Genomic DNA, 61,376 nt, shown 5'->3' with positions numbered 1-61,376 from the left:
CTCATTCCAATCAGCACCGTTGACCCGCCCCAGCCCCACCTCTATTGGCTGAGTGACCCGTGACCTGAGGTGGGGGGGATAGGGGAGGAGAGGGGGAGAGGGGGGTAGAGGAGGGGTGAGGGAGGAGCGGTCATGGAGAAAGGAGGGGAGAGGGAGGAGCGGAGGGGAGAGTGTCTCGAGGAAGGGAGGATATGGTACAGTAGGGGAAGATACAGAGGAGGGGGAGGGAGAGGATATGGTAGAGTAGAGGAAGATACAGAGGGGGAGGATATGGTACAGTCGGGGAAGATACAGAGGAGGGGGGAGGATATGGTACAGTAGGGGAAGATACAGAGGAGGGGGAGGGGAGGATAGGGTACAGTAGTGAAGATACAGAGGAGGGGGAGGGGAGGATATGGTACTGTAGGGGAAGATACAGAGGAAGGGGGGAGAGAAGGAGATAAGGGAGGGGGAAGTGATGGAGAAGGGGGAAAGGGACAGGAGGAGGGGGAAGTGGTGGGGTGGAGAGTGGGGGGAAGATACAGAGTGCAGAATATAGTCCTCGGCATTGTAGGGAATGTGGGGAACAGAGTGGAGGGCAAGGGGAGGAGGAGAAGGAGGGGGGATGTGGGGAGAGGGGGGGAATAAGGAGCAGATACGGGGAGAAGGTGGGGGGGGGGAGGCATCAGGTGGGCGTGCGGTCCCCCGGGGGAGGGCACGTGTGGCCATTCGGCCGGTCATTAACGTGCTGTTCTGTGGGCCCCAGGGGCCGGTGAGGATGGGAGGCCGCGGCCGGGGCCAGATGACCTTCAGCGTGGAGGTGGTGGGCATCGGGAGGGGAGAGGTTCTCCCCCCACCCACCCTGCAACCCCCTCCCCTCTACCCGGTAATTATGCCAGGGGAGCGGGCTAGTACGCCGTCCATTCTCCCCCCCATCCCCCCCCCCCCCCCCTCCTCTGTAATCATGTGTAAGAAGGAACTGCAGGTGCATTAACACATTAATAACTTGGATGAAGGGATTAAAAGTACCATTAGCAAATTTGCAGATGACACAAAGCTGGGTGGCAGTGTGAACTGTGAGGTTGCAGGGTGACTTGGACAGGTTGTGTGAGTGGGCGGATGCATGCCAGATGCAGTTTAATGTGGATAAGTGTGAGGTTATCCACTTTGGTGGTAAGAATAGTAAGGCAGAGTATTATCTGAATGGTGTCAAGTTAGGAAAAGGAGACGTACGACAAGATCTGGGTGTCCTAGTGCATCAGTCACTGAAAGGAAGCATGCAGGTACAGCAGGCAGTGAAGAAAGCCAATGGCACGTTGGCCTTCATAACAAGAGGAGTTGAGTATAGGAGCAAAGAGGTCCTTCTGCAGTTATACAGGGCCCTAGTGAGACCGCACCTGGAGTACTGTGTGCAGTTTTGGTCTCCAAATTTGAGGAAGGGTATTCTTGCTATTGAGGGCGTTCAGCGTAGGTTTACTAGGTTAATTCCCGGAATGGCGGGACTGTCATATCTTGAAAGACTGGAGCGACTAGGCTTGTATACACTGGAATTTAAAAGGATGAGAGGGGATCTTATCGAAACGTATAAGATTATTCAGGGGTTGGACACGTTAGAGGCAGGAAACATGTTCCCACTGTTGGGGGAGTCCAGAACCAGCGGCCACAGTTTAAGAATAAGGGGTAGGCCATTTAGAACGGAGATGAGGAAAAACGTTTTCAGTCAGAGAGTTGTGAATCTGTGGAATTCTCTGCCTCAGAAGGCAGTGGAGGCCAGTTCTTTGAATGCATTCAAGAGAGAGCTAGATAGAGCTCTTAAGGATAGCGGAGTCAGGGGGTATGGGGAGAAGGCAGGAACGGGGTACTGATTGAGAACGATCAGCCATGATCACATTGAATGGCGGTGCTGGCTCAAAGGGCCGAATGGCCTACTCCTGCACCTATGTTCTATTGAGCCATATATCATGGAATAATACCACTTCCTTCCAGAGACATGGTAAATCAAAGTCGTAGCAAAATATGGCACGGTGGCGCAGCGGTAGAGTTGCTGCCTTACAGCGAATGCAGCGCCTGAGACAGGTTCGATCCCGACTACGGGCGCCGTCTGTATGGAGTTTGTACGTTCTCCCCGTGACCTGCGTGGGTTTTCTCCGAGATCTTCGGTTTCCTGCCACACTCCAAAGACGTGCAGGTATGTAGGTTAATTGACTGGGTTAATGTAAAAATTGTCCCTAGTGTGTGTAGGATAATGTTAATGAGCGGGGATCGCTGGGCGGCGCGGACTCGGTGGGCCGAAGGGCCTGTTTCCGCGCTGTATCTCTAAATCTAAAAAGAAGAGCAATTTCCATGACAACACGCATTGACAAAATTGTGATTCCGCATGTACGAGAAGACATGTACACTGTGTACATGTTGCATTATAATAATGTGCTCTGTAATGTGTGTGAAAGAAGGACAAAGACAATTAACTACTAAATGCCATCTATTTAATGAAACAAACTCTACAACACAAACAAAAATGAAAAAACCAAAAAGTCTGAAACTTAACTCGAGTTGGCCGTCCGATTACAGTCCTTTATGAATCTGCATGCCCGGAAGCCATCTCGTTTATCCCAATTGCGTAGGTTTTAGATTTAGTTTCAATTTGTACTTCCCCGAAATGCCTTCGCTTTTTACATGTTCCATCGTATTTTACCGTTGTATCATCTTCTGTTGACGACATTCTACCGCTGCACCATAGAGAGCATCCTAACACATGGCATCCCTGTGTGGTACCTCAGCTGCACGGAGGCAGAGAGGAGAGCTCTTCAGCGGGTAGTCCATAGAGCTCAGAGGACCATCGGGACACAGTTACCAGCCTTGGAGGGCATCTACAACACACGATGCCTCAGAAAAGCCACCAGCATCCACAAAAGACTCTTCACACCCCTGCAACAGTCTGTTCGAACTCCTTCCATCGGGCAGACGATACAAGGCCTTCTACGCCCGCACCTCCAGACTCAGGAACAGCTTCATTCCCAGGGCCATAGCTGCTATGAACCGGTCCTGCTGAGCCAGATGGTCACATCGCACAGTGAACCGGCACAGATCTACTTGCACTTTATTCTGTTTTAAAACTGTTCTAATTTGTTTCGTTGGGTTGTTTAAATTAGTAATTAATACTGACTCGCTAATTAAATTATTGCATCGTATGGGAGGCGCATTCCCAATCTCGTTGTACCCCTGTACAATGACAATAAAGATATATTGTATTGTTTGGATTGTATTGTTAACACAATAGGTCAGGCAGCATCTCAGGAGAGTAGGAATGGGCGACCTTTGTCCCGCCCCCCTGACATCAGTCTGAAGAAGGGTCTCGACCCGAAACATCTTGCCTTTCAAGTTTTTCCTTTAAGATCTGATTCTCATTTTCCAGATGCTGAATTCGGCTTGGCTCTGATGAGTGCTGAGATGTGCTTGTATCCGATACTGAAACAGGAGACTGCTTTGTTTGCTGAAATAATCTTGCTTTTTTATGAGAATACATTAGACTGCTTTTCTGATTCTGTAGTTTTCTTACTCTATTCTTTAGCTTTGTAACCATTGCATTCAAATGCTTAATTGATGCACTTGGTTCTGTTTTCTTTCTTAAGCATCTAACTTCATTTTTCAATGGCTGGATTCTTTTCACCCTACGTTTCAGTTCTTGCTTGATGATACGATTCATCTTTCTTGTCAACTTCAGCATTTTTAAGTTTGAGTCCGATTCTTGTTCTGCCTTCATTAAATTGCACGAAACATTCTTCAGTTCTACTGACAAACTGTTCATAGTAAGTTTCAAACTCTCACAATCTGTGCACTGCTTTGGTTTAGATTTTTAAATTTTTTTAATATCAAAAAATACTTTATTCAGGTAATAAATATCGCTTACAAACCATCTTTTTTTAACAAACCCATCCGACATTTCCGGAGGTTACATTTACTTCCAAATTTACAGACCTTTACTTACATTTACAGACATTAACCCAGTATCCCTTATTTGGAGGGGCGTCTCTCTCCACCACACCCTGCCCCCCCATGTCCAGCAGCGGAAGGACCCTAGACTGTGGCCCTCCCCCACAGGGCCTTGGCGTTGGCTGCACCAAGCTTCAGTGCGTCCCTCAGCACGTACTCCTGCAGTCTGCAGCGGGCCAGTCGGCAACATTCCCCCACGGACAGCTCGCTCCGCTGGGAGGTGAACAAAGCTCGGGCAGACCAAAGAGCGTCTTTCACCGAGTTGATGACCTTCCAGCAGCACTCGATGTCCGTCTCCGAATGCGTCCCTGGGAACAGTCCGTAGATCACAGAGTCCTCTGTGATGGAGCTGCTCGGAATGAATCGTGACAGGGACCCCTGCAGACCTCTCCAGACTCTCTTGGTAAATCCACACTGTGAAGAGGTGGGCCACCGTCTCCTCTCCATAGCAGCCGTCCTGAAGGCAGCGTGCGCTGGTAGTGAGGTTCCGGCGGTGCAGGAAGGATCTGACTGGGAGGGCTCCTCTCACCGCCAGCCAAGCCAGGTCTTGGTGCTGGCTGGTGAGTTCTGGCGATGAGGCATTTTGCCAGACAAGCTGGGCAGTCTGCTCTGGGAACCACGCCACAGGATCCATGGAGTCATTCCCCTGCAGTGCCTGCAGGACGTTCTGTGCTGACCACTGCCCGATGGACTTGTGGTCAAAGGTGTTGGTCCGGAAGAACCTTTCCACGAGCGACAGATGGTTTGGCAATGTCCAGCTGACTGGCACATTGCGTGGCATCTGCGCCAGGCCCATCCTTCGCAACACCGGGGACAGGTAGAACCTCAGCAGGTAGTGGCACTTGGTGCCCACGTGCCTTGGCTCTACGCTCCGCCTGATGCAGCCACACACGAAGGTGGCCATCAGGATGAGGGCGACGTTGGGCACGCTTTTACCCCCGTTTTCTGCCGACTTGTGCACTGTGGCTCGTCGCACCCGGTCCATCGCCGACCCCCAGATGAAACGGAAGACGGCCCGGGTGATCCCCGTGGCGTAGGAGGGAGGGACGGGCCACACTTGCGCCAAGTACAGCAGCCCCGAGAGCACCTCACACCTGATGACCAGATTTTTTCCCCGTGATGGAGAGGGAGCGCTGCTTCCACAGCTCCAGCTTCTTCCCCACCTTGGCTATCCGCTCCAGCCAATTCTTGTTACATGCCTCAGCCTTCCCGAACCAGATCCCCAGCACCTTCAGGAAGTCAGGCTTGATGGTGAAGGGGATGGAAGATCGGTCAGACCAGTTGCCAAAGAGCATGGCATCGCTCTTCCTGCGGTTTACCCTGGCCCCCGTGGCCAACTCAAACTGGTCGCAGACGCTGATCAGTCTGCGGACCGACCCTGGATCCGAGCAGAAGACGGCGACATCGTCCATGTACAGGGAGGCCTTGACCTGAGTGCCCCCACTGCCTGGCAGTGTCACTCCTCTTATGCTCGCATCCTTCCTGATGGATTCGGCAAAGGGCTCAATGCAACAGACGAACAAGACAGGGGAGAGAGGGCAACCCTGCCTGACTCCAGACCTGACGGGGAAGCTGTCTGATTCCCACCCATTAATTTGGACTGCACTACAGATATCGGTATAGAGCAGTTGTATCCACTTCCTGATTCCCTCCCCAAAGCCCATTTTGGAGAGCACGTCCCTCATGTACGTGTGCGATATCCTGTCGAAGGCCTTCTCCTGGTCCAAGCTGACCAGGGCAGGCATCCACCCGTCTGTCCTGCATGTAGGCAATGGTGTCTCTCAGCAGCACCAGGCTGTCTGAGATTTTCCTCCCAGGTACAGCACAGGTTTGGTACAGGTGCATCACCTGTCCCAGGGCAGACTTGACCCGGTTGGCGAAGGCCTTAGACAGGATCTTGTAGTCTACATTTAACAATGTGATGGGTCTCCAATTCCTTATGTCATTCATCTCCCCCTTCTGCTTGTCGATTAGGGTGATGCTGCCCTTCCTCATAGAGTCTGACATGCTGCCGGCTAGAAGTATATCGTTGTACACTTCCAGCAGGTCCGGGCCCACCCAGTCCCACAGAGCCGAGTACAACTCTGCCGGTAAACCATCGCCTCCGGGAGTTTTACTCGAGTCAAAGGAACGGATGGAGCCAGTCAGCTCCTCCAGGGTCAGTGGTTGGTCCAGACTCTCCCGCTTGCTGTCGTCCAAGACTTCCGTGATGGAGGACAGGAAGTTCTGGGAGGCGGTGCTGTCTGTGGTCTTTACATCGTACAGTTCCTTATAAAAGGATCTGCAGATCTTGAGCATGTCTGTCTGCGAGGATGTTACCGAGCCGGCCTCCTCCCTAAGGCTTTTGATCACAGAGCTCCCCCTGTGAACCTTATGGAAGAAGAAACGTGAGCACGTCTCATCCTGCTCAACATGGCGGACCCTGGACCGGAAGATGATCTTGGAGGATTCAGAGATAAAGAGCCGAGCTTGCCGGCCCTTCAACTCTCTCAGTTCCTCCCTCACATCCACCCCTCTCTTCTGCAGAAGGAGCAGTTGCTGCAAATCTGTCTGGAGTTGACACAATTCCCTCTTACCCTGTCTTGCTCTCTGAACACCTTTGGAGACGAAGAACTTCTTGATGTTCTCCTTTGTTGCTTCCCACCAGAGTGTCGGGGAGTCAAAGAGGGGCCTCACAGTTCTCCAACATGCATAGTCCCTCTTTAGCTCCTCAATGTTCTCCGGGGTCAACAGCTCCAGCATTTTGTGAATAATTACCTTCGATTTGTACCAGCATCTGCAGTTATTTTCTTACACTATGCTCATGTACGTAACTCATCGTGTTCTGAGAGTTACGTACGTAAGATGCCGTTGGCAATCATGAAAAACGAATATATATCGGAGCGATATTCATTTGTTTCTACGATGCCCAAGCCAAGTAACAAAAACACATGGTCCACAATTCTTAACTCATCATACTTTAAAGCAAAGGAGACATACTGTGCCTACTTTGTTCTCCGTGTCCAAATCGTTACGTGCATAAGCAGGCTTCGTTCACCTACTGTTTTCATGCCTGGTGGAACCGTCAACTTATAAAAACAATAACATTGCTGTCTGGAACGAAACCGCGGGGAAGTGTAGTGTATCAATTTTCTGCTGATGGTGCTGGAGCCTGATGTCCCTTCGTGTCTTCCGAACGTCTGCTGGTTACGTACAGGAGACGTTCAATTGTCCAGCGTTATCTTCCTAATTACAATACAATACAATATAATATATCTTTATTGTCATTGTACAGGGGTACAACGAGATTGGGAATGCGCCTCCCATACGATGCAATAAATCAATTAGCTAGTCAGTATTAATTTAAACAACCCAATGAAACAAATTGGAACAGTTTTAAAACAGAATAAAGTGCAAGTAGATCTGTGCCGGTTCACTGTGCGATGTGACCATCCGGCTCAGCAGGACCGGTTCATAGCAGCTATGGCTCTGGGGATGAAGCTGTTCCTGAGTCTGGAGGTGCGGGCGTAGAAGGTCTTGTATCGTCTGCGCGATGGTAGAAGTTCGAACAGACTGTTGCAGGGGTGTGAAGAGTCTTTGTGGATGCAGGTGGCTTTTCTGAGGCATCGTGTGTTGTAGATGCCCTCCAAGGCCGGTAGCTGTGTTCCGATGGTCCACTGAGCTCTATGGACTACCCGCTGAAAAGCTCTCCTCTCTGCCTCCGTGCAGCTGAGATACCACACAGGGATGCCATGTGTTAGGATGCTCTCTATGTTGCAGGGGTAGAATGTCGTTAGCAGCTGTTGGGGTAGACCAGACTTCTTCAGTGTTCTCAGGTAGAACAGTCGTTGCTGTGCCTACTTGACCAGCGCAGCAGTGTTACATAGAAACATAGAAACATAGAAAATAGGTGCAAGAGTAGGCCATTCGGCCCTTCGAGCCTGCACCGCCATTCAATATGATCATGGCTGATCATCCAACTCAGTATCCCGTACCTGCCTTCTCTCCATATTCCCTGATCCCTTTAGCCACAAGGGCCACATCTAACTCCCTCTTTATAGCCAATGAACTGGCCTCAACTACCTTCTGTGGCAGAGAATTCCACAGATTCACCACTCTCTGTGTGAAAAAAAACGTTCTCATCTCGGTCCTAAAAGACTTCCCCCTTATCCTTAAACTGTGACCCCTTGTTCTGGACTTCCCCAACATCGGGAACAATCTTCCTGCATCTAGCCTGTCCAACCACTTAAGAATTTTGTAAGTTTCCATAAGATCCCCCCTCAATCTTCTAAATTCCAGCGAGTACAAGCCGAGTCTATCCAGTCTTTCTTCATATGAAAGTCCTGCCATCCCAGGAATCAATCTGTTGAACCTTCTCTGTACTTCATCTATGGCAAGAATGTCTTTCCTCAAATTAGGAGACCAAAACTGTACGCAATACTCCAGGTGTGGTCTCACCAATGCCATGTACAACTGCAGCAGAATACTGCTCCTATACTCAAATCCCCACGCTATGAATGCCAACATACCATTCGCTTTCTTCACTGCCTGCTGCACCTGCATGCCTACTTTCAATGACTGGTGTACCACGACACCCAGGTCTCGTTGCATCTCCCCTTCTACTAATCGGCCACCATTCAGGTAATAGTCTGCTTTCCTGTTCTTGCCACCAAAGTGGATAACCTCACATTTATCCACATTATACTGCATCTGCCATGCCTTTGCCCACTCACCTAACCTATCCAAGTCATGTTGCAGCCTCCTAGCATCCTCCTCACAGCTAACACTGCCCCCCAACTTCGTGTCATCCGCAAACCTGGAGATGTTGCATTCAATTCCCTCGTCCAAATCATTAATATATATTGTAAATAGCTGGGGTCCCAGCACCGAGCCTTGCGGTACCCCACTAGTCACTGCCTGCCATTCTGCAAAGGACCCGTTTATTCCTACTCTTTGCTTCCTGTCTGCCAGCCAGTTCTCTATCCACTTCAATACTGAACCCACAATACCGTGTGCTTTAAGTTTGCATACTAATCTCTTATGTGGGACCTTGTCGAAAGCCTTCTGGAAGTCCAGATATAACACATCCACTGGTTCTCCCTTATCCACTCTACTAGTTACATCCTCGAAAAATTCTATAAGATTCGTCAGACATGATTTACCTTTCATAAATCCATGCTGACTTTGTCAAATGATTTCACCACTTTCCAAATGTGCTGCTATCCCATCTTTAATAACTGACTCTAGCATTTTCCCCACTACCGATGTTAGACTAACTGGTCTGTAATTCCACGTTTTCTCTCTCCCTCCCTTTTTGGAAAGTGGGGTTACATTAGCTACCCTCCAATCCTCAGGAACTACTCCAGAATCCAGAGAGTTTTGAAAAATTATCACTAATGCATCCACTATTTCTGGGGCTACCTCCTTAAGCACTCTGGGATGCAGCCTATCTGGCCCTGGGGATTTATCGGTCTTTAATCCATTCAATTTACCTAACGCCACTTCCCGACTAACCTGAATTTCACTCAGTTCCTCCCTCTCATTTGACCCCCTGGTCCCCTGCTATTTCCGGCAGATTATTTATGTCTTCCTTAGTGAAGACAGAACCAAAGTAGTTATTCAATTGGTCTGCCATGTCCTTGTTCCCCTTGATCAATTCACCTGTTTCTGACTGCAAGGGACCTACATTTGTTTTAACTAATTTTTTTCTCTTCACATATCTATAAAAGCGTTTGCAGTCAGTTTTTATGTTCCCTGCCAGTTTTCTTTCATAATCTATGTTCCCTTTCCTAATTAAGCCCTTTATCCTCCTCTGCTGGACTCTGAATTTGTCCCAGTCCTCTGGTAGGATGCTTTTTCTTGCTAATTTGTCCGCTTCATCTTTTGTTTTGATACTATCCCTAATCTCCCTTGTTAGCCACGGATGCACTACCTTCCCTGATTTATTCTTTTGCCAAACTGGGATGAACAATTGTTGTAGTTCATCCATGCGGTCTTTAAATGCCTTCCATTGCATATCCACCGTCAACCCTTTAAGAATCAATTGCCAGTCTATCTTGGCCAATTCACGTCTCATGCCCTCAAAGTTACCTCTCCTTAAGTTCAGAACCGTTGTTTCTGAATTAACTAAGTCACTCTCCATCCTAATGAAGAACTCAACCATATTATGGTCACTCTTGCCCAAGGGGCCACGCACATCAAGACTGCTAACTAACCCTTCCTCATTACTCACTATCCAGTCTAGAATAGCCTGCTCTCTCGTTGGTTCCTCTACATGTTGGCTTAGAAAACTATCCCGTATACATTCCAAGAAATCCACTTCCTCAGCACCTCTGCCAATTTGATTCACCCAATCCATATGTAGATTGAAATCACCCATTATAACTGTTTTACCTTTGTTGCACGCATTTCTAATTTCCTCTTTGATGCCATCCCCAACTCTACTATTATTGTTAGGTGGCCTATACACAACTCCCACTAGCGTTTTCTGCCCCTTAGTGTTTCGCAGCTCTACCCATATCGATTCCACATCCTCCAAGCTAATGTCCTTCCTTTCTATTGTGTTATTGGACCATGTTAGGTCCTCCGAAATGTGAGTGCCCAGAAACTTGAAGCATTTACGCAGCGTATTGAAAGGTAAGATTTTGTTTGTATTTTACATGTATTTTGGGGGTTACACTAGGATGAATTTTGATGTTTCGTTCGACATGTGGCCCCACATATTGATTTTGGTGTTGTACATACCTAACATGATTCTAGATCGCTTGACGTGTCGGGTGTTTGCACTCATCCACTTTAATTCGTAAAATAAGTAGTGTAACAATTAAGTAATATTTGTACGAGAGGTATCGGGTGTATGACCAAAGTCACATTAAATTCTTGTTTAAATGTATTTGTCAGTAGATCTAGGGATCTAGGACGGCACGGTGGCGCAGCGGTAGAGTTGCTGCCTTACAGCGAATGCAGCGCCGGAGACTCAGGTTCGATCCTGACTACCGGCGCCGTCTGTACGGAGTTTGCACGTTCTCCCCATGGCCTGCGTGGGTTTTCTCCGAGATCTTCGGTTTCCTCCCACACTCCAAAGACGATCAGGTTTGTAGGTTAATTGGCTGGGTAAATGTAAAAATTGTCCCTAGTGTGTGTAGGATAGTGTTAATGTGCGGGGATCGCTGGGCGGCGCGGACCCGGTGGGCCGAAGGGCCTGTTTCCGCGCTGTATCTCTAAATGTAAAAATCTAAATCTAAAAAAATCTAAAACTGGCTATCATCGGCAGGGCTTCGACACGCTTAGTTACTGCCGCGGCAATGTTTGCGCCAGGTTATACATTGGGCAAACAATGCAACAGCGGTAAATAAGCGTGCCGATGCCCTGTTTTACCCTCGTGGTCAATCTATACCTCTGTGTGATGTAGCAGGTAGTTCAATATGACCAGTAATACAATCCAAAGACAAGCAATAGTAAGCTCTTGCCACTCCTGCACTGTAATATTAAGAAGGTTAATCAGTAGACAACTCCATTTTATATTACATAAATTCATTCTTCCATATTATGAATCGAATTTTACACACACCATTGTATGCCACATATTGGTGTCCTCGTTACGTACGTGATATTGCCATCAAACAAACTGTTATCCTTAAACTGGAAAGTATTACTATTTAAAAAGCCAACAATTGAGAGGAGAACATTGCTCTGAAGTGAATATTAAAAGGTTATTTGATGTACTGCATTCAGAAATGGAACTAAACTTAATCTTTCCTTGCATAGATAATGTACGTAATGATGTCCTCTAATCAATCTAGTATTACACAGCCATAATTAGGTTAGACGTTTACTGTCCAATTTGATTGTGGACCTCCATGGATAGGATGTATAACTACACTTTAATGAATTAGAAAAAATAAGTTCTACCTTTACAATCAAATGCCATTGAGACACCATGTTACATACATTAATACTTGTGTGGTAAATTTTACATTACCTGAAAAGACTACTTGTGGTTGTGGAACTATGTTCTTTCTATTTGATAGAGTCAGACGGTTGTTAAACTTGTAAATAAATGTGTTTGCATTGATTTGTGCAACAATTAATTTTGGGGTGTCTATGTCACGTTTCCATGTCCCAGTATCAACAGACAATAGACAATAGGTGCAGGAGGAGGCCATTCGGCCCCTCGAGCCAGCACCGTCATTCAATGTGATCATGGCTGATCATTCTCAATCAGTACCCCGTTCCTGCCTTCTCCCACACCCCCTGACTCCGCTATCCTTAAGAGCTCTATCTAGCTCTCTCTTGAATGCATTCAGAGAACTGGTCTCCACTGCCTTCTGAGGCAGAGAATTCCACAGATTCACAACTCTCTGACTGAAAAAGTTTTTCCTCATCTCCGTTCTAAATGGCCTACCCCTTATTCTTAAACTGTGGCCGCTGGTTCTGGACTCCCCCAACATTGGGAACATGTTTCCTGCCTCTAACGTGCCCAACCCCTTAATAATCTTATATGTTTCAATAAGATCCCCTCTCATCCTTCTAAATTCCAGTGTATACAAGCCCAGTCGCTCCAGTCTTTCAACATATGACATTCCCGCCATTGCGGGAATTAACCTGGAGAACCTACGCTTCAATCTAGCAAGAATATCCTTCCTCAAATTTGGAAACCAAAACTGCACACAGTACTCCAGGTGCGGTCTCACTAGGGCCCTGTACTACTGCAGAAGGACCTCTTTGCTCCTATACTCAACTCCTCTTGTTATAAAGGCCAACATTCCATTGGCTTTCTTCACTGCCTGCTGTACCTGCATGCTTCCTTTCAGTGACTGATGCAGTAGGACACCCAGATCTCGTTGCACGTCCCCTTTTCCTAACTTGGCACCATTCAGGTAATACTCTGCCTTCCTATGCTTACCACCAAAGTGGATAACCTCACACTTATCCACATTAAACTGCATCTGCCATGCATCCGCCCACTCACACAACCTGTCCAAGTCACCCTGCAACCTCATAGCATCTTCCTCACAGCTCAAACTGCCACCCAGCTTTGTGTCATCTGCAAATTTGCTAATGGCACTATTAATCCCTTCATCCAAGTCATATCATATCATATTTATATACATATGTATGTGACAAATAAACTTGACTTGACTTGGTTGCTGGGGGCAGCTCCCAGGATGCCGCCAAAATGCTGTCCCTCGCAAATTCAGTTTTGTTTTCGCATCAAATATAATTTTTTCTGCTGGATTGCCAGAAAAATTATGGTTATATTCTTAAAGACAATTAATATGCACGTCTAAATAAGCGTCAATTAAAATCAGATAAGATTCATATACTCAAAAATACACGCGCCAAAAACTTCCCGGGTTTTATTATCTGAATGGTGGCCGATTAGGAAAAGGGGAGATGCAACGAGACCTGGGTGTCGTGGTACACCAGTCATTGAAAGTAGGCATGCAGGTGCAGCAGGCAGTGAAGAAAGCGAATGGTATGTTGGCATTCATAGCGAGGGAATTTGAGTATAGGAGCAGGGAGGTTCTGCTGCAGTTGTACAGGGCTTTGGTGAGACCACACCTGGAGTATTACGCACAGTTTTGGTCTCCGAATCTGAGGAAAGACATTCTTGCCATAGAGGGAGTACAGAGAAGGTTCACCAGATTGATTCCTGGGATGGCAGGACTTTCATATGAAGAAAGACTGGATAGACTCGGCTTGTACTCGCTGGAATTTAGAAGATTGAGGGGGGATCTTATAGAAACTTACAAAATTCTTAAGGGGCTGGACAGGCTAGGTGCAGGAAGATTGTTCCCGATGTTGGGGAAGTCCAGAACAAGGGGGTCATAGTTTAAGGATAAGGGGGAAGTCTTTTAGGACCGAGATGAGAAAGTTTTTTTTCACACAGAGCGTGGTGAATCTGTGGAATTCTCTGCCACAGAAGGTAGTTGAGGCCTCATTATAGATGAGGCTCTCACTAGGGTCTCTTCTACATCCCGCAGCTCCGCTCATGCTCCCCATCCCCCCACTCGCAACAAGGACAGGATCCCCCTCGTTCTCACCTTCCACCCCACCAGCCAGCGGATCCAACATATCATCCACCAACATTTCCGTCACCTACAATAGGACCCCACCACTGGCCATATCTTCCCATCCCCTCCCCTCTCTGCGTTCCGCAGAGACCGTTCCCTCCGCAACTCCCTAGTCCACTCGTCCCTTCCTACCCAAACCACCCTAACCCCGGGCACTTTCCCTTGCAACCGCACGAGATGCAACACCTGTCCCTTTACCTCCCCCCTCAACTCCATCAAAGGACCCAAACAGTCTTTCCAGGTGAGACAGAGGTTCACCTGCACCTCCTCCAACCTCATCTATTGCATCCGCTGCTCTAGATGTCAACTTATCTATATCGGCGAAACCAAGCGCAGGCTCGGCGATCGCTTCGCTGAACACCTGCGCTCGGTCCGCATTAACGCAACTGATCTCCCGGTGGCCCAGCACTTTAACTCCCCCTCCCATTCCCAGTCTGACCTTTCTGTCATGGGCCTCCTCCAGTGCCATAGTGAGGCCCACCGGAAATTGGAGGAACAACACCTCATATTTCGCCTGGGCAGTTTGCGGTCCGGTGGTATGATCGTTGACTTCTCCAACTTCAGATAGCTCCTCTGTCCCTCCCTTCCCCTCCTCCTTCCCAGATCTCCCTCTATCTTCCTGTCTCCACCTATATCCTTCCTTTGTCCCACCCCCGACATCAGTCTGAAGAAGGGTCTCGACCCGAAACGTCACCCATTCCTTCTCTCCCGAGATGCTGCCTGACCTGCTGAGTTACTCCAGCATTTTGTGAATAAATCGATTTGTACCAGCATCTGCAGTTATTTTCTTATACTACAGGTAGTTGAGGCCAGTTCATTGGCTATATTTAAGAGGGAGTTAGATGTGGCCCTTGTGGCTAAAGAGATCAGGGGGTATGGAGAGAAGGCAGGTACTGAGCTGGATGATCAGCCATGATCATATTGAATGGCGGTGCGTACAGGCTCGAAGGGCCGAATGGCCTACTCCTGCACCTATGTTTCTATGTAGCGGCTTTCAAAATGGACGCCGATTGACATCAGTGGCCCGCCAAAAGGTCACAGCGGGGTCAGGCAGATGTTCTGGGACAACAGACCCACACCTGGCTGTCTGTCTGTCAGCGACACGCGCAGCGCCCTCTGGCAGTCTGGCAAGTCCCTGCACCCACTGAGGCCGGTGGGCGGGACTGGTACGCGAGTAACGGTTTACATGGCCAATGGGGAAGGATCTGGGGGCGGGTCCGCGGCCGCTGATTGGGAGGACTGGGCGGGACTACACTGCGAGGGACGGGTTACTCAGCCAATAGGGAAGGATCTTGGACGTGTCGGCGGCCGCTGATTAGACGGAGTGATGCCAGGTGGGTGGGATTGGTAGCTGAGTGACGGGTCACTCGACCAATAGATATGGAGCTATACCGGGTCGCGGCCGCTGAATGGACGGCGCCTGATCGCAGGGCGGGACATTGACCTGCGTGACAGATCAGTCGGCCAATGGAGAAGGGAGGAGCTGGGGCAGGAGACCGCTGCCGTTGATTGTTCACTCTGAGGCGTGTGGGCGGGACTTTAACTCGAGTGACGGGTCGCTAGACCAATGGGAAGGGAGTGAGCGGGAGGGGCGGGATTTTCCCCAAAAAACTGCAGCTGTTGCAAATCTGATTCTCTTTTAAAAAAGAACACATGAAATAAGCAGCAGTTCCAAATATTCAACGTTTATTTCAAACTTGCTGTTTCTTTGGTTGCTTTTGAAACACTTTGTGATGTTCATTATAACTTCAGTAAACCGATCTTTTCTTTTGAGTTCAGTCTCTATGGTTTTGCATCATCTGCTCATTGTGACCATTGACCACCGAAAGGATGGCAGTTGTTGCACTGCTTTTGTTCTGCGGTTTTCACCACGGTGACCATTGTCGACGTGGAACTTCATCACAATGGAATTGTTCCCCAACCAATAAATAGCAGCAACCGCTGAAGATCCTTCACTCAGACACAGCTCCGTCTCCTCTGAGTGTCACTGAAGATGTTTTCCTCGTGGTTCAATTACATCATGAACGGATTCAGAAATCCTCAGGACTGCGGACCAGGTGACCGCTGTGAAGGCGAAGGAACCGCACACGCTGACAACGAGGAAGACAAACCGGGTGCAAGTAATGGCCAGCACAACACCACTCCAGCAGTAATAATCCATGATTTGGAGAGTGGAGGAATCGCTGCTGGTGGAGACGAGGCGAAACTGCCTCAGGAGGTGGCAGGACCATCTAAGGCAATGGCAGAGGGTCAGCCTGAGAAAGGCTCTCTGTCATTTGGTGTCCACTATCCTGTTGCAGAACTGAGGCAGATGAGAGAAGGGAAAGAACATTCTGCCGAGGCAATACTGCAGCCTGGTAAGCATGGTCACAGCGTGGAGCAACTGGAAGGGACTGTGCCCGACACAGACACAACAACTGTCGGGGAGAGCAGTGTCAAGAGCGCTCCCCTTCCAAGGCCGGTAGATGACAGCTCCATCACCCTTGAATATCCAAAGAGGAAACCTGCCATCTTCCACCGCCCCACTCCAAAACGGACAGTCGTGCATAAAGAGACTGTAAGACAAAGTATCCGGTTGCAATCCATTGCCATTGGTTTTAGCACCTGGAGACCCGGCTCCATCACTTCGATCTATAAGCACGAGAGAAGCTGGGGCATGGAGAAGCTGAGAATACAAAAAACTTTCAGTATAGCTGCAAATATGTATTAGTTGGTTTTTTTTTTGGAATAGTAATAATAATACTAATAACAATAGTAATAATAGTAATAATAATAATACTAATAATAGTAATAATAATACTACTAATAATAATAATAATAGTAACAATAATACTAATAATAATAGTAATAATAGCAATAATAATACTACTAATAATAGTAATAATAATAATACTAATAATAATAATACTAATAATAGTAATAACAGTAATAATACTAATAATAATAATACTAATAATAGTAACAATAATACTACTAATAATAATAATACTAATAATAATACTAATAATAATACTAATAATAATACTAATACTAGTAACTTGTAACAATGTTGACAGTAATAAAAATATTTACCGTTACATTCAGTTGTCATTCCTTGATGGGTGCGGGGGTGTTGCTTGTCGTCTCTCCATCCCCATTGGTCTAGTGTCCCGTCACTCGGGTCAAAGTCCCGCCCACCGGCCGAACTCCGCCCAATCAGCGGCCGCGGACCCGCCAGAAAGCCCGCCCCTCGCTGTTCCCCATTAGCTGAGTGACCCGTCCATTCAGCGGCCGAGGACCCGCCATAGATCCTTCACTATTGGCCAAGTGACCCGTCACTCAGCCGCAAATCCCGCCCAACTTGCATCACGTCTAATCAGCGACCGCGGACACGCCCATGGGACCTTCCCTATTGGCCAAGAAACCCGTCACTCGGGTCAATGTCCCGCCCACCGGTAACGGTCACCGTCGATTCAGCGGCCGCGGACCCGCCCCCTGCCCCACCTCTATTGGCTGAGTAACTCGTCACTCGGGTCAATATCCCGCCTACCTGTCACATTCAACGGGCATTCAGCTCCTTCCCTGTTGGCCGAGTGGCCCGTCATTCGCAAACCAGTCCCGCCCACCGGGACGGGACGTCCATTCAACGGCCGCGGACCCGCCCCAGATCCTTCCCTATTGGCCGAGTCACTCGTCGCTCAGCCGCCAATCCCGGACACCTCGCATCACTCCGCCCAATCAGCGGCCGCGGACCCGCCCCTGCCCCATCTCTATTGGCTGAGTGACCCGTCACTCTGGTCAATGTCCCGCCTACCTGTCACGCCCCGTCCATTCAACGGCCGCGGACCCGCCCCAGCTCCGTCCCTATTGACCGAGTGACCCGTCATTTGCGGACCAGTCCCGCCCACCGGCCGCACTCCGCCCATTCAGCGGCCGCGGCCCCGCATCCTTCCCCATTGGCTGAGTCACCCGTCGCTCGCGGACCAGTCCCGCCCACGAGCCTCACTCATTCCAATCAGCGGCCGATGACCCGCCCTTGCCCCAACCCTATTGGATGAATGACCCGTCACTCGCGCCATTGTCCCGCCCACCTGCCACGCTCCGTCCAATCAGCGGCCGTAGACCCGCCCCAGATCCTTCCCCATTGGACAATATAACCGTCACTCAGCCGCCAATCCCGGCCACTTCGCATCACTCCGCCCAATCAGCTGCCGCGGACCCGATCCAGCTCCATCTATATTGGCCAATTAACCCGTCACTCAGCTCCCAGTCCCGCCCACGAGCCTCACTCATTCCAATCAGCACCGTTGACCCGCCCCAGCCCCACCTCTATTGGCTGAGTGACCCGTGACCTGAGGTGGGGGGGATAGGGGAGGAGAGAGGGAGAGGGGGAGAGGGGGGTAGAGGAGGGTAGATGGGGGTAGAGGAGGGGTGAGGGAGGAGCGGTCATGGGGAAAGGAGGGGAGAGGGAGGAGGGGAGAGGGTCTCGAGGAAGGGAGGATATGGTACAGTGGGGGAAGATACAGAGGAGGGGGAGGGAGAGGATATGGTAGAGTAGAGGAAGATACAGAGGGGGAGGATATGGTAGAGTAGGCGAAGATACAGAGGAGGGGGAGGGAGAGGATATGGTAGAGTAGAGGAAGATACAGAGGGGGAGGATATGGTACAGTCGGGGAAGATACAGAGGAGGGGGGAGGATATGGTACAGTAGGGGAAGATACAGAGGAGGGGGAGGGGAGGATAGGGTACAGTAGTGAAGATACAGAGGAGGGGGAGGGGAGGATATGGTACTGTAGGGGAAGATACAGGAGGGGGGATATGGTACTGTAGGGGAAGATACAGAGGAGGGGGGGAGAGAAGGAGATAAGGGAGGGGGAAGTGATGGAGAAGGGGGAAAGGAACAGGAGGAAGGGGAAGTGGTGGGGTGGAGAGTGGGGGGAAGATACAGAGTGCAGAATATAGTCCTCGGCATTGTAGGGAATGTGGGGAACAGAGAGTGGAGGGCAAGGGGAGGAGGAGAAGGAGGGGGGATGTGGGGAGAGGGGGAAATAAGGAGCAGATACAGGGAGAAGGTTGGGGGGGGGGAGGCATCAGGTGGGCGTGCGGTCCCCCGGGGGAGGGCACGTGTGGCCATTCGGCCGGTCATTAACGTGCTGTTCTGTGGGCCCCAGGGGCCGGTGAGGATGGGAGGCCGCGGCCGGGGCCAGATGACCTTCAGCGTGGAGGTGGTGGGCATCGGGAGGGGAGAGGTTCTCCCCCCACCCACCCTGCAACCCCCTCCCCTCTACCCGGTAATTATGCCAGGGGAGCGGGCTAGTACGCCGTCCATTCTCCCCCCCATCCCCCCCCCCCCCCCCCCCTCCTCTGTAATCATGTGTAAGAAGGAACTGCAGGTGCATTAACACATTAATAACTTGGATGAAGGGATTAAAAGTACCATTAGCAAATTTGCAGATGACACAAAGCTGGGTGGCAGTGTGAACTGTGAGGTTGCAGGGTGACTTGGACAGGTTGTGTGAGTGGGCGGATGCATGGCAGATGCAGTTTAATGTGGATAAGTGTGAGGTTATCCACTTTGGTGGTAAGAATAGTAAGGCAGAGTATTATCTGAATGGTGTCAAGTTAGGAAAAGGAGACGTACGACAAGATCTGGGTGTCCTAGTGCATCAGTCACTGAAAGGAAGCATGCAGGTACAGCAGGCAGTGAAGAAAGCCAATGGCACGTTGGCCTTCATAACAAGAGGAGTTGAGTATAGGAGCAAAGAGGTCCTTCTGCAGTTATACAGGGCCCTAGTGAGACCGCACCTGGAGTACTGTGTGCAGTTTTGGTGTCCAAATTTGAGGAAGGGTATTCTTGCTATTGAGGGCGTGCAGCGTAGGTTTACTAGGTTAATTCCCGGAATGGCGGGACTGTCATATCTTGAAAGACTGGAGCGACTAGGCTTGTATACACTGGAATTTAAAAGGATGAGAGGGGATCTTATCGAAACGTATAAGATTATTCAGGGGTTGGACACGTTAGAGGCAGGAAACATGTTCCCACTATTGGGGGAGTCCAGAACCAGCGGCCACAGTTTAAGAATAAGGGGTAGGCCATTTAGAACGGAGATGAGGAAAAACGTTTTCAGTCAGAGAGTTGTGAATCTGTGGAATTCTCTGCCTCAGAAGGCAGTGGAGGCCAGTTCTTTGAATGCATTCAAGAGAGAGCTAGATAGAGCTCTTAAGGATAGCGGAGTCAGGGGGTATGGGGAGAAGGCAGGAACGGGGTACTGATTGAGAACGATCAGCCATGATCACATTGAATGGCGGTGCTGGCTCAAAGGGCCGAATGGCCTACTCCTGCACCTATGTTCTATTGAGCCATATATCATGGAATAATACCACTTCCTTCCAGAGACATGGTAAATCAAAGTCGTAGCAAAATATGGCACGGTGGCGCAGCGGTAGAGTTGCTGCCTTACAGCGAATGCAGCGCCTGAGACAGGTTTGATCCTGACTACGGGCGCCGTCTGTATGGAGTTTGTACGTTCTCCCCGTGACCTACGTGGGTTTTCTCCGAGATCTTCGGTTTCCTCCAACACACCAAAGACGTGCAGGTATGTAGGTTAATTGACTGGGTAAATGTAAAAATTGTCCCTAGTGTGTGTAGGATAATGTTAATGAGCGGGGATCGCTGGGCGGCGCGGACTCGGTGGGCCGAAGGGCCTGTTTCCGCGCTGTATCTCTAAATCTAAAGAAAAAGACCAGTTTCCTTGACAACACGCATTGGCAAAATTGTGATTCCGCATGTACGAGAAGACATGTACACTGTGTACATGTTGCATTATAATAATGTGCTCTGTAATGTGTGTGAAAGAAGGACAAAGACAATTAACTACTAAATGCCATCTATTTAATTAAACAAACTCTACAATACAAACAAAAATGAAAAAAACTAAAAAGTCTGAAACTTAACTCGAGTTGGCCGTCCGATTACAGTCCTTTATGAATCTGCATGCCCGGAAGCCATCACGTTTATCCCAATTGCGTAGGTTTTAGATTTAGTTTCAATTTGTACTTCCCCGAAATGCCTTCGCTTTTTACATGTTCCATCGTATTTTATCGTTGTATCATCTTCTGTTGACGACATTCTACCGCTGCACCATAGAGAGCATCCTAACACATGGCATCCCTGTGTGGTACCTCAGCTGCACGGAGGCAGAGAGGAAAGCTCTTCAGCGGGTAGATAGAGCTCAGAGGACCATCGGAACACAGTTACCAGCCTTGGAGGGCATCTACAACACACGATGCCTCAGAAAAGCCACCAGCATTCACAAAGGCTCTTCACACCCCCGCAACAGTCTGTTCGAACTTCTACCGTCGGGCAGACGATACAAGGCCTTCTACGCCCGCACCTCCAGACTCAGGAACAGCTTCATCCCCAGGGCCATAGCTGCTATGAACCGGTCCTGCTGAGCCGGATGGTCACATCGCACAGTGAACCGGCACAGATCTACTTGCACTTTATTCTGTTTTAAAACTGTTACAATTTGTTTTGTTGGGTTGTTTAAATTAATAATTAATACTGACTCGCTAATTAAATTATTGCATCGTATGGGAGGCGCATTCTCAATCTCGTTGTACCCCTGTACAATGACAATAAAGATATATTGTATTGTATTGTATTGTTAACACAATAGGTCAGGCAGCATCTCGGGAGAGAAGGAATGGACGACGTTTGTCCCGCCCCCCTGACATCAGTCTGAAGAAGGGTCTCGACCCGAAACATCACCCATTCCTTCTCTCCTGAGATGCTGCCTGACCTGCTGAGTTACTCCAACACTTTGTGAATAAATACCTTCGATTTGTACCAGCATCTGCAGTTATTTTCTCACACTATGCTCATGTACGTAACTCATCGTGTCCTGAGAGTTACGTACGTAAGATGCCGTTGGCAATCATGAAAAACGAATATATATCGGAGCGATATTCATTTGTTTCTACGATGCCCAAGACAAGTAAAAAAAACACATGTTCCTCAATTCTTAACTCAGCATACTTTAAAGCAAAGGAGACATACTGTGCCAACTTTGTTCTCCGTGTCCAAATCGTTACGTGCATAAGCAGGCTTCGTTCACCTACTGTTTTCATGCCTGGTGGAACCGTCAACTTATAAAAACAATAACATTGCTGTCTGGAACGAAACCGCGGGGAAGTGTAGTGTATCAATTTTCTGCTGATGGTGCTGGAGCCTGATGTCCCTTCGTGTCTTCCGAACGTCTGCTGGTTACGTACAGGAGACGTTCAATTGTCCAGCGTTATCTTCCTAATTACAATACAATACAATACAATATATCTTTATTGTCATTGTACAGGGGTACAACGAGATTGGGAATGCGCCTCCCATACGATGCAATCAATTAATTAGCTAGTCAGTATTCATTTAAACAATCCAATGAAACAAATTGGAACAGTTTTAAAACAGAATAAAGTGCAAGTAGGTCTGTACCGGTTCACTGTGCGATGTGACCATCTGGCTCAGCAGGACCGGTTCATAGCAGCTATGACCCTGGGGATGAAGCTGTTCCTGAGTCTGGAGGTGCGGGCGTAGAAGGCCTTGTATCGTCTGCCCGATGGTATAAGTTCGAACAGACTGTTGCAGGGGTGTGAAGAGTCTTTGTGGATGCTGGTGGCTTTTCTGAGGCATCGTGTGTTGTAGATGCCCTCCAAGGCTGGTAGCTGTGTTCCGATGGTCCTCTGAGCTCCATGGATTACCCGCTGAAGAGCTCTCCTCTCTGCCTCCGTGCAGCTGAGATACCACACAGGGATGCCATGTGTTGGGATGCTCTCTATGGTGCAGGGGTAGAATGTCGTTAGCAGCTGTTGGGGTAGACCAGACTTCTTCAGTGTTCTCAGGTAGAACAGTCGTTGCTGTGCCTTCTTGACCAGCGCAGCAGTGTTACATAGAAACATAGAAACTAGGTGCAGTAGTAGGCCATTCGGCCCTTCGAGTCTGCACCGCCATTCAATATGATCAAGGGTGATCATCCAACTCAGGATCCTGTACCTGCCTTCTCTCCGTACCCCTGATCCCTTTAGCCACAAGGGCCACATCTAACTCCCTCTTAAATATAGCCAATGAACTGGCCTCAACTACCTTCTGTGGCAGAGAATTCCACAGATTCACCACCCTCTGTGTGAAAAAAAACGTTCTCATCTCGGTCCTAAAAGACTTCCCCCTTATCCTTAAACTGTGACCCCTTGTTCTGGACTTCCCCAACATCGGGAACAATCTTCCTGCATCTAGCCTGTCCAACCCCTTAAGAATTTTGTAAGTTTCCATAAGATCCCCCCTCAATCTTCTAAATTCCAGCGAGTACAAGCCGAGTCTATCCAGTCTTTCTTCATATGAAAGTCCTGCCATCCCAGGAATCAATCTGGTGAACCTTCTCTGTACTTCATCTATGGCAAGAATGTCTTTCCTCAAATTAGGAGACCAAAACTGTACGCAATACTCCAGGTGTGGTCTCACCAATGCCCTGTACAATTGCAGCAGAACCTCCCTGTTCCTATACTCAATTCCCCTCGCTATGAATGCCAACATACCATTCGCTTTCTTCACTGCCTGCTGCACCTGCATGCCTACTTTCAATGACTGGTGCACCACGACACCCAGGTCTTGTTGCATCTCCCCTTCTCCTAATCGGCCACCATTCAGGTAATAGTCTGCTTTCCTGTTCTTGCCACCAAAGTGGATAACCTCACATTTATCCACATTATACTGCATCTGCCATGCCTTTGCCCACTCACCTAACCTATCCAAGTCACGTTGCAGCCTCCTAGCATCCTCTTCACAGCTAACACTGCCCCCCAACTTCGTGTCATCCGCAAACCTGGAGATGTTGCATTCAATTCCCTCGTCCAAATCATTAATATATATTGTAAATAGCTGGGGTCCCAGCACTGAGCCTTGCGGTACCCCACTAGTCACTGCCTGTCATTCTGAAAAGGACCCGTTTATTCCTACTCTTTGCTTCCTGTCTGCCAGCCAGTTCTCTATCCACTTCAATACTGAACCCACAATACCGTGTGCTTTAAGTTTGCATACTAATCTCTTATGTGGGACCTTGTCGAAAGCCTTCTGGAAGTCCAGATATAACACATCCACTGGTTCTCCCTTATCCACTCTACTAGTTACATCCTCGAAAAATTCTATAAGATTCGTCAGACATGAATTACCTTTCATAAATCCATGCTGACTTTGTCCAATGATTTCACCACTTTCCAAATGTGCTGCTATCCCATCTTTAATAACTGACTCTAGCATTTTCCCCACTACCGATGTTAGACTAACTGGTCTGAAATTCCCCGTTTTCTCTCTCCCTCCCTTTTTGAAAAGTGGGGTTACATTAGCTACCCTCCAATCCTCAGGAACTACTCCAGAATCCAAAGAGTTTTGAAAAATTATCATTAATGCATCCACTATTTCTGGGGCTACCTCCTTAAGCACTCTGGGATGCAGCCTATCTGGCCCTGGGGATTTATCGGCCTTTAATCCATTCAATTTACCTCACACCACTTCCCGACTAACCTGGATTTCACTCAGTTCCTCCCTCTCATTTGACCCCCGGTCCCCTGCTATTTCCGGCAGATTATTTATGTCTTCCTTAGTGAAGACAGAACCAAAGTAGTTATTCAATTGGTCTGCCATGTCCTTGTTCCCCATGATCAATTCACCTGTTTCTGACTGCAAGAGACCTACATTTGTTTTAACTAATTTTTTTCTCTTCACATATCTATAAAAGCTTTTGCAGTCAGTTTTTATGTTCCCTGCCAGTTTTCTCTCATAATCTATGTTCCCTTTCCTAATTAAGCCCTTTGTCCTCCTCTGCTGGACTCTGAATTTCTCCCAGTCCTCTGGTAGGATGCTTTTTCTTGCAAATTTGTACGCTTCATCTTTTGTTTTGATACTATCCCTAATCTCCCTTGTTAGCCACGGATGCACTACCTTCCCTGATTTATTCTTTTGCCAAACTGGGATGAACAATTGTTGTAGTTCATCCATGCGGTCTTTAAATGCCTTCCATTGCATATCCATCGTCAACCCTTTAATAATCAATTGCCAGTCAATCTTGGCCAATTCACGTCTCATGCCCTCAAAGTTACCTTTCCTTAAGTTCAGAACCGTTGTTTATGAATTAACTAAGTCACTCTCCATCCTAATGAAGAACTCAACCATATTATGGTCACTCTTGCCCAAGGGGCCACGCACATCAAGACTGCTAACTAACCCTTCCTCATTACTCACTACCCAGTCTAGAATAGCCTGCTCTCTCGTTGGTTCCTTTACATGTTGACTTAGAAAACTATCCCGTATACATTCCAAGAAATCCTCTTCCTCAATTTGATTCACCCACTCTATATGTAGATTGAAGTCACCCATTATAACTGTTTTACCTTTGTTGCACGCATTTCTAATTTCCTGTTTGATGCCATCCCCAACTCTACTAGGTGGCCTGTACACAACTCCCACTAGCGTTTTCTGCCCCTTAGTGTTTCATAGCTCTATCCATATCAATTCCACATCCTCCAAGCTAATGTCCTTCCTTTCTATTGTGTTATTGGACCATGTTAGGACCTCCGAAATGTCAAGTGCCCATAAACTTGAAGCATTTAGGCAGCCCATCGGACACAATCCTGTCGGCGTATTGAAAGGTAAGATTTTGTTTGTATTTTACATGTATTTAGGGTGTTACAAAATAAGTAATGTAACAATTAAGTAATATTTGTACGTGAGGTATCGGGTATATGACCAAAGTCACATTCAATTCTTATTTAAATGTATTTGTCAGTCGATCTAGGGATCTAGGGCGGCACGGTGGCGCAGCGGTAGAGTTGCTGCCTTACAGCGAATGCAGCGCCGGAGACTCAGGTTCGATCCTGACTACCGGCGCCGTCTGTACGGAGTTTGCACGTTCTCCCCGTGACCTGCGTGGGTTTTCTCCGAGATCTTCGGTTTCCTCCCACACTCCAAAGACGTGCAGGTTTGTAGGTTAATTGGCTGGGTGAATGTAGAAATTATCCCTAGTGTGTGTAGGATAGTGTTAATGTGCGGGGATCGCTGGGCGGCACGGACCCGGTGGGCCGAAGGGCCTGTTTCCGCGCTGTATCTCTAAATCTAAAAATCTAAATCTAAAACTGGCTATCATCGGCAGGGCTTCGGCACGCTTAGTTACTGCCGCGGCAATGTTTGCGCCAGGTTATACATTGGGTAAACAATACAACAGCGGTAAATAAGCGTGCCGATGCCCTGTTTTACCCTCGTGGCCAATCTATACCTCTATGTGATGTAGCAGGTAGTTCAATATGACCAGTAATACAATCCAAAGACAAACAATAATAAGTTCTTGCCACTCCTGCACTGTAATATTAAGAAGGTTAATCAGTAGACAACTCCATTTTATATTACGTAAATTCATTCTTCCATATTATGAATTGAATTTTACACACACCATTGTACGCCACATTTTGGTGTCCACGTTACGTACGTGATATTGCCATCAAACAAACTGTTATTCTAAAACTGGAAAGTATTACTATTTAAAAAGCCAACAGTTGAGAGGAGAACATTGCTCTAAAGTGAATATTAAATGGTTATTTGATGTACTGCATGCAGAAATGGAACTAAACTTAATCTTTCCTTGCATAGATAATGTACGTAATGGTGTCCTCTAATCAATCTAGTATTACACAGCCATAATTAGGTTAGACATTTACTGTCCAATTTGATTGTGGACCGCCATGGATAGGATGTATAACTACACTTTAATGAATTAGAAAAAAGAAGTTCTACCTTTGCAATCAAATGCCATTGAGACACCATGTTACATACATTAATACTTGTGTGGTAAATAGTAAATTACCTGAAAAGACTACTTGTGGTTGTGGAACTATCTTCTTTCTTTTTGATAGAGTCAGACGGTTGTCAAACTTGTAAATAAATGTGTTTGCATTGGTTTGTGCAACAATTAATTTTTGGGTGTCTATGTCACGTTTCCATGTCCCAGTATCAACAGGCAATAGACAATAGGTGCAGGAGGAGGCCATTCGGCCCCTCGAGCCAGCACCATCATTCAATGTGATCATGGCTGATCATTCTCAATCAGTACCCCGTTCCTGCCTTCTCCCCATACCCCCTGACTCCGCTATCCTTAAGAGCTCTATCTAGCTCTCTCTTGAATGCATTCAGAGAACTGGCCTCCACTGCCTTCTGAGGCAGAGAATTCCACAGGTTCACAACTCTCTGACTGAAAACATTTTTCCTCATCTCCGTTCTAAATGGCCGACCCCTTATTCTTAAACTGTGGCCGCTGGTTCTGGACTCCCCCAACATTGGGAACATGTTTCCTGCCTCTAACGTGTCCAACCCCTTAATAATCTTATATGTTTCAATAAGATCCCCTCTCATCCTTCTAAATCCCAGTGTATACAAGCCCGGTTGCTCCAGTCTTTCAACATATGACAGTCCCGCCATTGCGGGAATTAACCTGGTAAACCTACGCTTCAACCTAGCAAGAATATCCTTCCTCAAATTTGGAAACCAAAACTGCACACAGTACTCCAGGTGCGGTCTCACTAGGGCTCTGTACAACTGCAGAAGGACCTCTTTGCTCCTATACTTCACTGCCTGCTGTACCTGCATGCTTCCTTTCAGTGACTGATGCACTAGGACACCCAGATCTCGTTGCACGTCCCCTTTTCCTAACTTGACACCATTCAGGTAATACTCTGCCTTCCTATGCTTACCACCAAAGTGGATAACCTCACACTTATCCACATTAAACTGCATCTGCCATGCATCCGCCCACTCACACAACCTGTCCAAGTCACCCTGCAACCTCATAGCATCTTCCTCACAGCTCAAACTGCCTTTGTGTCATCTGCTTTGTGTCATCTGCAAATTTGCTAATGGTACTATTAATCCCTTCATCCAAGTCATATCATATCATATTTATATACATATATGTATGTGACAAATAAACTTGACTTGACTTGACTTGACTTGGTTGCTGGGGGCAGCTCCCAGGATGCCGCCAAAATGCTGTCCCTCGCAAATTCAGTTTTGTTTTCGCATCAAATATCATTTTTTCTGCTAGACTGCCAGAAAAATTATGGTTATATTCTTAAAGACAATTAATATGCACAATAAGCATCAATTAAAATCAGATAAGATTCATATACTCAAAAAAACACGCGCCAAAAACTTCCCGGGCTTTATTATCTGAATGGTGGCCGATTAGGAAAAGGGGAGATGCAACGAGACCTGGGTGTCGTGGTACACCAGTCATTGAAAGTAATCTGAGGAAAGACATTCTTGCCATAGAGGGAGTACAGAGAAGGTTCACCAGATTGATCCCTGGGATGGCAGGACTTTCATGTGAAGAAAGACTGGATAGACTCGTCTTGTACTCGCTGGAATTTAGAAGATTGAGGGGGGATCTTATAGAAACTTACAAAATTCTTAAGGGGTTGGACAGGCTAGATGCATGAAGATTGTTGCCGATGTTGGGGAAGTTCAGAACAAGGGGTCACAGTTTAAGGATAAGGGGGAAGTCTTTTAGGACCGAGATGAGAAAGTTTTTTTTCACACAGAGAGTGGTGAATCTGTGGAATTCTCTGCCACAGAAGGTAGTTGAGGCAAGTTCATTGGCTATATTTAAGAGGGAGTTAGATGTGGCTCTTGTGGCTAAAGGGATCAGGGGGTATGGAGAGAAGGCAGGTACGGGATACTGAGTTGGATGATCAGCCATGATCATATTGAATGGCGGTGCGTACAGGCTCGAAGGGCCGAATGGCCTAATCCTGCACCTATGTTTCTATGTTTCTATGTAGCGGCTTTCAAAATGGACGCCGATTGACATCAGTGGACATCAGTGGCCCGCCAAAAGGTCACAGCGGGGTCAGGCAGATGTTCTGGGACAACAGCCCACACCTGGCTGTCTGTCAGCGATACGCGCAGCGCCCTCTGGCAGTCTGGCAAGTCCCTGCACCCACTGAGGCCGGTGGGCGGGACTGGTACGCGAGTAACGGGTTACTTGGCCAATGGGGAAGGATCTGGGGGCGGGTCCGTGGCCGCTGATTGGGAGGACTGGGCGGGACTACACTGCGAGGGACGGGTTACTCAGCCAATAAGGAAGGATCTTGGACGTGTCCGCGGCCGCTGATTAGACGGAGTGATGCCAGGTGGGTGGGATTGGTAGCTGAGTGACGGGTCACTCGACCAATAGAGATGGAGCTATACCGGGTCGCGGCCGCTGAATGGCCGGCGCCTGATCGGAGGGCGGGACATTGACCTGCGTGACAGATCAGTCGGCCAATGGAGAAGGGAGGAGCTGGGGCAGGACCGCTGCCGTTGATTGTTCACTCTGAGGCGTGTGGGCGGGACTTTGACTCGAGTGACGGGTCGCTAGACCAATGGGAAGGGAATGAGCGGGAGGGGGGGGATTTTCCAAAAAAAACTGCAGCTGTTGCAAATCTGATTCTTTTTTTAAAAAGAACCCATGAACTAAGCAGCAGTTCCAAATATTCATCGTTTATTTCATAGCTGTTCCTTTGGTTGCTTTTGAAACACTTTGTGATGTTCATTATAACTTCAGTAAACCGATCTTTTCTTTTGAGTTCAGTCTCTATGGTTTTGCATCATCTGCTCATTGTGACCATTGACCACCGAAAGGATGGCAGTTGTTGCACTGCTTTTGTTCTGCGGTTTTCACCACGGTGACCATTGTCGACGTGGAACTTCATCACAATGGAATTGTTCCCCAACCAATAAATAACAGCAACCGCTGAAGATCCTTCACTCAGACACAGCTCCGTCTCCTCTGAGTGTCACTGTAGATGTTTTCCTCGTGGTTCACTTACATAATGAACGGATTCAGAAATCCTCAGGACTGCGGACCAGGTGACCGCTGTGAAGGTGAAGGAACCGCACACGCTGACAACGAGGAAGACAAACCGGGTGCAAGTAATGGCCAGCACAACACCACTCCAGCAGTAATAATCCATGATTTGGAGAGTGGAGGAATCGCTGCTGGTGGAGACGAGGCGAAACTGCCTCAGGAGGTGGCAGGACCATCTAAGGCAATGGCAGAGGGTCAGCCTGAGAAAGGCTCTCTGTCATTTGGTGTCCACTATCCTGTTGCAGAACTGAGGCAGATGAGAGAAGGGAAAGAACATTCTGCCGAGGCAATACTGCAGCCTGGTAAGCAAGGTGACAGCGTGGAGCAACTGGAAGGGACTGTGCCCGACACAGACACAACAACTGTCGGGGAGAGCAGTGTCAAGAGCGCTCCCCTTCCAAGGCCGGTAGATGACAGCTCCATCACCCTTGAATATCCAAAGAGGAAACCTGCCATCTTCCACCGCCCCACTCCAAAACGGACAGTCGTGCATAAAGAGACTGTAAGACAAAGTATCCGGTTGCAATCCATTGCCATTGGTTTTAGCACCTGGAGACCCCGCTCCATCACTTCGATCTATAAGCACGAGAGAAGCTGGGGCATGGAGAAGCTGAGAATACAAAAAACTTTCAGTTTAGCTGCAAATATGTATTAGTTGGGGTTTTTTTGGAATAGTAATAATAATACTAATAACAATAGTAATAATAGTAATAATAATAATACTAATAATAGTAATAATAATACTACTAATAATAATAATAATAATAATAATAGTAACAATAATACTAATAATAATAGTAATAATAGCAATAATAATACTACTAATAATAGTAATAATAATAATACTAATAATAATAATACTAATAATAGTAATAACAGTAATAATACTAATAATAATAATACTAATAATAGTAACAATAATACTACTAATAATAATAATACTAATAATAATACTAATAATAATAGTAATAATAATACTAATACTAGTAACTTGTAACAATGTTGACAGTAATAAAAATATTTACCGTTACATTCAGTTGTCATTCCTTGATGGGTGCGGGGGTGTTGCTTGTCGTCTCTCCATCCCCATTGGTCTAGTGTCCCGTCACTCGGGTCAAAGTCCCGCCCACCGGCCGAACTCCGCCCAATCAGCGGCCGCGGACCCGCCAGAAAGCCCGCCCCTCGCGGTCACTCCCTTCCCCATTAGCTGAGTGACCCGTCCATTCAGCGGCCGCGGACCCGCCATAGATCCTTCACTATTGGCCAAGTGACCCGTCACTCGGGTCAATATCCCGCCCACCGGTCACTCGTCGTCCAATCAACGGCCGCGGACCCGCCCCAGACCCTTTCCTATTGGCGAAGCTTCCTATCACTCGCGAAGCAGTCCCGCCCACCGGCCGCGGACCCGCCCATGGGACCTTCCCTATTGGCCAAGAAACCCGTCACTCGGATCAATGTCCCGCCCACCGGTAACGGTCACCGTCGATTCAGCGGCCGCGGACCCGCCCCGTGCTCCACCTCTATTGGCTGAGTAACCCGTCACTCGGGTCAATATCCCGCCTACCTGTCACATTCAACGGCCATTCAGCTCCTTCCCTGTTGGCCGAGTGGCCCGTCATTCGCAAACCAGTCCCGCCCACCGGGACGGGACGTCCATTCAACGGCCGCGGACCCGCCCCAGATCCTTCCCTATTGGCCGAGTCACTCGTCGCTCAGCCGCCAATCCCGGACACCTCGCATCACTCCGCCCAATCAGCGGCCGCGGACCCGCCCCTGCCCCATCTCTATTGGCTGAGTGACCCGTCACTCAGGTCAATGTCCCGCCTACCTGGAGCAACATGTATATGTGGGAATGACGTAATATGGGCAGGCACTCTGGTTCCAGGTGGCGGTGAAATAAACTGAGCCTGGATTTATGCTCGGCTTTCAATCCCCTAAATACGTGCACTTGTGGTCATTCCACTGTAATAACAACGATATAACAGATACAGGACCACGAAGTACAACAGGCGGCGCAGAGAGGGCGAATAGAGAGTGTAGGGGAGAGAGTAACAGTTCAGAGAGAGGACAGCAGGAAGGATGGGGGGCGAGAGAGAGGGAGGAAGGAGAAGTGCTGCGACATTCGCAGTTTGTTCGAATTTAGGACAATTCTGAGGACAAAGCGAGTTGAATGATGAGCGGATGCAGGTGAATAGGGTTTTCATGGTCAGGTGGTTGAGACCAGAGATTAAAAGATAAAAGATGTGAGATAAAGGTTGCAGAGGATGGAACTATAAAGAGAGAGGAAGGAATATCGGTGGAAGGGGAGGTAGAAGTGATGAACAGGTGCCAGTCCGGGTGAGGCACGTGGAAAGTGGGTATTTGCACTTTATTTACCTAACATTGGTTAATTCAAAGTTCATACCATTGGGTTGTAAGGTACCAAAGCGGAATACGAAGTGACGTTCTCTCAGTTTGCATGCAGATTCGCTTAGGCAATGGAGGGGGTCCAGGACAGAATGGTCAGCGTGGGAAGGGGAGTTACAATGGTTAGCAACGGGGAGATCTTGCAGGCCTTGGCGGAACGAGGGGAACTGTTCGTCGAAACGGTGGCCGAGTCTCCGCTTGACCACGACGAAGTAAAGGAGGACATATCTGGAACAGCGAATGCAGCAGATGAGATTAAAGCAGGTGCAGGTGAACATCTGTCTCACCTGGAAGAGCTGCTGGAGCTTGACGGGAGGGGTTTGGGGATAGCTGTTACATCCCACGGTGGCTAACGGTTTCCAAGAAAAAGCGTTGAAGGGAGAAGTGAGGGCGAGCAGGAGGACAGTTGGGGAAAAAGGGCGAGAGTTGCGCTGTATAAAGATGAAAGGGAGAGATAGCAGAAAAGACAAAAGGGGAAGAGATGGAGGGAGAGGGAACTATCAAAGGGAGAGTGGGAAGATGAAGAGAGAGTGGACTTCAGAGCGAGTGGGTTGGCAAAAGGGAGAGAGGGGCGGTCAGAGAGATACAGAGAAAGAGGGAAAAATGCAGTGAGAGCGAGAGGGGAGAGAGGGGTAAGGGGAGAATGGTTGACCGAGAGAGGGCGGCGCAGAGAGAGAGAAAAGAGAGGGTAGGAGAGAGAGTAACAGTACAGAGAGAGAGTGAAAGCTGTAAGGATGGAGGGAGAGAGAAAGAGAGGAGGGAGAGATGCTGCATCGTTCGCCGTTTGTTCGACGTTTCGGACAATTCTGAGATGGAAATGTTTCTGTTCTCTGAGAGTCGTGAGTCTTTGTGTCGTTCCTCCGCAGAGGTGGTGAAGGCAGAGAATGTTATTGTCCCTGGGCAAAGTCAGATCCATCCCAAGCAAGCAAGGACTGAACGGTTACCGGGGTCGCCGGGTGTGTGGGGTTGAGGTTACAGTCAGATGCGCCGCGATCATATTGAGCGGTGAAGCATAGTGGAAGGGACATCTGAGACGATCTTTCGAACTAATTCATCAAATTGTGGACAAAGACCGTCTAGTCCGCCTTCAAACTCGACACCAGAAATCCCGAGAGGGTCCCTGGAATTTGGGATTGTCTTGCTGAATGAAGTGGATAGACCGGAATCAGATAAGCAACATGATGTGGAGAGCTGGACCTGATGGATTTTGAAACAATATCCCCTTTGCGGGAACAATGTCGCTCACAATTTCTATCCGTCAGTATCGCCACCATTCCCAGTCTTTGCATCAATTCCCTGAATAAATCATAACCTATCTCAGTAGGGATTTCACTTGGCTGATGTCATCTATTTGTGAATAATTTCAAAATCTCTATTTTTTAATTCTCTTGAAACTTCACTGTCCCGGTGGAGACGGAAAATGGTATAAAATCTCCGGGAATATTCTGCCCCAGCATTTCATTCCGGGAGATTATCAGTAATTCACGGGGACACGTCGCTGGGCAGAGAAAATGGGGGAAATGTATAGGGAATATCTGCGTGTGGAGAAAATCTTGTACGTGATCATTGCTGCCGTTGGAATCCCTGGTAAGTGAGGATAACAATTCAAGTTTTATAACTCCGCGTGTTAACCGGTGTTGACCTGATTCTGATCATCGCACGCTTCCCAACTGATGATCGTCGTACAAGAATATGTGAAGTATATCAATCTTCTCAGTGAAATATTTTTGAATTAACGCTGTGACTTTTCTTATTTTCAGACAGCCGAAACTAACCCTTTTTTCTCACACTGCCGGGACACACCAGAATGTTGTTCGAGCCTTCAGTGGGACCTTGCCCAGAGTTGTCCCAGTGCTCGGGACAGGCAGCTCTCCGAAACCGTGTGACTGGGAGGGGTTTACATTGTGAAGTTCAGTGTTTTTCTGAGCTATTCTATGAGAGTGAACAGCCGCTCTTCAGGAGTCTGTCACAAACGGATTCCACCGCCTGTCGGTCAATAATTGGATCGATCTCCTGAACCAGTAGCCGCGGATCTACCGCCGTGTGTTGTTACTGAACTGAACTCATTGTGGAATGAATCCATTAACGGAGCCACTCTGCTCTAAGTTGTCCCTGCTTTCTCTCTGGAACCCTCATCGTTCCCATTAGATCCCAGAGCCCTGGTTAAACGCGGCCGGTCACGGTTAAGTCTGTGAAACCGGCCCCATCAGAGACTGTGAGCAGGGTTAACCATAGAAAAGATCATTCTGCCTATTTATTGTAGCGGGTGGCTGCTCGTTCCCTCCCCGTCCTTTACTCCGCCCGTCCCTTTATCTCTTCTCCCCTCAAGCAGGGCATAGTCGGGGCTGGGTCGGGCATTGTTAAACTTGCAGCCACGCACCGACTGCAAAATTCCTGATGTGTAGATGAAAGTCGAGCCGGTGTTCAGAGCGTGTTCTATAATGTCCAGTGTCCGTTCCCTTCTCTTTCTGCAGTGAATTTAGTGGCGATTGTGATCCTGTCCCGGGGAAAGTGCGGCCTCTCCACCTGCACCACTCCGCTACCTGGTGGCCATGGCAGCGGCCGATCTACTCACCCTGATCACCGGTGTCATTTTGTTTCGGCTCCGATATCATTTCTTTCCTTGGAGTATCCTGTCCATCACCCCTGTGTGCAGTGTTTTCGATGTGCTGAAGTCTGCAGCCACAGATTGTTCTGTCTGGTTCACCGTCACTTTCACCTTTGATCGGTTTGTCGCCAGAAGCTGAAAACAAAATATTGCACCGGGAAAACTGCGGCTGCGGTTCTCACAACAGCCGGCGTTCTGCTCTGTCTGAAAAACGTTCCCCGCTACATCACACGGGAACCCTGGAAAATGGTCGACAATGTCCCTTGGGGGTGTCGCAGGGTGAAAAATTATTACACTGACCCCGGGTGGGTGGCATTTGATTGGCTCGACACGGTTTTAACTCCGCTCCTCCCTTTCGCTGTGATCCTGCTGCTCAACGCTCTGACAGTCCGGCACATTTTAGTGGCCAGTCGGGTCCGTCAGGGGCTGAGGGGTCAGAGCAAGGGGGAGAAACGCAGTGACCCGGAGATGGAGAGCAGGAGGAGGTCTGTGGTTTTACTTTTCACCATCTCCGGCAGTTTCATCCTCCTTTGGCTGACGCTAGTTGTAAACTTCGTCTCCATCGCTGCTCCCACCCTATGGAACTCACTACCCCAAACCGTTAGAGACTCCCCCACACTCACCACATTCAAAACATCGCTGAAGTCTCACCTGTTCAGTACTGCCTTCAACCACTGAAGGTCACCTCACCTACTGTCTCCTTTCTCTGTTCATTTATTTATTTACTTATTTATCTATTTATTAATTTCCCTATGTTCTCAAAATCTCTGTAAAGCGTCTTTGAGTATATGAAAAGCGCTATATAAATAAAATATTATTATTATTATTATTATTATTATTATTATCAGATCGCAGGAATTGGAACTGATCGGACTGAATCTGACTGGATCTTTTTCAACGTCGGGGTTTTGCTGAAGAATCTCAGCTGCTGCACGAACACATTCATTTATGCGGTGACCCAGTCCAAGTTCAGGGAGCAGGTGAAGGGTGCGGTGAAATATCCGCTCACCACAGTGTTTCTGCTCATTAATAAATCCGCGCCCTGAGCGCATCCCAAAGTCGGCCGCAGTCTCTCCGCTCCCGGCTGCGGCTCCTGACCTTCTCCACCGGATCGTCCAGGTGTCAGTCGCGGGCAGGTGATCCCATCGACGGCCCCGCTCCGGGACCTCCAGCCCGCACAGCGAGACCTGTCACATTTACCCAATCGTCCCCTCTCCCTCCGCAGTGGGGGACGGGTCTGGGGTAAACTCCGCCCTGGGACCAATCGTCCCGACTCCCTCCGCAGTGGACACTGGTCGAGGGAAACTCCGCCCTGGGACCAATCGCCCCGACTCCCTCCGCAGTGGGCACTGGTCGAGGGAAACTCCGCCCTGAGACCAATCGTCCCGACCCTCCGCAGTGGGCACTGGTCGAGGGTAAATGTCGCTCTGGGATTAATCGTCCCATCTCCCTCCGCAGTGCAGACCAGTCTAGGATGAACTCCGCCCTCGGACCAAACCTTCTCCTTCTCTCTCTGCAGTGGGATCCAATCTCCGGTGAACTCCGCCCTGGGACTAATCGTCTTACCTCCCTCCGCAGTTCAGACCTGCTTCTTGAAAGTGTCCCGTCTGGCATGACCATGCCCAGAAGGTTTGTCCAATATCCTATTTGTGACTGGTCCGTCTGGGATGTCCCTCCCGCAAGGACCACTATCCCATCTCGAAGTTTCAACCTGTCATAGAGTCATAGAGTCATGCAGCACGGAAACAGACCCTTGTTTAACTATTGCTCCAAGCATACTCTTCTCCTGAATTGTACTTCAAACACCCGTGGCGTTCTTTTATGTCGTCCTGGCCACCATCTCATGGAAATGATGTCCAATCGCCTGAGGCAGCGCAGAACAGATCCACCAGGATGTTACCTGGAATGTATAGCGTTAGTTAGAAGACAGATTCGATCGGGTGGGTTTGATTTTCCTGGAGCACAGAATGCAGAGGGTGGCCTGACTATGGATTATAAAATTATGTCAATAATGGAGAGCGTAGATGGTCACAGTTATTACGCAGGGTGAGGGGAGACGAAACCCAGAGAAGATCATTTTAACAGAGAGGGAAAGATATCAAGGAATGATGTGAATTCGGCAGGCTGCAGCTCGAACTGGCCCATCTCCAGGTGCAGGTAGGCCGGTGCTCGGGCAACGGGTGCGATTCGTTACGGACACTCGCCAGAGACCTGCTCGCAACCGGGGGCTGATGCTTCACCCTCTCCACCGTCGACACATCTAGGTGCTGATTCGGATGCTCCGCACTCCCCCAAAGCTGGAGCACTTGGACAGACACAAGCTCTGTCACAGCCCAGCCGACACCCAGGATGAGAGGCGGCGGACACACCTACACCCGGACACCACTCCCTCACACCAGGGAGGGCTGACCGCACCCCCTTGAACCTGTAGCCCGTGTGCATCCTATGAAGATCCTATACATTAAGAGCATCCTCTTACCGGTGGGTGGGTAGAGTGGGTGAGTGAGACACTCAAAGTTGATTAGCGAGTCCGGCGTTGAGGGACAGATAGATCAGCCAAGATCAAATGGCAGAGTAGACTTGATGGGCTGAATTGCCTAATTCTGCTCCTAGAATGTATCACTCTCTGCACAACTGTAGCCATAAGGTGGTCGTATCACTAATGACGTAGGGGGTATCGTTAATCTCCATTGCAAATGTCCGGCAGGTGCTTCACTGTCCTCAAATGTACTATCCCTCCCCTCCAGACACAACAACATGTGTCTGAAGTGTGCGTCAGACCCACCACTGACATATACACAGTATTTCTAAACGGCCTGTCAACTGTTGGTTATTTAGTAACCACTAAACTCCAGTCTGGAAATCCGAGGAATTAAACATTAACTGCGGTCGAATTTTCTCAAAGCTGCAGATTAAACAGAAAAATAATTTTATTGCATGTCATGTACGTTGGTCTTTTTTAATGCCTGTCCCTGAACATTGAAGAGTTTCTTTCATTTTCTATGTGTAACAGATATACACAGCAGGAAGGGAGAAAAGCTGTCTTGAATAAATTAATAAATAAGCACATAAATATAGACTGTGAGTGACAGTGCTCTCTGAACCTTTGTGTGGACAGCCTAGATGGATGAGTTGCTCAGTTACACTCACACTCATCTTTACTCTCGGGTCTGTGGGTTTGAATTAACATCTACCTGTCGATTGGTCTGAAATAGCTCACTGTAAAACAAACTGCATTTGAACAGAGTCACAGTTTCTGTTCACCAGCTGGAACTAATATTCCCCACTGAGCGAACGGCACAGCTGAGTTAGTCAACCCCTCCCCCCTTTCGCAGATCTGAATCTGTGTTTTAATTTTCCAATTGTGTTTTATTTTCAATTATATGCCGCAGAGAGGCAATCACTATTTTCAAACACTGTCAATTAAGACGAAAATAACAAATTAACGCATTTATACCAACGTGGATGGAGCAACAAGATGGAATTCGTGCTCAATACCGCTGAGATGAATATTAAATACTGAACTCGCATTAACCCGTTAGTGTTCAACATCTGCAATAATGTAAAACAAAGCCTTGTTATCCAGTTTGATATAAAATGAAAAACACAGGAGTCAAGATTAAATGGGATCATCACAACCTGATGCATCTTGACACCAAGATTGCCCGCAGACCAATGGAAGGTCCAGAGCCAGCACCATCTCTCCCGGTGATGGGGTCACTCAGCTGGTGGAACTACCTAAAATGCTGCCGCTTCTCTCCACCAGAGATAATGTCAGCTGATAAAATAGTCGTCTTCACCGTACACGAGCACATACTTGAAACATACAGAAGAGTGAAAGTCTTGGGTAGAGTGGATATGGAAAGGATGTTTCCATTAGTGAGAAAGTCCAGAACTGGAGGTCACAGCCTCAGAATTAAAGGGCGTTCTTTTCAGGAAGGAGATGAGGAAAAAAATATTTACTCAGAGTGTGGTGAATCAGTGGAATTTTTTGTCACAGAAAGCTGTGGAGGCCAAGTCAATTGATATTTTTAAAGCAGGGATAGATAGATTATTGATTAGTAAAGGTGTCAGAGATTATGGGGAGAAAGCAGGAGAATGGGTTTCTGAGGGAGCGATAGATGAGCCACGAATTGAATGGCGAAGTAGACTTGATGGACCAAATGGCTTAATTGTACTTTTGAATGAATGAATGAATGAATAAATGAATGAATGAATGAATGAATAAATGGATGAATAAATGAATGGATGGATGAATAAATGAATGAATGAATGAATGAGTGAATGAATAAATGAATGGATGAATGAATGAATGAATGAATGAATGAATGAATGAATGAATGAATGAATGAATGAATGAATGAATGAATGAATGAATGAATGAATGAATGAGTGAATGAATGAATGAATGGATGGATGAATAATTTTACTGGCTAAGCATGTATGTACAAGGAATGTGCCTTGGTGCTCCGCTCACAAATAACAACACAAGCATCCAGTCAACAATTAAGAATAAAGCATAAACACACCAAAACAATAAGGATACAACATTACGGTCTAAACATGTGGGTAAAAATAAACCAGCGCAAAAAAAGAGACTACAGACTTTGGTTATTGAGTAGTACTACTACTGGAAAAAAAGAAGCCGTTTTTATGTCTGGCTGTGGATGATTTGACACTCCGGAGTCGCCTTCCAGAGGGAAGTGTTTCAAATATTTTGTGGCCAGGGTGAGAGGGGTCAGATATAATTTTGCCCGCTCGCTTCCTGGCCCTTGCAGTGTACAATTCGTTAACGGGGGGGAGGTTGCAGCCAACAATCTTCTCAGCTGAGCGAACCCTCCGGATGTCATGCTGGGTGGCATCACATGCTGAACGTGAGGACGAACTCAATGATAGCAGAATAGAATTGGACCATCATTGCCGGAGGCAGATTGTGTTTCCTCAGTTGCCGCTGGAAGTACATCCTCTGTTGGGCCATTTTGACTGTAGAGTCGATGGTGGGCCCCCATTTAAGGTCCCTGACTCCACAGATGTGACTATATTGTTGTTGATGGTGAGTGGGGGGGAGGGGAGCTGTTCGAAAGTCTACAATTAGTCCTTATTTATCCTTCTGACCTTATGCTGACTTAAGCCTACACCTTCCCCCTCACACAAAAGCAGCCCTTCCAATTGAGACTCGCACCTCTTCTCATCTCATCTCATCTGAGGCATTCCAGATATGGCCTCAGTTACATCGTGATCCAGCGCAGACTCGACAACCGTTTCACCGAACACTTACCCGATTTACACCCCTTCTCACACTAACCTTCTGGGCCTCTTCCATTGCCAAAGTAAAGTGTGATGCTTTATTTTGCATACAACCCGGTAAAAGCATGTAGCAGACGTCACCGAGGAAGTACACAGGTGCCGCCACATTTTTAAGCCGATAAAGTTACAAACGTTGGCCGAACACTTACCCTTTCTACCTGTGAAGCCACTTTCAGGGAATTGTGTACCTGTGCTCTGAGATCCCTCTGCTCTACAACACTCCCTGTCTACCTGTGACGCCACTTACAGGGAACTAAGTACCTGCACTCCTTTAGATTTTAACTTCAGCGTGGAAGCAGTCTCTTCGGTCCACCGATTTCGTGCCGACCAGCGATACACTGGAACTATCCCATACACGAGGGAACAATTTACAATTGTTACCAAAGACACAAAACCCGAGGCACACTCACACTCTGTGACCCGCACTCGGGGACGATTTACAATTTATTCCGAATCCAATTAATATAACTTAATATTCAGGGTTATACATCCTATAGAAAGGAAGGCAGGTGGGTAGAGGCGGTGGGGTAGTGTTGTGATATTGACCACGAAGTACAACAGGTAGTTCTGCTGGTTCGGGACGATATTCAGTCCCTTGCGACGGGCGACATAGGGACTGACGCGGTAGAGTCACTGTGGATTAAGTTGAGGAATTGTAAAGGCAAGAAGACACTAACAATAACAAGTGTTATCTACAGACCCCCAAATAGTAGCCCGGATGTAGGGTGTAAGTTGCACCAGGAGTTAAAACTGGCCTGTAAGAAAGGTAATGCTACTGTGGTGATGGGGGATTTCAATATGCATGCAGACTGGGGAAATCAGGTTGGTTCTGGACCCTAAGAAAGAGAGTTTGTCGAGTGGCACCGAGATGGATTTTGAGAGCAGCTTGCAATGGAGCCTACCAGAGAAAAGGCAATTCTGGATATAGTGTGGTCCAATGAACCAGATTTGATAAGAGAACTCGAGGTAAAGGAACCGCTTGGAGGTAGTGATCATAATTTGATTAGTTTTAGTCTGCAATTTGAGAAGGAGAAGGTTAAATCGGAAGTGCCAGTGTTGCAGTTGAACAAAGGGGACTATGAAGGCATGAGAAAGGAGCTGGCCAAGGTAGACTGGAAAGGGATCCTAGCAGAAATGACGGTGGAACAGCAATGGCAGTAATTTCCGGGCATAATTCGGAAGACCCATGATCATTTCATTCCAAAAAGGAAGAAAGATTCTAAGGGGAGTCGGAGGCAACCGTGGCTGACAAGGAAAGTTGGGGAAGGAATAATACTAAAAGATAGCAAAGAGTAGCAAGAACCCAGAGAATTGGGAAACTAGAGAAGGTATCAAAACGGGCAATACGGGCTGAAAAGATGAAGTACGAGGGGAAGCTGGCCATGTATACAAAGAAGGACAGTAAAAGCTTATTTTGATATGTTAAGAGAAAAAGAATAGCAAAGGCAAATGTGGGTCCCTTAAAGGCAGATACGAGTGAAATTATTATAGGTAACATGGAAATGGCAGAAGAGTTGAACAGGTACTTCGGGTCTGTCTTCACTAAGGAAGCCACAAACAATCTCCCAGTTGTACTAGAGGACAGAGGATCTAGGGGTAGAGGAACTGAAAGAAAATGTAATTCGGCGAGAAATAGTATTGGATAGACTAATGGGACTGAAGGATGATAAATGCTCTGGGCCTGATGGTCTGCATCCCAGGATTCTCAGGGAGATGGCTCTAGAAATGGTAGAGGCATTGATGATCATTTTCCAATGTTCCAATTTCCCAATGTTCAATAGGTTCAGGATCCGTTCCTGTCGATTGGAGAATAGCTAATGTTATCCCACTTTTCAAGAAAGGAGCGAGAGAGTAAACGGGGAATTACAGACCAGTTAGCCTGACTTCGGTGGTGCGAAAGATGCTAGAGTCAATTAGTAAAGAGGTAATAACAGCGCATTTGGATAGCAGTAAAAGGATAATTCCAAGTCAGCATGGATTTATGATAGGGAAACCATGCTTGACTAATCTTCTGCATTTTTTTGAGGATGTGACAAGTAAAATGGATGAAGGGGAGCTAGTGGATGTAGTGTATCTAGACTTTCAGAAAGCCTTTGATAAGGTCCCGCACGGGAAATTGGTGATTAAAATTAGAGCACATGGTATTGGGGGTAGGGTGTTGACATGGATAGAAAATTGGTTGGCAGACAGGAAGCAAATAGTAGGAGTAAACAGTTCCTTTTCAGAATGCCAGGCAGTGGCGAGTGGAGTGCCCCAAGGCTCGGTGTTGGGGCCGCAACAGTTTACCATATATATTAATGATTTGGAAGAGGGAATTAGAAGCAACACTAGCAAGTTTGCGGATGACACAAAGCTGGGTGGCAGTGTAAACTGTGAAGAGGATGTTAGGACGTTGCAGGGTGACCTGGACAGGTTGAGTGAGTGGGCAGATGCGTGGCAGATGCTGTATAATACAGATAAATGTGAGGTTATCCACTTTGGCGGCAAAAACAAGGAGGCAGAATATTATCTCAATGGTGTTAGGTTAAGTGAGAGGGAGGTGCAGCGAGACCTCTGTGTCCTTGTACACCAGTCACTGAAAGTTGGCGTGCAGGTGCAGCAGACAGTGAAGAAAGCTAATGGCATGTTGGCCTTCATATCTGAATGACTTCATTCTGGACAATAAACTCGACTTTCTCTGTCTGACTGAAACCTGGCAACAACCTCTGGATTGCCTCTCACTCAACCTCACGACACCCAACGGATACTCTTACATCAATAAACCACGCTCGGCTGGCCGAGGTGGTGGGATTGCCGTAATACACCGACAGGACTTCAAGATCAGCTTCATCTCCATCTCATCTGCTCCTTCATTTGAACACCTGGCTTTTAAACTCTCTGGTCGCACACAATTAGTCATGGCAGTTGTCTACCGCCCTCCCAAACCACACCCATCATTCCTCTCTGACTTCTCCGACTTTCTGACCCAGTTCTGTTCTTTCTCCCCCTCAATCCTCCTCCTCGGTGATTTCAACATCCACATGGACTCCACTGACTCCACAATAACCGCTGACTTCACTGAAATAGTCAACGGCTTTAACCTCACTCAACATGTCAATTTTCCCACCCACAACAGTGGGCACATTCTGGACCTTGTCTGCTCCACTGGACTAAATCTACATCACCTCTCTGGCTCCGACCTCACCCTCTCCAATCACTTAGCCATCACCATGACCGTCAACATTCCCACCCCAGCACCAAGGCAAAAACGCATAATCAACTTCCATAAGCTAAACTCTGTTTCACCTACCTCGCTCTCATCCTCCCTCTCCGAAAAAATGTCCGCCTCTCCCTTCGTTGACCTCCGCAGTCCCTCTGACCTCACTGACTACTACTCTCTCCTCCTGCCTCGACCAGCTTGCACCTATAAAAACCAAAACAGTTTCCTTCACCCACTCTGCTCCCTGGTTTACGCCCGAACTCCGCATGATGAAAACCCATGCCGGCCAACTTGAAAGACTACGCAACAAAACACGTCTCACAATTCACTCCCAAGCCTACAAAGACCACCTGCAGCACTACAAAGATGCCCTCTCCCGCGCCCACTCCACCTACTACTCTCAAATAATTCACTCTGGCTCCGGAAACCCAAAAGCACTCTTCTCTACAATAAACAAACTCCTCAGCCCCCTGGACACCATCTCCCAGTCGTTCACAGTCGACAAATGCACCTCTTTCCACTCATTCTTCCAAAGCAAAATAGACAACATCTACAGCACCTTAACCACCACCGCACCTGCTCCCCCTCAAACCACCTGCCCACCCTTATTCTGTCAACCCCTGTCTCAGTTCTCCCCAGTCTCCCCAACCGACCTCTCTGAACTCCTCACAGGAATGAAAACTGCCACCTGCTCTCTGGACCACATCCCCTCCAGCTTTGTCAAGGCCTGCCTTCCTGCTCCCTCTCTACTTATCACTGCAAAAATAAACTCCTCCCTGTCCACTGGCATCGTCCCACCATCCCTAAAAATCGCTGCTGTCACCCCTTTTCTGAAAAAACCTGGACTCAACCCTGACACCCCAAACAACTTCAGACCAATCTCCAACCTACCCTTTCTGTCCAAAGTTTTGGAACGCGCTGTAGCCTCTCAACTCCAACATCACCTCTCTGCCAATAACCTGCATGAAACATTCCAATCCGGATTCTGCTCCAACCATAGTACTGAAACTGCACTCCTCAAAATCACCAACGACCTTTTCCTCTCCTCTGACGCTGGCAACCTCAACATTCTCATCCTACTCGACCTCAGCGCCGCCTTTGACACCATCAATCACTCCATCCTCCTCACCTTTAACATCACCGGCACTGCCCTCTCCTGGATCAAATCATACCTCTCCGACAGGCACCAGTTCATCTCCATTAATAACGGCAAATACCCCACCGCTCCCCTCCCCCAAGGTGTCCCCAAGGTTCAGTTCTCGGCCCCCTCCTCTTCATCCTGTACCTGTTCCCTCTTGGTCAATTAATCCGCCGTCATGGTCTCCAATTCCACTGCTTGTAATGTCCCGTCATATCTGTTAGTCTTGTGTCATGTTCTGTGTTTAGATTCCCATGTCACGTCATGTCCACGTCTTGTCCTTAGTGCGGTTCGTCAAGTTAAAACCACTCATGTCAAGTCTCGTGCTCACTTCCTGTTTTAAGGTGAAACTTACCTCTTATCTCATTTCAGGTCCCTTGACTTCCTGCGATTGTAATTGTCAGCCCCGCCTTGATTGTTTCCACCTGTGTGCCCTTACCTCATGTATATATAGTCCACGCCTCCCTTTGTCCTGTGCCAGTTCGTCTTGTGATTCATGTGCTCTCGGTCGTAGTATAGCTAGTAAGAATTTTGGTAACTAATGTTTTTGTAGATAAGTAAGTTTAGAGTTTTTTGGTTGTATCGCAGTGTTCATTAATTTAGAAATTAAAGAACGCCTTTTTTCCCCTCCAAATTGACTCTTGTGTGTGAGTCGTGCGTTTGAGTCCAATTCCTGTGTGCCCCAGAACCTAACAGAACGAACTGGCCATAATATGGACTCAGCCGACTCTAAGATTTGGAAATCAGCCCTTGCCAACCAGGGCACTATGATCCAGCACCAGGAGGAGCAGCTGCGCTCAGTCAGTCACGGGGTGCGCGAGCTGAACGATAGACAAGGCGAGTTCCAGTCATCGGTGACGATCCAGATTAACCACCTCGCTGTACAACTCCATTAGGTTCTGGCTCGTCTCGACCCAACCTCGGCAGCTTCTCCACTGGCTCACGTTGAACCTTCAGCCGGCCATCCGCCTGCTGTTCCGGCCACGCCTGCGAACCCCACGCCGATTCTACGCCTGGCTTCACCAGATAAGTTCTCTGGAGACTCGGAGAATTGTAGATCATTCCTTGTACAATGTGATCTCCACTTCAAGCATAACCCTGCACACTTCCCCTCAGACCAGGCCAGGGTAGCATTTATTGTGTCCCATTTGACGGGACGAGCCGCAGCATGGGCCACTGCGGAGTGGTCTCGGGGCTCCACAGTCTGTCAGGATCTAGACCTCTTCCAAAGAACATTTAGCAGTATTTTTGATCACACTTCCTCTGCTAGGGAAGCTTCCCGAGTCTTACTGCAGCTAAAACAGAACACTCGCCCAGTGATAGACTATGCCATTGACTTCCGAACCCTTGCAGCAGACAGTGGGTGGAATATGCCTGCACAAGTGGATGCATTCATGAATGGGTTGTCGGAGGCTATAAAGGACAGACTTTCACCTTTTGAGTTACCCATTGATCTAGAGACATTAATTACCAGGGCTACCCGTGTCGATAACAGGATAAAGGAAAAGGAAAGACACCAGGCTGCTGATCGTCCTCCCAATCACCAGGGGCGCTCCTCCGGGTCCTTCACACCGAAGAAGTCATCGTTCCCTGTCCATCGCTGGCCGGAGAAAACAGCGTCCTCTCAGCCGTCGGAGGAACCCATGCAGCTAGGACGAACCAGGCTGACTCCGGAGCAGCGACATCGCCGCCTGAAGGACGGAGCCTGCTTTTACTGCGGTCAACAAGGACACCGTCTGGCCGACTGCTCGGTAAAAGGGGTGGCTCACCAGTGAAAAGGAGGACACTGGTGAGTCAATTCCCCGTTTCGGACTTACCTCCTCGACCTCTGACACAGATAACCTTCACTCTGAATCAGCAAATTGTGACTCGGGGGGTTTTGATCGACTCCGGAGCCGACGAGAGTCTCATGGACTGAACTCTAGCTCGATCGTGTAAGGTTAAATCTGTGCCCTTGTTGCAACTTATTGTGGCGAGCGCTTTAGATGGACGTCAGTTGTTTGAGATAACTCATCGTACAGAACCTGTCAAAGTCATGTTCAATGCTAACCATGTGGAGATAATGTCTTTTCACTTGTTTGACTCAGCTCAACATCCCTTGGTCTTTGGTTTCCCCTGGCTGCAGAAACACAATCCTCAGATTGATTGGCGATCTGGTAAGATCAGACGATGGGGGGTTGAGTGCACACAATCATGTCTTGTTGAACCAGTGAACAAAGGGGTGAGTTACGGGAAGATCGGGGCGGTTTTGGGAATAAATGTTCTTAAATCTGAAGAAATAAAGATTTCTAATGATGATGATGACTATCCCGATCTGTTGAAGGTTCCACCCTGTTACCATGAACTGAAGGAGGTGTTCAACAAGTCCAGGGCCACCACCCTACCTCCTCATCGACCTTTCGACTGCGCTATCAACCTGCTGCCGGGGGGCCCTATTCCCAAGGGGCGACTGTACTCCATATCCGGCCTCGAGAGGAAGGCGATGGATGAGTACATTGAGTCTTCCCTGAGGACGGGCATTATTCGCCCGTCCTCCTCGGCAGCAGGCACGGGGTTTTTCTTTGTGGGCAAGAAAGATGGGTCACTTCGTCCCTGCATAGATTACAGCCCCCTAAACGAGATTACGATCAAGAATCGTTACCCACTTCCTTTGATGTCTTCTGCTTTTGAACTGTTGCACAAAGCCAAAGTATTCACTAAACTAGACTTAAGGAAAGCATACCACCTAGTGAGATTCAGAGAGGGGGATGAGTGGAAAACTGGGTTTAACATCCCTAACGGGCACTACGAGTATTTGGTGATGCCGTTCGGGTTAACCAATGCCCCCGCAGTCTTCCAAGCTTTTATGAACGAGGTCCTCAGGGAATTTCTCAATGAGTGTGTTTTTGTCTACCTTGATGACATTCTTATCTTCTCTCCAGACATACAGTCTCATGAGCGTCATGTCAAGTGTGTGTTGCAGAAGCTCCTAGCTAACCGTCTGTATGTGAAGGCCGAGAAGTGCGACTTCCACGCAGACACAATGTCCTTTCTGGGCTACATTATATCGGCCGACCACATCGAGATGGACCCTGATAAGGTCAGTGCGGTGGCCAATTGGCCCACCCCCACTAACAGAAAGAAGGTGCAACAGTTTCTCGGATTTGCAAACTTTTACAGACGTTTTATTAGAGACTTCAGTGCTGTTGCTGCTCCTCTGCACTCTCTCACGTCTTTCAATACCCAGTTCCAGTGGAATCCTCAGGCCGAAGCCGCCTTCCAGCGCCTCAAAACTTTGTTCAGCAACGCTCCTGTTCGGACCATCCCAGATCCCCAGAGACAGTTCATTGTGGAGGTGGATGCCTCCAACGAGGGGATTGGGGCGGTACTTTCCCAGAGAGCGGAGAAGGACAACCGGATTCATCCCTGCGCCTACCTGTCACGTAAGTTAACCCCAGCAGAAAAGAATTACGATGTCGGAAACAAAGAACTGCTGGCGGTTAGAGCCGCATTGGGGGAGTGGAGGCACTGGCTGGAGGGGGCCGAACAGCCTTTTCTGGTATGGACAGATCACAAGAACCTGGAATACATCCGTAAAACCAAGAGACTCAACTCACGTCAGGCCAGATGGACTCTGTTTTTTAGTAGGTTCAACTTTTCTCTGTCTTACAGGCCCGGTTCCCAGAACACAAAACCAGACGCCCTGTCCCGACTTTATGACCCTGAACCTGATACCAGAGAACCCGAACCTATCCTGCCACTTAACCGTGTGGTAGGAGCGGTGTCTTGGCAGATCGAAACAGATGTGAAGCAGGCTAATGATGAGACTCCAGCACCGAGTGGTTGTCCCACTAACCGTTTGTTTGTTCCTGTGACATTACGCCCCCAGGTAATCCACTGGGCTCACACGTCCCTGCTCACATGCCATCCAGGTGCCAAGAGAACTGTTTTTGTGGTTAAACAGCGTTTTTGGTGGCCTTCACTTGAGAAGGATGTAGCTGAATATGTGGCCGCCTGCCCTGTCTGTGCAAGGAGCAAGCCCTCCAGACAAGCCCAAGCGGGCCTGCTGCACCCACTTTCAGTCCCTCAGAGGCCCTGGTCCCACAGCTCTATTGACTTTGTTACTGGGTTGCCGGCCTCCAAAGGTAACACAACTGTCCTGACGGTGGTAGACCGATTTTCAAAGATGGTACATTTTATCGCTGTGGCCAAGCTCCCCTCTGCCAAAGAGACGGCAGAGGTAATGATGTCTCACGTTTTCCGTATCCATGGTTTCCCTACAGACATTGTTTCGGACCGAGGCCCTCAGTTTGTGTCCAAGTTTTGGAGTGAGTTTTGTTCCCTCATAGGTGCCACCGTCAGCCTGTCTTCTGGTTACCATCCGCAATCCAATGGCCAGACTGAGCGGATGAACCAGGAGCTCGAGACCTGCTTGCGCTGTCTGGTCGCGCAGAACCAGACCACCTGGAGCGACCATCTCATCTGGGTCGAGTACGTACGCAACAAGCTTCCTACGGCTGCCACGGGACTCACACCCTTCCAGTGTGCCTACGGCTGTCAGCCCCCCTTGTTCTCGGCTTATGAGTGTGAGGTGACGGTGCCTTCTGCCCAAGCCATGATCCGACGCTGTCGCCGAATCTGGGACGGAGCTCGGAGGGTTCTACTCCGGGGTCAGTCCCGGATGAAAGCGGCAGCCGACCGCCACCGCAGATCCGCTCCGCATTATCGCCCAGGCCAGAAGGTATGGCTGTCTACAAAGGACTTGCCACTTCACGTCCACGTCAGAAAGCTGGCTCCAAGGTTCGTGGGTCCATTTCCCATTTCGAAAGTCAATAACCCTGTTTCGGTTCACCCTACATTCGACGTCAGCAAAATAAAACCGGTCAAGGAAAGTGCACTCGTGCCCGCCTCCAAGCCCCCTCCACCCCCCCGGCTCGTCGATGGTGGTCCGGTCTACACAGTTAAGGCACATCTTGCAGTCCGCAAGAGAGGTCGCGGTCGCCAGTTTCTGGTCGACTGGGAAGGCTATGGTCCTGAGGAGAGGTGCTGGATTCCTGCCAGCTTCATTTTGGACAAGACTTTGATCAAGGACTTTGACAAGACTCATCCTGACCAGCCTGGACCATCAGGAGTCGGTCCTAAAGGGGGGGGGGGGGGGTACTGTAATGTCCCGTCATATCTGTTAGTCTTGTGTCATGTTCTGTGTTTAGATTCCCATGTCACGTCATGTCCACGTCTTGTCCTTAGTGCGGTTCGTCAAGTTAAAATCACTCATGTCAAGTCTCGTGCTCACTTCCTGTTTTAAGGTGAAACTTACCTCTTATCTCATTTCAGGTCCCTTGACTTCCTGCCATTGTAATTGTCAGCCCCGCCTTGATTGTTTCCACCTGTGTGCCCTTACCTCATGTATATATAGTCCACGCCTCCCTTTGTCCTGTGCCAGTTCGTCTTGTGATTCATGTGCTCTCGGTCATTGATTCTCGACTTACCCGCATTGTTTCCAAGTTCTTGTCAAGCGTAGTATAGTTAGTGAGTATCCTAGTAAGTATTTTTGTAACTAATGTTTTTGTAGCTAAGTAAGTTTAGGGTTTTGGTTTGTATCGCAGTGTTCTTTAATTTGGAAATTTGGAGGGTGGTGTTAATTTGGAAATTAAAGAACGCCTTTTTTTCCTCCAAATTGACTCTTGTGTGTGAGTCGTGCGTTTGAGTCCAGTTCCTGTGTGCCTCAGAACCTAACACTCTCATGCGTTCAAAGATTTTATGGGAACCCGGGGGCAACCTTTTCACACAGAGGGTGGTGTGTATATGCAGCCAGCTGCCAGAGGAGGCAGTTCAGGCAGGTGATAGTAAACCTTTAGACGATATTTGGACTGGTACATGGATAGGAAAGGTTTAAATGGATATGGGCCAAATGTGGGCAGATGGGACTAGTGAAGATGGAACATCTTGGTCGACATCGACTTGCTGGGCCGAAGGCACTGTGTCCGTGCTGTATGACTCTATCTCCTTTGAACTTTGCTCCACTCACCATAAAGACATCCACTCTGATATTTGATTTTGCATCCTGGGGAAAAGATTCTGACTGTCTCCCCTGTCTGTGCCCTTTAATTTGATATACTTTTCGCTGTTCTCCTCGCAACCTCTGTCATTCCAGTGGAATTAATCCATATCTGGCCGACCTCGCCTTGTATCTAATGCCCCCTAATCCAGTCATCACGGTGGTAAAACCAATTCTACACCCTCTCCAAGGCCTCCACATACTTCCCGTAATGGGGCAACCAGTACCGCACAAAATACTCCAAGTGCAGTCTAACCAAGTTGCTGAACTGTGCTGTTGTACTGCTTGGGATGGGAGGACGGGGTGTTAGAATATTGCAGTCAGAACTGGGAACACCCCTATTTCAAAATTAAACTAAAGCAAGCGCCATTTTAACCGAAGGAAGAACTGTAAGAAAGTCATAATTGCAGAAGATTCAATAGTTAGGGGAACAGACCGGCGTAATGGTGCCTGGAATTGAGATTCCAGGGCATTTAGTTGCTTCCTTGGTGACAAGGTCAAACAAATAATTGATTGCTAATTGATTCTGAAAGGGAAGGATAAACAGCTAGAGGTGGGGTCCATACACTAAGAACATCTGTAGAAAAATGGAAGTTCTTGCAATAGAGTTTAGAGAAGTGGATAACATTATTTTACAAAACAGGACCTCAAAGATTATAATCTTCAGATTACATCAAGGCAATATACTATTAAGTACAGAGATTATACAATAAAGGACATGAATGAGTAAATCGAGAAATAGATCTATGAGTCTTTGGAGCCTTTAGTGGGATAGGTGGGCCCGAAACGCAATAATTTTGCAGTGGGTTTGTTAGTGCTATTGGGGAGATGTTATAGTAGCTGAGTGAGAAAATGGGAAGAGTGAAGGGAAATCAGCAATGGGAAAAGGGAAACAGCAAGGAGTATTTGGAATAGTAGTCAGCAAAATAACTGGCAAAGATGTTAAACAGTGAAAAGATTCAAAACAAAAATGTCAAAACAATAATATTAAATGTGCTGTATCTGAATTCCCAGAGAATTCACAATAAAGTATCTGAACACCCAGAACATTCACAATAATAAATGAATTTATGATACATTTGAATGCAATCAGTGTGATTCAATTACTGAAAGATGGCTGCATGAGAACCAAAACAGGAAGAAATATTCTAGTGGGAGATACGGGCGAACGTGACTGACAATGGAAGTCAAGGACACTATAAAACTAAAAGAAAAGGCGTATAACATAGCAAAGATTAATGGGAAGCCAGAGGACAGGGAAGCTTTTAAATAACAGCAGATGTTAACTAAAGAGACAAGACGGGGAGAAAGGGAGAAATACGAAGGTAAGCTCGACAATAATCTAAAAGAGGATAGCAAGAGTTTCTTCAGTTATATAAAGAGTAAGAGAGAAGCAAGAGTGGGCGTTGGACCGCTGGAGAATCATACAGAAGAACCATGCAGATCATGGTGCAGAACGTGCAGCAATAGTAAAGTTCAAAGGACGGACAGGAAATACCTACAGGTCTTTAGTGAAATACGTCTATTAGTGTTTCTGAGGTGCGGTGGCCACAGTGCCTGGCCGGAACGCTCGTTGGTCGGCGGGAGCTCGCCCGAAGGCTGCATGTTTGTTGTAACTGGGAACATGCCCAAAGGCTTGGTGGTTGGTGAGACCGGGGACCCACGTGAGACCGGGGACCCGCTGTGAAAACGGAGAGGATGAGACGGAGCTTCTTCCCACAGGCCATCAGGACTGTCAACTTTGATAACCCCAGAGACTAAATTTTTGTCGACACTTTTTGTGCTATGTTTAGTAACTTATTAACTTTATTTATATGCTGTAACTGTAATTATTTTTGTGCACAACCCGCAGGCATTGCCACTTTCATTTCACTGCACATCGAGTATGTGTATGTGACAAATAAATTTGACTTGACTTGACTTGACTTGGATCGTCGGTCGGCATAACTTGGAGGGAGCTGGAGACGTCGGACGCTGGAAAGGGGACCGTTAGGAGGGTGAAGGTAATGCCCCTGAGACACAAAGACGGCTAGGCGAGGAAAGGGACTTTGGTTCACAGGAGTGGCTCCAGTTTCCCGAGCGTGCCGGCCGACCGGATTTTGGACTGTGAATAAGGCACCTGTGCATGTAATATTTGCAAATATAATTTCTCTATTCAATTGCATATATGACAAATAGAACATTGTGACCAAACAGTGGATGTCACATTAAAACATAGAACAGTACAGCACATGAACTGTCTCTTCAGCCCACATTGTGCCGAACACGATGTCAAGCCAAACACTGCACATAATCCATATCCCTCCATTTACTGGATTTGTATCCATGTGCCAATCCAAAAGCATCATAAACGTCACTATTGTATCTGCCTCCACCACCACTCTTGACTCTGCGTTCCTGGCACCCTCTACTAACTGTGTAAACAGATAGCCTTGCACATTTCTTTGCAACTTTGCCCTCTCTCGTTAAATCTATGTGCTCTTGTATTTGATATTTCCATCCCGGGGAAAAAAGGTTCTGACATCTTCCCTGTCTATGCTTCTCATGATTTTATAAACCTCCAGCGGGTCTCCCCTCAAACTCCAGCATCCCAGGGACAACAAACAAAGGCTGCCAAATCTGTCTAACCTTGCATGAGCGTGGCACAAAGCAGGTAATTTAGATATGTGTAACAGGGATGAAAGGGCAATCAGTGGAGACTTTAACCTATATCTTTCCGTTTTGGGGATAGAGCACATAAACAGGTCTTTCGGCCCACTGTATCCGTGCCATCCAGCAATCCCCACACACCTAAACTATCCTACACACAGAAGGGACAATCCACCCCCAGTGGAGGCCTCTCTATAATGGAGTCCTCGCCCTTTACATCGAGAACCTAGGTTGGAGAGTGTTGCACAGAGCTGTTTCATGGTGCAGATATTTATGTCAGCTCACGTTCTCGCCAGCCGACTGCCATTTCTGTAGCTAGGAAGAGACCATATTCCACATATATATGGAGTGTGAGAGGCTGCAGTCCCAGTATCTGCAGGGGCTGCTCCTCGAGTTCTGGTTGCATTTTACACCCACAATTTTGGTATTTGCGCACAAGGTAGGAAGTGGGGAGGGGTGATTGGGAAGGTGGGATCTACCTGTTGGTTTGTTCCTGGTCCTGGCTAAGATGGCCATCAAAGGGTCCAGGCAGCAGGCAGTTGATGGTAACACCTGAGTCGGCTGCCTACCCCTGTTCTGGGCCTATGTCCGGGCTCGCATGTCCCTGGAGAGGAGCCATTTTGCGTTTATTAGTTATTTTTGCATATTATTATTATTATTATCTTGTATCCTGCTGTAGTTTGGACACTGTAGAGTTAATGCGATGCTTACGTATTACGTATACCTACGTATTACGTATGCGGAGCTAGAGTTACGGCAGTTTTATACGTGTTGGTAGTGGGAGACGAGAAGGCGCTGACAGAGGTTCAGCCAAAGGTTCTGCCAAAAGATTCATTAGCCAAGATATATTCGGTTGTAGATCTTATTGACAAAAAGATTAATACAGATTTCCATCGAAGATAAATCTGGCAGTTCGTATCAATCGCATAGACTCTGGTAAGATATGGAATTTTACCTAGCAAAGTAATACCCAGTCGATGACAAGAGATAGGCCAATATATTGTATTGCGACTTCAAATAAAAACGTCAAACTAACTCAAACGTCGAGATGGTCTCTGTTATTGTTATTACTTGAGTCAAAAGATCATCGTTTCCCCGACCTATGCAAGTGGCAGCTTGGGAGCTAATTGATAGACGAGAAGCTGGCCGCTATATCATAAAATTCCATATCGTAAAATTCCATCTTTAGCTGAAGCGATCAGCTTGAATCTACTCCTCGGGATGTTCAGTCAGAATTTGCCTTCGCAAGAGATGAAGTGTGAGATCTTATCTGAACTGGAGCGATTCATCGTAAAAATCTGCCTGAGCTGGAACGAATTATTGGAATTTACTCTTCGAAAGTTCAGAAAGCTTGTCTTTGCAAGAGACGTAGACAACAAAAGTTTGAAATAGCTAGACTGGATAAGGGACCAAAAAGCACATCTGGTGTTCGTCAACAAGCTTAGAATGTCTGAGATGAAATCTGATGTTGAGTCATAAGGTGACCATAGCGGAACACGGTCAAAATTGGAAAAAAGGGCCATTATGCTTACTGAAATTGGCAAAGACCTGGCTCATGAAAGCAATGAGAAGCTGAAGAGACATAAATATAAGATGGTTGAGATGACAATGGAAAACATCAAAGCTAATAAAATCAGCAAAGGAGGCTGAGGTGTGGTTCAATCTGAATCATCTTAACCACCTCAAAGACGAAATCTACGGCACCTACGAAACATTGAGACTGCTACAATTAGCACCAGAAGAATGGGATAAGCAAGAGAAATGGATGCAGCAGGTGGTAGAAAGTGTCGATGGATTTAACCAAGATGTTATTGAATGGCTAAGACAAGTAGGTCTTGAGGCCGGACCCTCCAGGGTGACAATGACACAGAATCCATCGGACCTGGAGATAGTGCTTCAAATATTTCGACCTCTAAGTTGAGCATCAAATCTCGTGCATCTTCGACGCGCTCTGCTCGTAAGGAGACCGAGGCCAAAATGGCCGTTCTTGTTGAACAGGCTGCGTTCATGGAAAGGATGCATGAGTTTGAGGCACAAGAACGGCAATTACAAGAAGAACGGAGGACAACTGCAAGAAGAAGAAGATTGGAGGAGACGACAACTGCAAGAAGAAGAACGGAGGAGAAGACAACTGCAAGAAGAAGAAGGTTGTAGAAGGGAGAGCGATCGATTGAAAAGACAGAAGGAACAATTGAAACTAAGTGCTGAAGTGGCGAAGACCAAAGAGGTATTGTACAAATATGCTGGGGCAGTTTGAGGTTGAGAAGTAGGTGGTGCTGAGGCTGTGGAAGAGCATTAAGATGGGTAGGTCCCATGGCCAGATGGGATCTATCCCAGGTTTTTGAGGGAGGCAAGAGAGGAGATTGCAGGGGCCATGACAAGGATCTTTGTTTCTTTAACCACAAGTGATGCCCTGGAGAACTGGAGAGTGGCCAATGATGTTCTTTTGTTTAATCTAGTAACATAGAAATAGGTGCAGGATTAGGCCAATCAATACGATGATCGCTGATCATCCAAAATCAGTACCCCGTTCCTGCTTTTCCCCCATATTCCTTGATTCCGTTAGTCCGAAGTGCTAATTCTAACTCTCTCTTGAAAACTATTAAGAAGGGAAGTGGAGAGAATCCAGGGAACTGAAGGCCAGTGATCCTCACATCAGTGGTAGGGAAACTATTGGAGAGAATTCCTCAAGATAGGATTTATTCCTAGTTAGAAGAGAAGAAAGCGAATGGTATGTTGGCATTCATAGCAAGAGGATTTGAGTTTAGGAGCAGGGAGGTTCTGCTGCAGTTGTACAGGGCCTTGGTGAGACCGCACCTGGAGTATTGTGTGCAGTTTTGGTCTCCTAACCTGAGGAAAGACGTTCTTGCCTTAGAGGGAGTACGGAGAAGGTTCACCAGATTGATCCCTGGGATGGCGGGACTTACATATGAGCAAAGACTAGATAGACTGGGCTTGTACTCGCTGGAGTTTAGAAGACTGAGGGGGGATCTTATAGAAACATATAAAATTCTTAAGGGGTTGGATAGGCTCGATGCGGGAAGATTGTTCCCGATGTTGGGGGAGTCCAGAACCAGCGGTCATAGCTTAAGGATAAGGGGGAAGTCTTTTAGGACCGAGATGAGAAAACATTTCTTCACACAGAGAGTGGTGAGTCTGTGGAATTCTCTGCCACAGAAGGTAGTTGAGGCCAGTTCATTGGCTATATTTAAGAGGGAGTTAGATGTGGCCCTTTTTGCTAAAGGGATCAGGGGGTATGGAGAGAAGGCAGGTACAGGCTACTGAGCTGAATGATCAGCCATGATCATATTGAATGGCGGTGCGTACAGGCTCGAAGGGCCGAATGGCCTACTCCTGCACCTATTTTCTATGTTTCTATGTTTCTATGTTTCTAATAGGCTGATTAAGGATAGCCAGCACGACTTTGTGCGCAGCAGGTCTTTTTTTACGAACATGGGTGTATTTCAGGGAGGTGACGAAGGAGATTGAAGTTAGGTAGTGGATGTTGTGTGCATGGATTTTAGGAAGGCTTTTGATTACGTCTCTCATGGTAGGCTGATCTAGAAGATTAAGATGCATCAAATTAACAGTGACTTGGTCGTATTGATTCAGAACTGGCTGACGCATAGAAGACAGTGTTGTGGTGGAAGGAAGATATTCTGGTTGGATGTCTGTGGTGTTGACCTACATCTAATTTGGCTCATGAGCATAAGTGATGGTTGTACCGCAATGGAGATTGCTTGGAACATTGTATAGTATTGGTATTCGTTCATTATTACCACGTGTAACTCGGTTTGTTTTACGTGCCATCCAGGCAACTCATAGCATGCTTGAAGACAATCAAACCATTCCTTCCCTCCAGAGATGCTGCCTGTCCTGCTGAGTTAGGCCAGCATTTTGTGTCTACCATTCCCGACTACAACAGGGTGTGCAAACGGTGAAAGCAAAGAGAGTGCAAATTGAACGTTACAATTTAGAGCAGCACAGTAGAGCAGTGGTATTGTTGGTGCTTCACAGCGCGGGAGACAAGGGTTCATTCCTGACCATGGGTGCTATCTATACAGTGTTTCTATGTTCCCCCTGTGACCGCATGGTGTTTCCCCAGGTGTTAGAGTCATGGAGGTATGCAGCGTGAAAACAGGCCCTTGGCCCAATTTACCCACGGCGACCAGTATGTCCCATCTACAGTAGTCCCACTTGTCTGCATTTGGCCCATATCCCTCTAAGCTATCCTGTCCATATACCTGTCTGAATATTTATTAAGTATGACAATAGTGCCTGCCTGAACTACCTTCCCTGGCAACTCGTTCCATAAACCCACCATCTAATGAGTAAAAAATGTATCTCTCAGCACCTATTAACTCTATCCCTCTCACCTGTATCCTCTGGTTCTCGATTCCCCCACTCTGGGCAAGAGACTGTGTTTTTATCTGATCTACTCCTCTCATGATTTTGTACATCTCTGTAAGATCACTCCTCTCCCTCCTGCACTCCCCTGCTCAACCTCTCTCTATAGCTCAGACTCCAGAGTCCTGGCAACATCCTTGTCAATCTTTTTATACCCGTTCCAACTTAACAACATCCTTCCTATAAATTGGTACCCAAAACTGAAATACATGCTATAAATGTGGTCTCATCGTCTGATATCATTGAGAGGTCATAACATGACCTCTCAACTTCGATGTTGAATACTCTGGCTGATGAAGGCCAATGGGCCAAAAGCCCTTTTGCCCACCCTATGTACCTGTGACTCCGCCTTCAAGAAATCTTGAACCTACACTCCGAGATCCCTCTGCTCTACAACACTCCCCAGAGCCCGACCATTCACTGTGTTGGTCCTGTCCATGTTAAACTTGTCAGAATTCAACATCTCTCATTTCTCTCTATTAAATTCCATCAATCATTCCATGGCCCACCTGACCAACTGATCAAAATCTTGCTGCAATTGTTCACTACCATCTTCATTATGTCCAATACCATCCACTTAAGTGCTCGGGCTGCCCCAATTTCCCCCCACGTTCAAAGACATGCAGTTTTGTAGATAAATTGACCCTGGTGAGTGGGATGTGAAACATGTAGAGCCCTGTGTACCTTTGTTTGTCTGAACATTCTCTGTAGTTTAGATCAGTTTAGAGATACAGTGTGGAAACAGTCTCTTTGGCCCACTGAGTCTATGCCGAACAATGATCACCTGTATACCAGTTGTGTGATGCAGGAAAAACATTCCCAATGTTGAGGGGCTCAGAACCAGGAGCCACAGTCTTAGAATAAAGGGGAGGCCATTTAAAACTGAGGTGAGAAGGAACTTTTTCACCCAGAGAGTTGTGAATTTGTGGAATTTTCTGCCACAGAGGGCAGTCGAGGCCAAATCACTGGATTAATTTAAGAGAGAGTTAGATAGAGCTCTGGGGGCTAGTGGAATCAAGGGATTTGGGGAGAAGTTGGGCACAGGTTACTGATTGTGGATGACCAGCCATGATCACAATGATTTTGGATGATCAGCCATGATCGCAATGAATGGCGGTGCTGGCTCTAAGGGCCGAATGGCCTCCTACTAGACCTGTTTTATATGTTTCTATGTTCTCAATTGTTACTTCATTTCCTGTATCACCTTCATGAATCATTTTTGACACTTCATCGTACTGACTTAACATGTTATTGTTTGAATGCAAGGAAAACATCGTTCTTCAAATTAACAGAATGTCTGGTTTGTGACTGTCCCAAGATCTGCGCCCGTCAGCAGGAGATGTAAACCTGGGTAATCTACTCGTCCACAAATGTTATGGTGGTCAACTGTTGGGTCGGCTGCGAACGATCCCAGTCTGGATTTGGCCATGGAGAGTCGCTACCCCGAGCGCTGGTCTGTCAAGAGCAACAATGGAGTCAGAATGGAAGAATGACAAACCGCATTAATGTTGAGGCACCCCATAAATATAAAGCAATGCTTCAACCTAGGTAGTTACATTGAGATTACCGACGGTTGAACTGGAGTAGCGAATCCACTCCCCATGATAGAATACGACAAACAGTATTCAAGTAGATTCAGTAAAGGGATGGTTGTATTGGACCGCTGCCACGCGTACCACTAAATGATGAGTAGTCCTCAATCGTAGTAAAGATCGGAGCGATTATCTCATGATTACTATCTATGTCATTATGTGACTGGATCCTGGACTTCCTGCTGGAACGACCGCAGGCAGTGAGAATGGGCCCGCACCTGTCCTCCACTATCACCCTGAGTACCGGCACACCACAGGGCTGTGTTCTGAGCCCCATGCTCTACTCCCTCTTCACACATGACTGTGTTCCTGCATTCGACACCAACACCATTGTCAAGTTTGCAGATGACACAACGGTGATCGGGCTGATCACCAACGGGGATGAAACAAACTATAGAGCGGAGGTGCAGAACCTGGCGGACTGGTGCTCGGATAACAACCTGTCCCTAAATACCACCAAGACCAAGGAGCTGATCATCAACTTCCGTAGGTCACATAACGGGGAATATGCCCCGATCTCTATCAATGGGGTCAGTGTGGAGAGAGTGTCCAGCTTCAAGTTTCTGGGCACTCACATTTCGGAGGACCTAACATGGTCCAATAACACTGCTGCGCTGGTCAAGAAGGCACAACAAAGACTGTTCTACTTAAGAACACTGAAAAAGTCTGGTCTACCCCAACAGCTGCTGACGACCTTCTACCGCTGCACCATAGAGAGCATCCTAACGCATGGAATCCCTGTGTGGTACCTCAGCTGCACGGAGGCAGAAAGGAAAGCTCTACAGCGGGTAGTCCATAGAGCTCAGAGGGCCATCGGAACACAGCTACCAGACTTGGAGGGCATCTACAACACACGATGCCTCAGAAAAGCCACCAGCATCCACAAAGACTCTTCACACCCCTGCAACAGTCTGTTCGAACTCCTTCCATCGGGCAGACGATACAAGGCCTTCTATGCCCGCACCTCCAGACTCAGGAACAGCTTCATCCCCAGGGCCATAGCTGCTATGAACCGGTCCTGCTGAGCCGGATGGCCACAACGCATAGATCAACTTGCACTTTACCCTGTCCAAAACTGTTACAACTGTTCGTTTCGTTGGGTTGCTGCTGTCTAAATTACCTAAATTAGTGCATCGTATGGGAGGCGCATTCCCAATCTCGTTGTACCCCTGGGTACAATGACAATAAAGATATATTGTATTGTATTGTATTGTGTTACAATGGAAAGAAAACGTTGTTTCTCCATTGGGATTTGAGGCGCACTGGATCAGAAAATGCGGGCTCCTTTGTTAAATGACGATACTGAACAGATATTGCGCAAGTTATTTTCAAGATCAGGCATATCTTGAGTTCTATAAATGAGGGTCATCTCGGGATCTGAACAACACTGCAGACTGAACGGGCTGGGAGCACCGAAAGCTCAATCACGTTCTCATAAAGGGAACCACAGATCTGTGCAACAGTTGGATTGGATGGAATTCAACAGAGATCATTTACTGTGTTCGTTTGCATTTAATTTCTGATGTCTGTTTTTTTTTTAATCCCTTGGAAACATTTTGAATAATTTGCTGATTTCGATAACGCGTCCCTCCGGCAGAGCTGGACAGAAACGAACCCTCCAACAGCAGGATATGATGGACGCTTTTTTCTTTATATTCTACTCCCTTGTTACCGCGATTGGCATCCGTGGTAAGCACTTCTTGCAACAGATTAATTACGGAGAATTGACGACGTCAGACTGGCGAAAGAAGTTTATCCTGTTTTTATTTTCCTCACTCTTCATTTGTTGTTGAAGTTCCATTCATTATCAACAGTTCGCTGGTGACGTTGCTTCATATTTCCGCCCTTTTGGAGTATTTAGAATTATTTCACCACATGGTGATTGCTAGGTTACTAAATGTCGACCGGCGTGGCAATTCAGTTATACTAATTTTTCGTCTCGTACTTAGTATGCAAACTTAATGCACACGGTATTGTGGGTTCAGTATTGATGTGGATAGAGAACTGGCTGGCAGACAGGAAGCAAAGAATAGGAATAAACGGGTCCTTTTCAGAATGGCAGGCAGTGACTAGTGGGGTACCGCAAGGCTCA

General features: G+C 47.6%; 1 protein-coding gene across 1 annotated transcript; it reads left to right on the top strand.

The window, feature by feature from the left end:
• Positions 1 to 757: 757 nt before the first annotated feature.
• On the top strand, positions 758 to 35,700 carry LOC144612395 (uncharacterized). Its single transcript, XM_078431994.1, has 4 exons — positions 758 to 865; positions 10,529 to 10,584; positions 25,618 to 25,697; positions 34,822 to 35,700. Exons 1-4 carry the CDS (start codon positions 758 to 760, stop codon positions 35,070 to 35,072), a joined length of 495 nt encoding a protein of 164 aa, XP_078288120.1. The 3' UTR covers positions 35,073 to 35,700.
• The last annotated feature ends 25,676 nt before the right edge of the window (positions 35,701 to 61,376 follow it).

This window comes from Rhinoraja longicauda, chromosome 44 (assembly GCF_053455715.1).
Source record: "Rhinoraja longicauda isolate Sanriku21f chromosome 44, sRhiLon1.1, whole genome shotgun sequence".
Taxonomy (NCBI): Eukaryota; Metazoa; Chordata; class Chondrichthyes; order Rajiformes; family Arhynchobatidae; genus Rhinoraja; species Rhinoraja longicauda.
This window is presented reverse-complemented; position numbering and strand designations above follow the sequence as displayed.

Bases quoted from the DNA above. Each gene is read 5' to 3' on its own strand.
- LOC144612395 (XM_078431994.1), top strand. From the start codon at position 758: ATGGGAGGCCGCGGCCGGGGCCAGATGACCTTCAGCGTGGAGGTGGTG. The intron at 10,585-25,617 runs GTAAGATTTTGT...GGACCATGTTAG, and splicing joins TTTACGCAGCGTATTGAAAG to GACCTCCGAAATGTCAAGTG. The intron at 25,698-34,821 runs GTAAGATTTTGT...CTCTTTCTGCAG, and splicing joins TCCTGTCGGCGTATTGAAAG to TGAATTTAGTGGCGATTGTG.